The 72,089-nt window shown below is 44.5% G+C and overlaps 1 protein-coding gene across 4 annotated transcripts; it reads left to right on the top strand.

Annotated features, from left to right (window-relative positions):
- Positions 1–41,855: 41,855 nt before the first annotated feature.
- smim29 (small integral membrane protein 29) lies at positions 41,856–69,325 on the top strand. Of its 4 annotated transcripts, none has more exons than XM_041195829.1 (5): positions 41,856–42,003; positions 61,598–61,922; positions 62,573–62,598; positions 64,803–64,908; positions 68,730–69,325. In XM_041195829.1, the coding sequence occupies exons 2-5, from the start codon at positions 61,812–61,814 to the stop codon at positions 68,796–68,798; spliced, it is 312 nt and encodes a 103-aa protein (XP_041051763.1). In that variant the 5' UTR covers positions 41,856–42,003; positions 61,598–61,811; the 3' UTR covers positions 68,799–69,325. The 4 variants fall into 4 exon arrangements, with proteins under 4 accessions (XP_041051763.1, XP_041051764.1, XP_041051766.1 ...); XM_041195830.1 differs by lacking the exon at positions 41,856–42,003 and adding an exon at positions 42,156–42,307; XM_041195832.1 differs by lacking the exon at positions 41,856–42,003 and adding an exon at positions 42,391–42,463.
- Positions 69,326–72,089: the final 2,764 nt, after the last annotated feature.

The following is a 72,089-nucleotide window of genomic DNA, read 5'->3' as shown; positions in this document are numbered from 1 at the left end:
CGCTCTTTTGCGCATGCTCTGACACAGGAAAAGGAGGGCAGTACTCATAAAGGCGCTGCGTCACTCGACCTTACCCTAGCAAGCACTAGCTGAAAGATTGGCACATGTAATGTAGAGGATAGGCTAGAGGGCCCTTTCACATGGTAATTCACCAATCACAAGTGCATGAGCTCAGGAAGGGGGATAGGATGCCACAGAGAGTAATTTGTCAGAGAGTGCCCTTGCATCCCAACTCTGCTTGCAGGGGACTTAGATTTTTTTTAACTTCAAGTGCCCAGGTTATAGAAGAAAGTTGATAGCTATACCCTAGGAACTCTAAGGTGCACTGAGATGTTATTAAACTATTGCCTAACGGTACACAGTATGGACTTGTGCAGCTCAACTCAAGCTGGGGCTTCATAGAAACCAACAAGGCAATTCAGGTAACCATGGAGCCAGTAGTCAGATCCATGAACACTGCAGTGGGACCCATTATGTAGATGCCTCTTGCTGTCAATTGCCTGTTGCCAAAGAAGTTCACACTGCTACTGTTTTGGCTCCAGCCTCCAGTATATTTAGGAGCATCAGCCCACTCTTGCACTTATTTCTTGTGCAGAGCACTGTCCCATGGGAGTGGCATTGGCTCCATTGGAGAGGTACCTGCTGTTGTTTCTTTCAATGACACCATGTCTCGTCCTCACCACTTTCCTTGCCAGTGCCTTTATCAGTGTCACACAACCAACTGAGTCAGACCGCCCCATCCATGCCAAAATGCTATACACTGCAGCTGAACTCTCAAGGGCCGGAGCTGCAGAAGATTGCCCATCACTACAATCTGAAGTATCCTCAAAGGAAGCTCAACAGCCTTCCACCTCCCAAGCTGTCATTACTGCGGATGTACTTCCAAGGAGCATTAAGATAGATAAACAAACACACAAAACAGGCAAAAGGTGCTTAAGTAAGGCTGAAGTCCTCCAGAGCAGTCCAGCAGCAAAATCTGAGAGTACTCCAAAGGACTATCCTATGCTTCTTGTGGCAGCACGGCACTCATTGCAGGCTAGCACCATGTCTATCTTGATCCTGACAGGTGTCACGAGCCACGTATTCGGGGATTATCTCTTGCCTGCAAATAGCCAGCCGCTGCCAGGAAAGGGGGCACAGCTTTGCAATACCCAAAGCCTGCCTCCCAAATGAGCTAGACGTTGAAGAACAGGTATAGCTTTTTGTTCATATGGAGGCCAGGTTTCTCGTGTGGAACATGCAGGGTAATGTGCGTACAGTCTCTACTCCTGCACCCTGGGGAAATCTGCAATCTGTGAGAAACCTGATGCTCTCTCATCCTGCTTCACTCGGTCCACAGGGAAAGAAATTTAGCTGTCCCTTCTGGATTACAAAGTCTAAGTCATTTCCCTTATGCAGCAATGGACAGTGAACTGGGAAATGTCCCTGATGTTACCTGTTAAGAATGACAGTAACCTGGACAGGTACAGGCAGTTCTGTCCCTATCCTGGTTTGGGACTCAAGTTGAGGCTGCAACACACAACACAGCCTAGTTGCTGCCTGATGAACCATGCTGCTTACACTTTGGGCCTAATCTTCCTTGTCCCACGGGGCTGGGCTTCAGTGCAAGACCGGGAGGAATTTAAGGGAAATACATGTCAGATCAACAGCCTCAGAGAGTTTCTCTGGAGGTGGGTCAGCACTGACAGAGGCTACGCAGCCGGCACTGGATCTTAGCCAATCTGCATAATTTAATGTTCATTTGTGGGCTCATTGGACATGCTGCTGGCATCTTCCCTCTGTGAGCCAAGTCCGGCCATTGCCTACAGCTAGCCTGCCAGTGACAGGCCTACAGAGTCTGCCGTGCCTCCTACACTAACTCCTCCCTTACTGGAGTCAGGACCAGCAGTGGGCCACAGCTGCTGCTGCCCATCGGCCTATTGAAGGGTTTCCAAGGAGTAGCCTCACAGCTGTGGTCACTGATTATTTTATTGAAGTTAATACTTCTTCAGATGATGCTTCAAGATAGAGGTGCCCCTGTGATCTCCCTCTGACAGTGGCAACACCCACCTCTGGCAGTGGGGCTGCCATCCTTGAAATGCTGCAGGTCTCTAATTTAGCACAGAACATAAGAAATAGGAGCAGGAGGAGGCCAAACAGCCCATCGAGCCTGCTCTGCCATTCAATATGATCCTGGCTGATCTTGAGCTTCAATTCCACTTTCCCACTTGCTCCTCATATCCCTTGATTCCCTGAGAGATCAAAAATCTGTCTACCTCCCTGAAATAGATACAATGATGGCACATCCTCTGCACTCTAGGGTAAAGAATTCCAAAGGTCCTCAACCCTTTGAGTGAAGAAATTTCTCCTCGTCTCAGTCCTAAATAATTAGCTCCATTATAGACTTGTTTTTCCGACAGGTTTCTCATAAGAAACAGTGAACTTTATTTACAGGGCTTCAGCAGCACTTACATGCTTCCATCAAGATCCACAACTAGACACAAACTCCACCCCTAAGGTTCCCGGCGCTTAGGGCTGATTCATTCACACTGTCATGTGATACTACACAGTACAATAAATCTTAAAGCTATAGTCACTACATTCCTTAAAGCCACAGTTACTACATTCCTCCCCCTTTAATTTTTTTTTGCAATTTATAGTTACAAGAACAACTACATTCATGACATTACAAATATATACATAGGTTATGAAATTATAAGTCCAGTCTCTCAGGTGCTTTCTGATCTGGGTGGAACATAGTAGCTCCATGACTTTAGAATTGCTCACTGAATCTTCATTTTTTGGAACTGCAGCAACATCAGGTACCTCCTTAGGCACAGGCAGTTCAGTGTTATCCGCTCCGACAGAGACATCTGGTATGTCTATCCTTGGTTGATCAATCACAATGGGGACCACAGGTTCTACAATGGTTACAGTGGAACATTGGTTTGTTGGGGTATCTCCCTTCTTCTGAAATGTTTTCAGGTGATCCAGCCCTCCACTTCTAGGTGGTACGACAACGGTCTGGTCACAGAAACTATTACACCAGGTAACCAACTCAATCCACCTCCAAAGTTACATACAAATACTGTTTCACTGACGGTAAATTCTCACTTTCAACTATGCAAATCATGAGTCACTTTTTGATTCCATTGACTGTTCTCTACCTTCCCCTCCAAATTGGGAAGTACCAGGTTACGAAAGTGGCGCTTCATAAGTAATTCTAAGGGGTTGTAGGAGTGTGGTTCATTGTCTTTTTTGAACCATCTTCCATCTTGTTTTCTTCTGTCTACCACAGATCTTCATTTTGACTTCACAGTCAGCTAGACTTCTCTCAGGCAAAATCTGAACTTGGTTCAGTTCAGGGGTTGAGCTGCCCGTGGTTTCATCACCCACTTGCATTTTGGAAAGTTCCACAACTTTTCCTTCAAATACCTCTTTTGTTTCACTCGGCTGTTTCTTCAGCTCTTCTGTCTCCTTCTTATATCTTTTAGCTTCCTCCTGGAACCTTGACCATTGCTGCATCTTCTCTGCTAACTGGTTCTTCAGTTTGTTCAGAGTGACATTAAATTCATTCTGCTTCTCTTCGGAACTTTCTAGAGATACAAACTTTGACCTGAGGGATCCTTGTAGTTTGTGAAGGCCTTTCTACAGGTTTTCCTTTTCTTTGCGAAGCTCGCTTGCTTCATCTTGAATTCTGTCATTCAGCAGAGCCTCCTTAAGTTTCGTCTGTTGTTCTTCTATGCTGCTGTTTAAGATAGTCTTCATTTCCTCAGGTTTCTGGATGGTTACACACTCCTTTTGCATCCTGTTGTGGTTCTTGGACTCTCCAGGCTCTTTCTGAAGTACCTTGCCTTGTTCCTTTTCCAGCTCCTCTTCCAGCTTCCTTTTGAAATCTCAATGGCCTATCAAGTTTAATTTTCTCCAACCAGTTACAATCTAGAAGGCCTGGTCCTTCCTCTTCCATGATAATCACAGGGAGCTGTACTGTCTGGTGCTTGTAATAACCAGCTACAGTGGTAATACATTTCGCTTGTGTGATTTCACCAGTATACGTTTTCAATTTGGCTGAAGTCTGCTCCATGTTCAGTTGTGGAGTACCCTTGTTTAAATATTTGAATGTGTGCTCCCCCAATAAAATGGTTGATGTACCAGTATCCACTTCCATAATCAAAGGTTTTCCACTGACCTGAAAAGTAACAGTGATTGGCTCTGTTTCCCTACTTTTACATTAAATAGAGAATAAACATCGGAATTAATGGTTTCTGGTTCTTCCACATTATGTACTTTGATCAGTTTTGTTTGCTGCCTGGGAGACTGTCTCAATCTTGCTTTACATTGCTTCAATATGTGCCCTTTTTTATGACAATAATGGCACTGCACCTCTTTAAAACAACAAGTTTCAAGGACATGGTTACTTCCTCATCGGTAACAATTCATTTGCAGGCTTGTTGCTGAGCTGTCTCCTGTATATTTTATAAATTTTCGGGTAGCAGGGACTGTCTCCCACTTCGCGGCTGACTCCCTGGTTTTCACGCCACAGTGGTACGTTCCTGCCTCAACTGGAAAACGTCACCATTTTGTACACCCTGTAAGGCCTATGAATCCCCCTTGGCGTTTTCCATCACAAGCACTATTTCCAATGCTCTTTTAAAATCGATATTTACTTCAGCTAATAACCGTTGTTGAAAGGCATCATCGTGCACACCACAGATCAAATGATCCCTTAACATATCATTTAGGATCTCCCCAAAGTCACAATGTTCAGTTTAGCTGTTTCAACTTTACTATGTATGTTGCAATGGTCTCCCCCGGGGCTCTTACTCTCAAATTAAATTTGAACCTCTGCATGATTACAGAGGGTTTGGGTTGAAAATTACTCTTTACGAGGTCTACCAATTTGCTGAAGGCCTTTGAATCAGGAGTGTTCAGGCCCATCAAGCTACAGGTTAAATGATAAATTTTACTCCCACAGACGCTTAGGAGAATTGTTTTCCTTTTTTCCTCCACCGTTATTTCGTTTGCTTGGAAAAAGAAATCTATATATTGACTCCAGTCCTCTGTGAATGAGTCAAAGGAGTCAATCCTGCCAAAAAGCGGCATACCAGGTGAACATATTTTCCCTTTCTTCTGTTTAAAACAAGATATTCAAATTCACTGGGCAAGGGACAGTGCCAGAACCAATTTATCCTTGTCACAAGTTGTTATAGACTTGATTTTCTATACAGGTTTCTCATAAGAAACAGTGAACTTTATTTACAGGGCTTCAGCAATAGTTACATGCTTCATCAAGAACCACAACTAGTCCAAAACTCCACCCTTAAGGCTCCCCATGCTGATTCGTTCACACTGTCATGTAATACTACACAGTACAATAAGCCTTAAAGCTACAGTCACTATAATTCTTAAAGCTACAATTACTATAGCTCCTCATCCTGAAAATTTTCCTCCTTGTTCTAAATTCCCCAGCCAGGGGAAACAATTTCTCAGTCTCTCATCTGTCGAATCCCTTCATAATCTTGAATGTTTTAATGAGATCACCTCTCATTCTTCTAAACACCAGTGAATATAGACCCAATTTACTCAGCCCCTCATCATAGAATGACCATCCTATCCCAGGAACCAATCTAGTGCACCTTCACTGTACTGCCTCCAATGCAAGTATATCCTTCCTTACATATGGAGAGCAAAATTGAATGTAGTACTCCAGGAGCGATCTTCACCGAAATCTCACACAATTGTAACATGCCTCCTTTGATCTTGTACTCCAATCCTCTTGCAACAAAGGCCAGCATGCCATCTGCTTTCCTAGCTACTTGCTGTAACTGCATGCTTTTTGTGTTCCTTGTATGAGTACACACAATCTCTCTGAACATCAACATTTACAAGTTTCATGCTTTTAAAAAATACTGAACCCCTCTGGGAAGACCTCCCAGGCAGTTGTCCTGACAGCCAGAGTAGGGTCAGGACCTGGGATTGGTCCCAAGTCAAGCTCATAACCAAAGGGCAGATAATTGTTCCCAGTACTCCACCACCAGGTTCAAATAAAAGAACTGCTTTCTCAAGACAGGGGCTGGGTAGTGTATTCTACACAGTGCTTCCCTTCCCTCTACTTCTGAACTCTTCTTTGTTGTTGCTGTTCCCCATCCTGTTCCAGCCCCAAGGTCACGCCTGGCAGACATCCATGAGGTCGATAATATAGTTGCAAGGAAAACAACCACTTCTGCACCTCAGTGTTGTTCCCAGAACTCAGTTTTCCTACAGACAAAATCACCAACAAAAGGCCGAGAAGCCTAACAGCAGCAAAACAGAACAAACCAGAGAATTCCTTGAATGGAGGTGATGGTCTCTTACAATTGTAGCCCTGCAAGCATCTTGCTGACTCAAAGCATCATAATTTGCTGAATGAGTTGATGAAATGTCAGTCAGGTGCTGGAGCATAATAATTTCATGAAAGGATTCTAGAACCAGAATGAGATCCTGTTTTTACATCTTATAGTGAGATCAATACATGTTTCTCCTGGGCAACCTGGACAACTATTTGACGCCTGACCAACATGATATATCCATTTCAGATCAATGACATGATATTTGACCCCTAGCTGCCTGATTCGCACTTGAAAATCAGGCACTGGGCAATCAAATTTCTAGGACTATGTACCTCACTACACCATTAACATCGTTAGTGTCTATTGTCAACTCATACTATATTTTCCTGCACTGGCTGCAGCCCTAGCCTACATTATATATGATTAGTACTTTTACACATTAAGTGCTATGGCAAATCATTTAATAATATTTAAAATAGACCAACTAGAATTTGAAGACTGGGTGGACATGTACTATTGCCTCCACATGATGCTTTTGCTATTCGCACAATGCCGCACTTAGTCTTGCTCAAAAGGCTTCAACCTGTGAGCTTTTAATAACTGGACAACTACACTGTTGTGTTGCTAACACACCTCCCCAAGATGGTAGCCACTGAACTTCTGATTTAGAAATGAGCTCCATTGCTGTAGGCATCGGTGTTTGTAATTAGGTTATGCTCATGAGGGCTAATTGCCTAATTCAGGATCTATTTTAATGGTGTAGGCATCAGCATACATAATTGGGTTGCGCTTGCAATATTTAAACCAGTTGGATTTTGATTGCGCAAAGATGGAATGCAAAACAGGTGTTCTTCGTGGGAAAGTTGGAACCTAGTCGAGATAGCAAGGAAATAACTGTAAACAGATGTTCTTTGTTGAAGAAAATGTCAGCTTATTTGCAGCCCACTTCAGATAAGAGAGGAATGCAAAATTGGCAGTAAGGAATCCTTGAGCAGAGATAACCATTGGTAAAATTAAGAGAAGACTGGTATGAAAATGACTGAGCTGGTCACAACCAAACTCCTGATTAGGCAAATTGTTCCTGATCTGTTTAGTACTGTAAACACATTAGATAATGAAATTGCAAGATTAAAAAAAGAAGTGTATTAATCAGTCCATTTTAGTTCATCTCTCTAAATCACCACTCCCATAAAAAATACTATTTGATTTTTGTTTTTGCAGACACACATTGTATCAATGTAATGAAAATGTTTTACTCTACTTCCTCCCTAAACAAAAAGAAATCAGGTCATCAGGTAATTTTTAATGAAGAATATATCCCTTTGTTATGAAAATTTGTGTAATATTTAGGAAAACGGCATGAATTGTGGAATGACAGAATCATAAGTTGCAACTGAAATCCCATCAGCAAATGTACAATTTCAACTATTAAATTCCATAATTCGGACCTTAATTCTGATAAAAGTGTTTTTTAATGTGCTGTTTTTATTCTATAATTTCATGTAATGAAGATTTGGGTTACTCACTTACCTACTATATTTCATGGCTTGGAAATGTATGTGCAATCCTATTACCCGTGTGGGACTTGAGAGTTGCATTTTTCAGAACATCACATCATAGTGGAATGCCTTTTGTAGGATTGGTAAGGCACTTTTGATGATAACTGTAGGACAGATTTTATTGCCTTTGGAAAAAGCCCATCTCCCCTGGGGCAAAGGTCAGGTAAAATGGATGGAGATTTATTTGACTGAGCCTGCTCTCCTTTTATTTTGCCTTAAGATTTCTGGGGCTTCCTTGTGTTTGTAGTGTTAGTCATTGAGCTGAGTTAGGTGCAGATCCATCACAAGCATACTAATGAATTGGAAGGAGGACTTCCTGGCCCCCTGTCTCACTTTCTTGATGGAACTCTGAGCTATCGACTACACACAGGCCCCTGAAGAATTGAAAGTCAACAAATGCCCTCTCTGCATCTCTAATTCTCTCTCCTCATTTAAGATGTTCCTTAAAACCTACCTCTCTGACCAAGCCTTTTGTCACCTCTCTTCATATTCTTTATGTAGTTCAGTGTCAAATTTTGTCTGATAATGCTCTTGTGAAATGCCTTGGGATATCTCAGCTCATTAAAGGCACTATATAAATGCAAGGCATTGTTAATTTTTGCTTTAAAAAAAGCATACCTTCACACACATTTTTCTCCCTTTGGGGAATAGCAGGGAGGTGGTGGAAAGAGTCCGAGGCTGAACGTCAATCCTTTGGAATAACATTGTGAATATTCCTTCTATAGCCAACATACCCTGATGTGGAATTCAATCCCAGACCTTCCAGTCCAGAGGCAGAGACACGATCACTGTGCTACAAGACCTCATTGCTAAAAGTACCTTGCCCTAATGCCAGATATATCATATATAGAGTTGTGTAGAATTTAACTCATTTAACTTGTATTTGACAAGTTTCCATCATATAATAGTATTTCATTAATGAGGATGTAGGTATATATTACATAAAAATTATGAGGGTATCATTATTTATAGTGACTTTTTCACCATATAAGGGTCATAGTAATGGCAACTCTTGTAAACCGTCAAAAATAGCAGCTCTGATTGGGCAATCAGTTATTACAATGTAAACTGCGGATGCTCAATAAGCTTTATGTGTAAGTTTACAAAATCACAGAATTTTAACGGCATAGGAGGAGGGCATTCAACGATGGTGTTTGCATCAGCTCTCCAAATGAGCATTATGACCTAGTACCATTGTTCTGCCTTTTCCCAGTATCTTTGCACATTATTTCTATTCAAATAACCATCCAATGCCCTCTTGAATGCCTCCATTGAACCTGCCTCCACCATATTTCCAGGCGGTGCATTCCCGACCCGAACCACTCGTGTGAAAAAGTTTTTTCTCACGTCACATTTGCTTCTTTTGCAAATCACTTTAAATTTGTGCCCTTTCATTCTTGATCCTTTTACATGTGGGAACAACCTCTCCCTATCTACTCTGTCTAGCCCCATCATGGTTTTGAACATCTCTATCAAATCTCCTCTTAGCCTTCTAATCTCCAAGGAGAACAGTCCCAACCTTTCCAATCCATCCTCATAGCTGAAGTTTCTCATCCCTGGAACCATTCTTGTAAATCTCTTCTGCACTCTTTCCAATGTGTTCACATCCTTCCAAAAATGTGCACCCAGAACTGTACAAAATATTCCAGCTGAGGTCCAACAAGTATATTATATAAATTCAGCATAACCTCCTTGCTTTTGTACTCATACCCCAATTAATAAAGCCCAGGATACTATATGCTTTATTAACTGCTCTCTCCACCTGTCCTGCCACTTTCAATGATCTATGCACATATACACCCAGGTCTTTCTGCTCCTGCACTCCCTTCAAAATTTCACCTCTTATTTTATATAGTCTGTCCATGTTCTTCCCACCAAAATGCATCACCTCACACTTTTCTGCATTGAACTTCATCTACCACCATTTAGATAAATACGGAAGTATTAATTCCCTTTATCTGTATGTTTTATTGTTGGAAATAATGTATTTCACAGCACAATTAGGGTTCTCATCAATACATTGCAAACAAAAACAGGGTGCTCATGGCCTCTGGTCACCAAATAATTCAGAACATTGGGCGGAATTTTCCCAGATTTGCACTAAGTGTGGCAACAGGCAGGTAAAATGACATTTTACCCGTTGGCCTCAATGGCAGGTTTTCACTCCATATTATCCCAAACCCGCCTCATTATTTATGCATTCCCGGGAAACACCTCGTTTCCATGGTGGGTGGGCTCTCATTCACCCGCCGGCCTTTATCCTGCTGTCACATCATGCCAGGCACCATATTTAAAGTCCAGCTGCAAGCATAGTGCTCATCACTTCCAGCCCATCACTGCTGCATGGGAGACATGGCCAGCAAAGAAAAAAATACCACTGCCCACTCACTTCTTCAATGATGGCTCCCTTGAGTGACTGCTGGATGCTGTGGAGGGCCGCCAGGATGTCCAGTACCTCCTTTCTGGCCACAGGATGGACAGCAATGTAACCAATCCAGCTTGGGAGGCCATGGCAGCGGTGGTCAGCACCAATGCCCTTCAGAAGAGAACAGCCACCCAGTGCCTCAATAGGATGAATGATCTCTGTTCCACCAGGCTAAGTCACTCTTCTCATCACTCGCAACTCACACACTCACAAACCCATCACACATCCACAGGGCCCTCACTCATTGCCAGTTCAAGGGACATCACCATTCACTCTCTCACACACACCATCATTGTCCTCATCCCATCCACGGGATCACTCACCACCCAGACAGGCCAGGCATACTTCTCATCTGGCCCGGCAGGCATCTTGCTTGCACTTTCTCCATCTCTATCCATGCAGGACAAGCTGGTACACAAGAGAGAGAGGTTGCAGACTGGTGGCAGAATGCCTGAAATCAAGGTCGTCACTTTGAAAACAGAGCCCTCCAGCTGGCCGGCCACGATCTGAACTGGTCCTATGCTGATGGTGAGGTAGGTGCTGCTCTACCAAGTGAGGATCCAGCAGTGCAAAATCCACCAAACAGCCATGCTATGAGTGATGTGTCCTGTTTCACAGGCCACTAACATATACTAATTATCTCCCCCTGCATCCGCAGGCACATCTGGGAAACAGCCGACAGAGTGCACGACCCAGGGCCTCCAATCAAGCCCCGAGAGGAATCTGAAGGCACCCTCCCTGAAGTACCATCACAACACTCATCCACACCTTCCACCACCGCAGACACACACATCTCGGTGGAACTTAGCTTTAGAGTAACCCCGGGATCACAATCTGGTGGGCACATCACACTGTCTGATCCACAGCAGGCAGTGGCAGGGACTTCCTGGGTGTCCAGCACTCGGAGGACTGCTACAGGCCAGAATGTTGCTGAGCCCAAGTCAGATGATGAGCCTCTGGACTCAGTCTTGTCACAGTTGCTGGAGCTGCAAAGACAAGCTCAGGAATATCAGGAAGGGACGTCCGCTGCACTCCTCAGATTGCAAGGCACAATGGAGGAGTCTGTCCGCCTTCAGGCTGAGGTGATAGCACCAGCATGCCGACACACTGAGGTCAACGCTGGTAGGATGGCGGCTACAATGGAGACCTTGGTCCAGGACTTCGGTCCTGCACTGCTGGGCACGCTGAACTCCATCACTGATGCCATAGTTGGCCTCCAACAATGTGAACGTGAGATGGGTGTGGAGCAGCTTGATCTCATTCCAGCTTCCCCTTCTCCTCAAGGAGTCAACCAGGGGCCGTTGAGCACCCATAGGAAAGAGGATCCGCAGGTGCACACTCCGGGCCCACCCATCCAGGTGACTCCAAGAGTGTCTGGCCAATCTGACTCCCTTCTTCCTGTGACCTCAGCAGCTTCAACCCCACAGGCCCAGGAGGGTGCCACTGCCCCACAGCAGGATTCCAAAAGGAGGTCGGGGCCCTCCAAGTCTCAGCCCTCCAGAGGACACCCGCCAACGTCATCACAGGCAGGGCGTCACAGTCAGCAGGTTGCCTCTGTCTCTGCTGTGGATGTCCAGGGAGCAACAAGACATAGGGTTAGGAAAGCAAAGGAGAATTAACTCTTTCGGAGTGTTGCACTGTCTGGGCACAAGTGTTAATCACTTGTACATAACGTTCCCTATTGTCAATAAACTCCCAAGAATGTCTCTCTGACTGTGGCTCCTTGTTATGATGATCAGTGTTCTTGTCACTCAGATGTGAAACCTTTCTGTACAAGATAAAGGCAGGTGTCTCAGTCCAGGGCCTCTTCTCTGTGCTCTGTGCAGCCTTCAGACTAAATTAATGGTCCAGCCTCACACTCCCTGGAAACATTACTGGCGTTGCTTACCATTGCTACCAGAATGTACTGGGCAAGCGCCACAGAGTTCTCTCAATCTCTCAGTGTGCTCTCAGCACCTTTAAGGAGAGGCTGGCCCCCATCTCTTCAGCATCTGTGACCAGTGACACTGTGCTCCAACTCCTGAAGGGCTCAGGTGCTGGAGGCGGACAAAGTATCAGAACTTCTAAAGTTTCATGGCTGCGTCTCTATGATATGACCCTAATCACGGAGTGCAAGCAAGCTGCCCTCTGCCAGACAGGAGTCAGACATTTTCAGAGGCTGTGCGAACATTTATGGAGTGTCCTCACTGCATGTCGTCATCATCCTCTTGCAATCCAGCGATTATTAGGGCCTCCACTGCATCTCCAATGACAGGAGCATTCTGCCATAAGCCAGACTGGAGTCAAACATTCACAAATGCAATGAGGATTTATGGGGTCACCTCGTCATGTCGTCATCATCGTCCACAAATCTGGCAGCTATGAGGGCCTCCTGAGTGTCCCTGCCTCATCTAGCCAGTGCAAGGGCCTGATTCCCCTCATAGTCACCTCTGAGGACCTCCTCAGCCTCATCTCCATCGGCATCCTCCTCATCGGAGACCTCCAGCTCCTCCAACTCCTCCTCAGCCAGCTTGTCTCCCCGTTGCAGTGCCAGGTTGTAAAGGGCACAGCAATGACAATGCATGACACCCTCTGTGGACTGTATTGAAGGCTCCACCAGACTGGTCCAGGTACTGGAATCTCATTTTCAGCATCCTGGTGGTCTGCTCCACCAAGCTGCGAGCTGCTGCATGAGCCTCATTATAGCATCGCTTTGTTGCAGTCTGAGGCCGCTGCACGGGTGTCATCAGCCACGGCCTCTGCAAGTAGCCCTTGTCCCCGAGGAGCCATCCCTGCAGCTTCTGTGGACCCTGCAAAGTTCCAGGGATCTGTGACCAACTGGGGATGTAGGTTTCATGCACACTCCCTGGAAATCATGCGCACACCTGCAGGATGCATTTCTGGTGGTCTCGTACCAGCTGCACATTCAGTGAGTGGAAGCCCTTGTGGTTGATGGAGTCCACCGAGTGTAGCGACGGAGACCTGAGCACCACAGGAGTGCAGTCAATCGTACCCTGCACCTGTGGGAATCCTGAGATCCGGGAGAATCCAATGGACCTTCCATCCTGGCTGTCACGGTCCTGGGCAAAATGCACAAAGTTGTGTGCCCTCGAGAAGATGGCATCCATTACCTCATGGATGCATTTGTGGGTGGCTTGTGATATCCCACAGAGGTCCCCTGTGGAGCCCTGAAAGGAGCCACTGGCATAGAAATTGAGTGCCATGGTCACTTTCACAGCCACTGGCAGTGGATGCCTTCCATGTCCCCTTGGCGCCAAACCATGCAGTAAATGGCAGATGTGAGCGAACAAGTCCCTAGGCATGCGCAGTCATCGGTGACACTGGTTCTCAGTCATCTGCAGGAATGGCAGGCAGTGTCTATAAACGCTGGTGTCGCTAGACACCAGCCAGCCACTGCTCACTGTCAATCCTGGGCAGCGTGTGTGGGAGTCCCAGCAGCCCCTTCTTCATGAGGTTGCTGCTCCAACTTTGCATGGCCAGTAACTTCAGTTGATCTCTGCTCCGTCTTCTCCACTTTCTGTAGGCCATCAGGCATACAGCTAGGTCACCAGGCTCCATGCCCCAAGAGAGACATGGTTAGCATGGGTGTACTTAGCACTTTTCCTGACCCTGTGTGACCGTCCCTTAATGCTTCCTGGGGAGTGCTGGTCACACCTTGAATGGCCAGAGATGAGTGCCCTGCATGGCTGCCCTGCCAGCCTGCGAAATGGGGGAGACTGCTCCTAATCAGGATGCCGAGATTGCAAGGGGCTGTGAATGCCTCCAGCAGTGACTGCTACATGGCCAGTGTTGGCGAGGAGATTGCATGACGTGTGCAGTCTAACTGCTCCATGGTCCAGTAAAGTGGTCACAGACTCACAGTCTGTGCCATGGGGGTGGGGCAGAGGGGGGGGGGTAATGTCTGGAGTGCTTGATGGCACTTTGGTGCCTCCGCATTGCTTGCGTGGGCACACAATCTGGAAGCCCGACCCCAATCATATCACCGTGACTGTGCCTGAACTGTCTCAATTGCAGAGGAATAGTCAATTCATACAGATGTCCCTACTTCGTGGCCACTTCCCTCACCTACCCTGACCCCACCTTGATTACTTGTGCGCAGGATGCAGCGCCAGAGCAGCAGCTGCCCTCCTCCTAACAACAGTCACCTCTGGGGCTGTGCACTAGTTGTCCCGGATACCCCCCCCCACTGACAACAGTCGCCTCTGAGGCAGGGCGTCCCTGAAGCCTGCAAAGCAACAGGCGACCCTGGCGAGCTCTACAGAACATTGCTGTGCACTCACCTCCGCTTCCCCCAAAGTGAAGGTCACCAAGTGCACGTCGCCTGTGTGCTGTTGTGAAACACATCGACATGCTTTCCCACTGACGTGGATGGATGATCCGGTGGGGGTCCAAGAGCCTGGAAGGATGGCCTTTTAATGATATGCTGATGTATTACAATGAGCTCCCCGACAACCGTTGGCAGGAAACACGGCCCACCATCGGCAGGCTGAGCAGATGATCGTGATCTGCCTTCCCGCCATCATGAAATCAATCGCGCCCTATTGTCCACGCACGTCACCTATCACACTTGCTGCCAGCAGGCACAGAAAATTCCGCCCATGGTGTTTCAAGTATAAGGGCAGCTGGACTTCTTCAATGACTACACAATGAGAGCCTTTATTGAACTGCTCTAAGATATCTGTCCCCAGAGGCAGAGTGCCTCATGACAGAGTCACATGACTATGGCAAACCAGTTAGTGCAGCATTGCATTTCCAAAACCCAAACATCCCCCTCTTCAAATAAAAAAAAATACAAGCATCTCCATTTTCATATTAAAAAAGATAAACATCCCCTTTTTCATATTAAAAATAAGATACAACTTCCTGTTTGTTCCCAGTGAACAAAAATCACATTTGCAAACACAATCCTGTGCAACTGTGAGTTTCCCAAGTTATCCATCATATACCCACTGTTCTCATGCACTGTTTGTCTACGAGTCAGTCTCTGCACACGCATTGCACACGTAGTCTTTAAACCGTGCACGTCTCTGAATGGAACATGTGCGCGTTGATATTGGCTGCTTGTCTGGGTGAAGTTCCTTGTCTGGAGAGTGTTGTCTCCGTGGCACTTGTTGCCTTGGTGACTGTCAGTATTCCATTGCTGTTGTTGGTGATTCGTGAACCTCTGGGACTGGAAGTAGTTCTGTACTCAGTACAAGTGGTGAGATCCCTTCTTCCCGACCATCCATTGCTGTGAAGGAACAGCTCCACTAGTTGAGCACATATGCCCGCAGTTGCCCTGTAAATCTGATTGAGTTTTTGCAACTCCTGCTTTGAATTGCCAGCTGTGGAGTTGTGGATCATTCTTTCCTTCTAGTACCTTTGTGTTGTCCCTGAAATTTGATTGGTCAGATCTTGCACAGCTTAGTTCATTGAAGACTTCAGTTTATCATGCATTTTCAAAGGTATAGACTTAGCTGGGATCTTGCCCTTCAACTCTTCCAGTTCAGTTCTGATGTGAACATTTTCCTGTAGAACATTTACCTTTACAACTCATGCATTTTATTGCACTGACATGGTCGGCAAACATCTTGTGGTTTACATGAATACTATCACCCTCACTCTGAAGTCTTCTCTCTCTCTTTGGAGTCTTTTGTTGCCCTCTTTTTGGGGTGTTTTGTCATCCTCTCTCTGTTGGCACATTCAAGGTTGGTAGCTCAAGGTTGGTAGCTCAAGCTTTAGGCTTGCTCCAGCTGAGATGGATGGCCATTGCGTCCCATCTATGATCTGGAACTCGCGATCTTCCTTCTTTCTATCGTCTTCTCAGTATGAGTCTTGTGCCGTGACATAGCCTCAATCTTACTTTCAAGGGCTTCATTTTCAGATCGCCATGCTGAGCCACTTCTCACAGATCGGTGAAGGTCATGATGTTGCATGACACAGCTGTATCTATCTGACACTTCTTGTTTGCTTGATACTTTCCCTCTGGGGTCATCATTGTAACAGTCACAAACTATTTGTCGCCTATGGACATGACTGAACCAACCTGTTGTATCGTGTATAATTCTTCATCAGGCTCATCTGCTGATCTCTCGCTTGTGGCTTGTTTTGCTTTTTTTCTGGCCAAGCTTGTGCTTGTGTGCAAAATGCTTCAGCTTCTTGCAGTTAAAACACTGCTTCCCCCATTCCCCCATGCTGGGCAATCCTTCTTTCCCTGCGCATGCTGTCCACCACAGTATTTGCCCTTTGTCTGCGATTGCTCCGCTCTTTTGGCTTGGGCTGCCTGTTAGCATAACGTATCGCCTGGTCTGACCTGCCATACATATGCTCCAAGCTGACGTTTCACAGCTTTGGCATTTCAACACACGCCTATCGCTTTCTTTACCATCAGTTTCTCATCTTTAGTAGACTTGCTCTCAGCAAGGGGACTCTCATGCCGGAGACCAATCTAGCTTTAATCAGATCATCTTTAGCTGCCCAAATTCACGTGATTCTGCCGCCACATATCATTCAATGGTCTCGTTTTCACTCTGAATTCGACTGATGAATATAGAACGTCCATACGTAACGTTCACTCGGGGGTTCAAAATATCCATTCAAGGCTTTGTCGTCTTTTTCCTTTGCTCGTCTGTTAGATTTAGGGTGGTATACATTTTGTAGCAGTCCTTCCACAGCAGTATTAGCAGCATGATTACTCTTATCGGTTCAGGCCTGTTCATTAAGTCTGTTGCAATCTCAGTTTTGCAATTGTGAGTGGCAAAACAGCCAGTTTTGCCACACATCACTTTCCAATGTTATTGGAAACGAGATTGGAAAATTTACTGCAGCCATTGTTTACTTACTCAGTAAATTACTTGCAGCCTCTGTCTGTATCTCCTTTGTCCTTTTCTTGCAGCCAATAATTTCATTTGCAGCCTGTGTGTGCTCTCCTCTTGTCCTTTTTTTTTAAAGCAGCTTTTTTGCAGATTTGTAGTTTTCTGTGTGCCTTTCTGAGCTGTCTCACTTGCAGCCTTTTTCTGTTTTCCTTTGCTCGTGTCAACAGCATTTTGTTTGCAGATTTGAGCCTGTGTTCCTGGGTTCTCTTTTTGCTGGGTTCAAAAGTCTATTTTTTCTTCACTTCTGTACTCCACGTTTCAAGTATGAAGACAGCTGTGCTTCTTCAGCATGTTCTCGGTGAGTGCCTTTATTGAATTGTTCTAAGATGTCTGCCCCCAGAGGCAGAGTCTCTCATGGCAGAGTCACATGACTATGGCAAGCCAGTTAGTCAGTACAGCATTGCCTTTCGAAAACCGAAACACCCAGTTAAGCAACCTTATTTCCCTGACCCGACACTTCAGCATTTTGAGCAGAGCTCAATGAATGACAATATCGCCACCAGCTGGTGCGGTGTTAGTATTATAGTTCTAAAGTTGTAAGCTGCTTCAATAACTGCCTGTATATTTTGAGTAGAATTTAAATCAATCCTTTTGCAAGATGTGCTTAATAAACTCCCACTAATTGTGTCAATAAATCAAGTAATTCTACAGACTGCTTCTCTAATGTTTTTGCCAACCTGTTCTTGCCATTATACAGATAAATGATAAAGGACAGGGAAAGACCAGCTGGTCTATCTAATCCGTGTTGTGCTGCCTGCATCTACCATTAAACTACTTCACTCTTCACTGTTTTCCTCAATTCCTTGACCACCATTGTACTTCAAATTGTTTGCTTATCATGCAGTCCCAGATAAATCACAACTTCCTCCAGCTCAACATCAAGATGGCCAAATCTTAGGCCCCAGCTGCAAACTCTGTTATTTTGCTTCTGATTCCATCTCCCTCCCTGGCCATTATTTTCAGTTGCATTAGATCATTGGCAAGCTTGGCCTCTTGTTTGACCCTCAGTTTAGGTTTACACCTCATACCCTATCCATCACCAGGAACATTAGTTTCAACTCTGCCACTCCTTCAACCCTTCTGCCAATGCTCCCATTTTTCTGTATATCTGCTGTGGTCATTTAGAGCTCCTCTAAGTGCATATTTTGTTTCTTTCCTTGTCCCGTCATTATTCCCCCTTTATCATTTAATCTCTCCTGCCTTCCACCATATCACAGACATTCCCTATTATACTTTCCTCCCCTTCCTACTTTCCTTCCTTCTGTGCTTGCTTAAGGTCCGCTACATCTCTAACTATTTCCACTTCGGATAAAAGGTCATCAAACTGAAATGTTAACTCTGCTTCTCCTCCCATGTTGCCTGACCTGCTGCGTATTTTTAACATTTTCTGTTATTGATGACTCTAATTCTGTTCTTGCTGGCCTCCCATCCTTCACTTTACACAAACTCCAGCTCATCTAAATCTCTGTCGCACTTATTCTGCCTCCTAACATATTTCCAGTTTCCCATCACCCCTACATTGGGTCTCTGTTCCCCAATGCATTCAATTCAAAATCCTTATCACAAAATATAAAAACCATCATGACCTTGACCCACACTCACTCTTCAATCCTTTTGTGCCCTCTATTTTTTCTCTGAAAACTACATTGCCAATGCAGATCCTTCACTGCTTTTGACCCACTTTTGATGGCAAAGCCTTCAACAATCATTGTCCTACTCTTTTGACCTTCCTACCTAAGCCCCTCACCCTCTGCTCCTCTCTCCAGTTTTCAAAATCTACCTGGAACCTATTTCTTTGCCCTGGTCTTCAATTCCACTCCATAACTCTTCCTTCTTAACTCAACATTTGCTTTCATTACAACTAATTCTGATGCACTTTGGGACCTTTATTTTATGCAACTATTTTTGTAAGTGTTTTATGCGGATGAAGATGAATTATAACTGTTGCAGAACCTCTTAACAGATATCTGCTGTTCTTGCTTCCAACTGCTTCCCATTTCCTTTCTGGTTGGTTAATACTGAATTTTTTGGGGGAGAATGAGAAAAAGTGTTTTTGGAGAAATTTTATTTTAATAGTTTTTATTTCCACTCATTATTAACAATTTACTTTCTATCCTGAATTAAGTATTCTATTATTGTTTGCCAAGCTTTAGACTTGCTCTAGGTGCAATGAATGGCTGTTGTGTACTATGAACTCTTTTTTTATTCATCATGGGATGCAGGCATCATTGGCTAGGCCAGTTTTTATTGCCTATCCGTAATTGCCCTTGAGAAAGTAGTGGTGAGCTGCCTTCTTGTACTGCTGTAATGCATGTGGTGTAGGTACACCCACAGTGCTGTTAGGGTGGGAGTTCCAGGATTCAAGAAGGTTCAAGAAGGCAGCTTACCACCAACTTCTCAAGGGTAATTAAGGATGGGCAATAAATGTTAGCCCACATCCCATGACGAATAAAAAAATCTTCATTCTTGCCATTGCATTGGGCTCTCAGACTAATTTATTCTCTCAGTATAAGTATCGTGCCATGATATAGCCTCAACCTTATTGTTGATGGCTTCATATTTAGATCCCAATGTTGAGCCACTTCGCACAGCACACAAAACCACTGACCACTGAACAGATCCTAGAGTACAAAGACATGTTTAGAGGGTTTGGATGTCTACCCAGAGAATATCATCTCAAAGTAAATGAGAGTGCAAGACCCATTCAGCATCTGCTGAGAAGAGTTCCAGCTGCCCTCAAGTCCAGCCTAAAAAACAAGACAGAAAAGCTGGAAAAGAAGGGAGCAATCAAGGCAGTGACAACTCCTACAGACTGGATTAGCAGCATGGTAGCAGTGAAACAATCTGGAAAGCTGCGAGTATGCTTAGATCCAAAGCGCTGAAGAGATCTCACTACACCATGCTAAACATCAAAGAAATTTTTCCACAATTTGCCAAGGCAAAGATATTTACTACCCTAGATGTGAATGATGATTACTGGCAAGTAAAGCTGGATGAGAGCAGCAGCTTTCTAACTACATTCTGGAAGCTGTTCAGGAGGTACAGATGGTTGCACCTGCCTGTTTGGCATTTCCACGGCTCCAGAAGACTATCAATGCAGACAGCACAAGATAGTCAGTGATCTTCCTGGAGTGGAAGCCATAGTGGATGATCCGTTTGTCTGTGGATGTGGAGACACAATGGAAGAAGCCGTAGCTGACCATGATCAAAATTTAATATGACTGGTAGAGAGACTTTGCCAGATGAACCTGAAGCTGAACAAGAACAAATTGCAATTGAAGATGCCTGTAGTCATGTGCATAGATCATGTACTGATGGCAAAAGGTATTCAGCCAGATCCTGACAAGATGAGAGCTGTAGCAGTGGCGCAGTGATTGACAGAGGTGGAAGCAGTACAATGATTTGTGGGATTGGTGCAATATATAGCAAAACTTTTGCCTAATTTGTCATCGGTATGTGAACCAATATGCAAGTTCACTGTTAAGGATGTTCAGTGGTACTGGGGCACAATACAAGAAACAGCAATCGCTAAAATCAAACAACTAGTGACAATAATGCCAGTGCAGAAGTACTATGATGTCAATGATGAAGTCACCTTTCAGTGAGCAAATGTAAGCATTTTCATCAATACCTGCTTGGGAGAGAGGAAATAAAAATGTAGTCCAACCACAAGCGACTTCAAAGCATTTTTCTCATACCACTACTCTTTACTCCAAAGTGTGTGCAAAGAATGTTACTTCATTTACAGATATATTATCGGGTCATGACCTACAAGCACAGGAAATGATGTACATTGCTGACATGCTGTCATGAGCAATGCTCCCCATGAAGAAAGTTGAGGATGCTACAACAGAATGTGAAATCTTCCAGATTCAATGTGAGGCAGCAGCTCGCCATGCTCTGAATCACAGAATGTTACAGTACAGAAGGAGGCTATTCAGCCCATTATGTCTGCACCGGCTCTCCGAATGAGCATTATGCGTTAGTGCCATTCTCCTGCCATTTCCGCGTACCCTTGCACATTGTTTCTATTCAAATAATCATCTAATGCCCTCTTGAATGCCTCGATTGAACCTGCCTCCCACATCTTTCCAGGCAGTGCATTCCAGATTTAAACCACTTGCTGTGTGAAAAAGTTATCACATTTGCTATTTTTGCAAATCACTTTAAATCTGTAACCTTCTGTTTTCGATCCTTTTATAAGCTATCTAGCCCACTCATGATTTTGAACACCTCTATCAAACCTCCTCTTAACCTTCTCCTCTACAAGGAGAACAGTCCCAACCTCTTCAATCTATCTTTATAACTGAAGTTTCTCATCCCTGGAACCATTCTTGTAAAGCTCTTCTGCACTCTCTCCAATTCGTTCACATCCTTCCTATAGTGTGGTGCCCAGAACTCCACACAGTAGTCCAGCTGAGGTTTAACGAGTGCCTTATATAAGCTCAGCATAATCTCGCTGCACTTGTACTCTATGCCCCTATTAATAAAGCCCAGGATACTGTATGCTTTATTAACTGCTCTCCCCAACTGTCCTTCAATCTTCAATGATCTATGCACATATAAACTCAGGTCCCTCTGCTCCTGCACCCCCTTAAGAATTGTACCCATTATTTTATATTGTCTCTCTATGCTCTTCCTACCAAACTGCATCACCTCACACTTCTCCGCATTGAATTTCATCTACCACCCATCTGTCCACTCCACCAACTTGTTTATGTCCTTTTGAAGTACTAAACTGTCCTCCTCACAGTTTACAATGCCTCCAAGTTTTGTATCATCCACAAATCTTGAAATTGACCCCTGAACACCAAGATCTGGATCATTAATATATATCAGGAAAAGCAAGAGTCCCAATACCAATGCCTGGGGATCTCCACTACAAACTTCCTCCAGCCTGAAAAATATCCATTGACCATTACTCTCTGTTTCCTATTACTCAGCCAATTTTGTATCCACACTGCTACTGTCCCTTTTATTCCATGAGCTATAACTTTTCTCAAAAGTCTGTTAAGTGGCACTGTTGGCTGCCAGTCTTTTCTCATAACCCCTCTTTACTTCTCATTTTTGTTTTTTCACTCCCCTTTGAATGTTCTGCATTCTGCTTGGTTTTCAATTGTATTTTTTACCGGACACCTGACATGAGCACACTTTTTCTTCTTTATCTTAATTTCTATCTCCGTTTTCATCCAGGAGCTCTGGGTTTGTTTGCTCTACCTTTCCCTTTTGAGAGAATATACCTTGACTATGCCCAAACCATTTCTGCTTTGAAGATAGCTCATTTTCAGCTACAGCTTTTCCTCCCAACCCCTCATTCCAGTCTACCCGGCCCAGCTCCGTTCTTGCCCCATTGAAGTCAGCTCTTCTTGTTAATTATTCTTACTCTGGTTTGCACATTGTCCTTTCCTACCATCATCCTACATCTTACGATACAATGATCACTGTCTCCTAAATGTTCCCCCACTGACACTTAATCTACTTAGTCCACTTCATTCCCAAGAACCAGGTCCAACAGCGCATCCTTTCTTGCTGAACTAGACACATAATGCAGTAGAAAATTCTCCTGAACACAATTTAGGAACTCTTTCCCCTCTCCACCTTTTACACTACCGCTTTCCCAGTGTACATTCAGGTAATTAAAGTTCCCCCACTATAACGACTGTATAGTGTCTGCATCTCCCTGTAGTTTCCCTGCAGATTTGTTCCTCTACATCCTTCCCACTAATTGGCAGTCTATAGACTACCCTGAACAATGTAATCACACCCTTTTTGTTCCTTAGCTGGACCCAGATTGATTTTGTCCTTGAACCCTCTGGTACATCCTCTTTCACCAGCACTGCAATGTTCTCCTTAACCAATACTGCCACCCCTCCTCCTTTCCTTCCTTACCTATCTTTTCTGAACCCTTTGTACCCCGGAATATTTAACACCCAGTCCTGCCCTTCCTTGAGCCAGGCCTCTGTTAGTCTGTTATTGCAACACCATCATATTTCCTCAAGGCAATCTGCGCTTATAACTTCCCAATTTTATTTACTATGCTCCATGCATTCATACACATGCACAGTAACATTGATTTAGACTTCATGACTTTCTTCCTTACTCCGACTCCACCTATTATCTTACTATTCTCTATACTAGTGCTACCTGTCTCTCCCAGTATTTTGTGCACCCTGGTATTCCTCTCTAATATTTCAATCCTGGTTCCCACAACCCTGCCGAGCTAGCTTAAAGCTCTCCCAACAGGACTAACAAAACACCCAATAAGGAACTCAGTCCTGGCTCTGTTCAGGTGCAACCTGTCTGGCTTGTACAGGTGCAATCTCCCCCAAAGCCAGTCCCAGTGTGCTAGGAAAATGAAGCCCTCTGTCCTGCATCATCTTTCCAGCCATGCATTCATATGCCTTATCCTCTTATTTCTGTACTCATTTGCATGTGGGACTGGAAGTAATCCAAAGATTACTACATTTGAGGTCCTGCTTGCTAATTTTTGACCTATCTCCCTAAATTCTGATCGCAGGACCACACCCCACTTCCTACCTAAGTCATTGGTACCAATATGGACCACATCCTCTGGCTGATCACTATCCCCCCAGAAAAATGTCTTGCAGCCACTCTGTGACATCCTTGACCCTGGCACCAGTGAGGCAATATATCATCCTGGAGTCATGTCTACGGCCTCAAAAATGAACTAATGAATCCCCTATCATTATTGCTCGTCCTTTCTTCTCCTTCCCCTCCTGCACAGTCAAATCACTTGTGGTGCTACAAACTTAGCTCTGACTGCACTTCCCTGAGGAACCAGCAGCCTCACCAGCTTCCAAAATGGAAAGCCGATTTGTGAGTGGGACCCCAGGGGACTTCTGCACTATATGCCTCATCCCCTTGTACTGCCTGGTGGTCACCCATTCCCTTTCTGCCTCCAGGCTCTTAAGTTGTGGTGTGACCACCTCTCTGAATGTGCTATCCAAGTAGCTCTCAGCCTCATGGATGTGCTGCAATGACTTCATCCACCACTCAAGCTCTGAAACCTGGAGCTCAAGGTTCTCCAGTTGGGAGCACTTCCTGCACATGTGGCCATCTAGGACACCAGTGGCGTCCATGACTTCCCAAATATTACAGGACACACATTCCACCTGACCGAGCTGCTATGCCATGTCTTAACTTTATTTTACTTTGGCTTCTTTATATTACTTTATTATACCGGCCCTGACTTTCCCTGATTCCTGGTGTTTCTCACTTAGATCCAAGTATAAGTACTTTTAAAAAATGCGCTTTTCTGATTTACAGCAATTTTTAAAAAGTCCCTAAAGGCAGTTTCTTACCAACCAATGAACTGACAGTTTTCCTGTGAATGTCATTATTTGTTTTTTCTCACTCTTCTTTCGAACTCAGCGCAGGCCAGTTCCAAGCAGCTGACTGGTCCCACTGCCTCTCTGGCTTCCAGGTAAATGGAAGTCATCAACCCAGCAGAGATATTGGGTGGAATCAGCCCCCATTTGCACTAAGTGCAGTAGTGGGCATGAAAAACAATGTTTTACCCGCCGGCCACAATGGAGGGTTTTGTGCCATATCGTCCACTTCCTGCCTCATTAATTATGCAGACATAAGAAACACACTTTCTTGCTGGTGGGCAGCCTCTGAATCACCCGCCACACCATTACCTCACCGTTTCATCACTCCAGGTGCCATATCTAAACTGCAGCCGCCCACCCAGTTCTCAATGCTTGCAGCTCAGGGCTGCTCCAGTGAAGACATGACCCTGAAAGCCAAGAAGAGTTCAGTGACCCATCACTGGAATGCCATTTAGGGGCCCGCCATGATGCCCTCCACCTGCACTCTGGCCGCAGGAGGTCCAGCAATCTCACTACTCTGGAGGTCCAGCAATCTCACTACTCTGGAGGTCCAGCAATCTCACTACTTTGGCTTGGGAGGTGGTGGCAATGGTGGTCATTGCCAATGCTGCACAGAAGAGGTTCACCATCTGCAGAATGAGATGAATGAGCTCATCCGCACTGCCAGGGTAAGGCAACCATTTCATCACTCTAAACTCACACACTGACAAGCCCATCACACATTCATTGGCATCTCACTCACTGCCAACTCAAGGGACATCACCACTCACTCTCTCACACACACCCTCACATCACCATCTGACCTCATCTCTTCTGGAGGTTGCATCCTTAGCCCTCATTATCTTGAGACCACTTTCACAGATCAACATGTTCCTCTACACACATACACTCTGAGGTACACCCCCATCCGCAGAACAGCTCTCATTCTGCAGCCTCTTTCCCTGCCTGAGGCCACTTCTCCCCCTTCCCCAAGGAAGTTCTACCCCTGCAGCTATTGGAAAGCCACCCCCACCTTACGGCTGGGCTGTTAGGTAGAGACCTGCCAGTGAGCCCCCCTAAAAGTGATGTGGTGCTGCCTGCAAAGCCTGGTGTTGATGACCACGAGTGCTGCCCGAAGCAAGGTGGCAAACAAACATCGAAGTCCCGAGAAAATTGCAGCTTGCCAGGTGCACGTTGCTTATGTACACTTATGAAACATGTTGGCATGCAAGCATGCCAACGTGCCCAATGAGCCAGTCCAGGGGAATGATTCCAGTGAGCAGGGATTATAATGAGATGCTAAAGTACTGAAGTTTGGTTCCTGACATGTGGCGGCGGGAAACGTGGCCTGACATTGACAGGTGGAGCAGACAATCACAAACTGGTTTCATGACAGCATAAAAACCAATTCTTGGCCTTCTCGTCACAGTGTTCGCTCATGCCGCCAAACACACCTGCTGTTAATGGGAGTGGATAATTCTGCCAGAATCTGACAGACAAGCACCTTGCTCAAAACAAGTGAACTACCCAACAGGATGCAACTCTCCAAGTGCTGCAAGAAGTAATGATGAAAGGATGACCTGAGGACATCAAGGACGTGCCTGTAGACACAAGAGCATATAGGGTATACCAAGATGAATTGACAGCCCAAGATGACATCTAATACAAAGGAAATAGAGTCAGCATCCCTAAGGAGGTGAGAGGAGAGGTGCTGAAACGCATCCATGCAAGCCATCAAGGAATTGATTCAATTCTGAGGAAGGCAAGAGAAGTGTTCTACTGGCCCAACATGAGCAATGTAATTAAAGACCACATCAGCTAGTGCAGTGCTTGTAACAAGTACCAATATAAAGAAACTAGAAAGCCGTTGATGAAGCATGATGTCCCAGACAGATCATGGATGAAGCTGGAGGAAGACCTCTTCACTGTAGCAGGAACTGATTATCTTGTCACTGTAGACCACTATCCTGATTACTGGGAGGAAGGCCAGCTGACTTCAACGACAGGAGGGATAGTAGAATGCTTGAAAGCACACTTTAGTCATTACAGCATTTCAGACATGGTGATGAGTGACAATGGCCCTCAGTTCACGAGTGAAGCAGCTTCACAAAGGATCGGGGAATTCAACACTATACATCATCTCCACATTATCTTCAGTCAAATGGAAAGATTGAGGCGACAGTGAAAATTGCCAAAGGAATCATCACAAAATCAAGAAAATCTAGCACTGATGTTCACAAGCCAATCCTCGAGTGGAGAAAAACACCAACTGAAGGCATGGAAAGTAGTCCAGTCCAAAGATTAATGTCAAACCACACACAAGCTAATCTTCCAATTGCAAAAAAGCTACTGAAGCCGGAAGTAGTAACAGATGAGTGAAAAATCAAGGTGAAATGGCAGAGAGCCAAATTTCATTTGGACGGGACTTCCAAACCATTGTCGGAATTGAGCATTGGAGAGCCTGTCAGGGTTCAAACCTTCAATGCTCCCAACAGGAGTCAGCCCACGCGACAACTTGGGACAGGCATAAAGCAGTTGTCACCTCAATCATACATGGTGGAAGGGAACGACCCAAATATAATGGTCCAACCACAGGCATATATGAACTAGAGAAGCTGTTCCTTCACTGCAGGCAGCCAATCAGGAAGATGCAATCTCACAAGCTGCATCGAGTACAGAACAATTATTACTCCCAGAGGTCCAACAGTACCCAACAATGGAAATGGAACAAAAAACCACAGTTACCAAGGCAACAAGTGCCACGGGAATGACACTCCCCGGAGAAGGAACATCATCCAGATGAACAGCCAATGACAATGCACATGCATATCATTAAAAAACCTGCACAATTTAATGGATATTGTGCAATCATTACTAAGTGTCCTACAAGACTTGCCTTAGTCATGTGAGCTCTGCCATGAGGGAATGTCTGAGGGTAGCCATGATACATTCAGTTCAATAAAGAGACTACACTAGAAAGACTGTAGCCTACGAGCTCATAACAAATAGCAACAGGAATGCGGTGTACTCCTGGATACAGAGCTGGAAGAGGTTTAATTACCTAATCAGGTCAGGAAAAGGTAAGTTCAATGGTGTATTGAAGTACATTCTGATGTGCAACTAATCCCAAACCCTTAACTTTGCATTCCTAAGCCTACTCCTGTATCATTGCCCACACTACCCGCATATCACAATGTTTTGGGCTGTTTATGGGATCAGCACACAATGAGTTAAAACAACTTTCAGCTTTGCTGAACAAGAATGTTTTGTGAAGCAGGACCAAGGCAAGGTTGATGAGTTGAAGGAATGTGTGGAGTTCACTCATTCATATCATGAGGGCCAAGCATGTTGTTTGGTCACTTCTTAAACTAATAAATCGATTTAAAGAATTTAATGGATCATATAACCATGGTAGCTGGATGACTGAGAGAAGCTGAATGGGCTAAATGTATTTTTCCTGGCACCATGTTAAACTAATGTCACTTTTGTGTTATTATGTATGGAATGTAGAGATCAACGGTAGAATTGGTATATATGTTTTGAGTATGCTGTAGTCACACTGGATTATGATGTGTGGGGTACGATGTATCTGCGTTCTTCTAGTGAATCACAAACTCAGTAATAAAGAATCATGTAATCAGATTGGAATAATGTAATAAGATTTAACTAAGAGCTCATGTATTGTGTAACTTGAGCTTGTTGAAGACCTTGTTCTGCGTTTGTTACAGTAGATGTTTGTGTAAAATAACAGATTGAAATAGAACAAGAAAGCAGTCGAACACACATCAATCTTCATCCCAACTTAACTTGCAGATGTACCCATTCCTATGTGTCTAGGCACCAACTCACATTATCTGACCATCTGCCCCTGACACTCACCTTCATCTTAATACAATGGGGGAAATCTTGTGCCCTCTTCTATGGTGAGTTTGGTGGCAGAGGGAATTAATCATGTATAAGGGTCCCTAACTTGTTTGCTTACACGCTCCTGGAGGATGTCCCTTGTTCAAAGGCACTCAGTGTGCCTGATTAAGGTACTCAGCATCAGGAAAGGGGCCTGCTGAGAGCCACACTCCGTCCCTTGTTGCCTAATCCCCTTCCCCTGCAACCCCGTTCCTGTGACCCCCTTCCTGCCATCACTTACCCGTGCCTGGATCCCTCCTCGATCCATGGCCTCGGGCGGTTGTCATACCAGCAGCATCCACCGCTTCCCCAGTGGCGCCGCTGAGGACAGAAGATCTGCCGGCCCCTCAGAGGGTGAGACTATCACAAGGCCTGCTGTTGGCCTTTAAAAGCCTATGGCACAAGAGGAGGTGGGCTTTCCCAAAAAGAGGCAATATGGGGTTCACACTGGCTCTCCAGCTGGTGGCCAACATCCCTGTTACCTGCACAAGATTTCTCCGATTATCACAACTATCCGTCACAGTGACCCTCAACAAATTTTGTTCAGCCATCCACTCAACACAATCCTCTCACTCATGGGTCTCTTCTTTCCATCCTTGTAGAAGAAGAGAATGCAGAGCACCAGGGAGAGGCAGAGAACTGGAGGTGGCCCTCCAGCCATTTCCATACTGATAATTGGAGAGGAGAAGGTGCTGGAGATAAACTGAATCTTGGCATGGCAAGCCTGGTCATCGCAGACAGAGAGATGGGGGTTCCTAACTTTCTGGTGACTGAATTAAATATCAAACAGTTACATGACACACAACCCTCACTCATGCTGACTTGATGTCAGCATCAGTTAAATATGATCAAGTGCACATCTTTTTACCTTGTCAGTACTAAATCATGCCATTCACCTCCCATGGGCCCATCATGTCTCCCACAGGAGCTGGTGCAAGAGAAGATCACTCAATCTGAGAAAGCACCATCAAAGTGGTCAAGCATACCAAGCACCAGCTCAGATGCACACACCTCGGTGGGACTGCCAAGACAGGTAGATGGGTTTTCACATGGTGTCTCACACATCACTAGTGAACAAGAACAGGAGTTAGAGACAGAGGCTAACTGTGGAGAGTCCTCATATGAGGGTGCAAGCTCTGCTCAGCTGGACGTTGATGCTGAGCCTCAGGATCTTTCAACGAAGAGGGTACCCTTGGAGCAGCACTGTGAGTTGCTGCCAGTTGCAGTCTGCATTCTTGGAGAGAGATTGGAAGAGCTTGTCTCTTGCAAGAATGCACTAATGTCACAAGCCTTCATGATGATACCTACATCCATGAAAACAGTCACCACCTGCACAGAGCATCAGACATAAGAGTCAAACAAGTACTCACTGGTCCTCACCAATGGCTTGTGCACTCTGAATGCCATCTTAAACAGGACTGATGGAAACCAAGTCTTTCAGCACCGCTCTGATGTGTAACTAAATGTTCTCCAGCTCATGGCTTGCAAGGATGTGCCTGTGGGCCACAGGAAGGAAGCTAGAGAAAGAGACATGGAAGTGGGGACTCTGTTTAAAGCACTTTCACTTTTCAACCAGTACCAACCACCCCACCCAGCCCCCACCCCTCCTCACTCAGTGCCCTGAGTTCTGCCCTCTGTCCTGATGGCCAAGTCTGCCCTGCACAGTTGCAAAACACAGAGGATGTCAGCGACGAACATCTCAGCAGTTAGAGGAGGGGTATGAGCAGCATGCATCCAATTCTGCACCTTGTAAGAGTGTTAGAAAAAGGAAGAGTAAAGATTTGTAGTTTCACTATGTTAAACACCCGTGTGCAGACCCTAATGTTGAATTGTTAATTTTCTGTTCAATTTTTCTGTAAGATTAAAATTATTTGTTTGCTTCCATTTTCCTCATTTTTAACTCATGGCCTTTTAATTTGTGATAAATGGCAAGAGTTAAAGACAAATAATGGGTGTCTGTGACATGGATGCTTTGTTGATTGTAGGACAGTTATGATTTGGGGAATGGGGTGGATGTAGAGGGGGTTGTTGGGTGGGGCAGCCCAAATGGGTTCAGAAGGTGACTGCCAGATATGAACTGTGCCCGTATCCTGTGCAGCTATGTGCACCACTGATGTGCCCTCATGTTAGACCATAAGACATTGGAGCAGAAATTAGGCCAATCAGCCCATCGAATCTGCTCCGCCATTCAGTTTCTCAACCCCATTCTCCCGCCTTCTCCCCATAACCTTTGGTCCCCTTACCAATCAAGAACCTATCTATCTTGGTCTTAAATACACTCAATGACCGGGCCTCCACAGCCTTCTGTGGCAATGAATCCCATAGATTCTCTCTGGCTAAAGAAGTTTCTCCTCATCTCTGTTCTAAAAGGTCTTCCCTTTACTCTGAGGCTGTGCCCTTGGGTCCTAGTCTCTCCTGATAATGGAAACATCTTCCCCATGTCCACTCTATCCAGGCCTTCCAATATTCTGTAAGTTTCAATCAGATCCCCCCTCATCCTTCTAAACTCCATCGAGTATAGACCCAGAGTCCTCAAATGTTCCTCATATGTTAAGCATTCCATTCCTGGGATCATTCTCGTGAATCTCCTCTGGACCCTCTCCAGGGCCAGCACATCCTTCCTGAGATATGGGGCCCAAAATTGCTCACAATATTCTAAATGTGGTCACCAGAGCCTTATAAAGCCTCAGCAGCACATCCCTGCTTTTATATTCTAGTCCTCTCAAAATAAATGCCAACATTGTATTTGCCTTCCTAACTACCAACTCAACCTACATGTTAACTTTAAGAGAATCCTGGACTAGGACTCCCAAGTCCCTTTGCATTCCAGATTTCTGAATTCTCTCCCCATTTAGAAAATAGTCTATCCCTCTATTCTTCCTACCAAAGTGCATGACCTCACACTTCCCCACGTTGTATTCCATCTGCCACTTCTTTGCCCATTCTCCTAACCTGTCCAAATTCTTCTGCAGCCTCCCCACCTCCTCAATACTACCTGTCCCTCCACCAATCCTTGTATCATCTGCAAACTTAACCAGGATGCCCTCAGTTCCTTCATCTAGATCATTAATGTATAAAGTGAAAAGTTGTGGTCCCAACACTGACCCCTGCAGAACTCCAATAGTCACCGGCCGCCATCCTGAGAAGGACCCCCTTAAATCCACTCTCTGCCTCCTGCCAGACAGCCAATCTTCTATCCATGCTAGCACCTTGCCTCTAACACCATGGGCTCTTATCTTACTGAGCAGCCTCCTGTGCGGCACCTTGTCAAAGGCCTTCTGGAAGTCCAAGTAGATAACATCCATTGGCTCTCCTTTGCCTAACCTACTCGTTACCTCCTCAAAGAATTCTAACAGATTTGTCAGGCATGACCTCCCTTTGATGAAACCATGCTGACTTTGCCCGATTTTACCATGCACTTCCAAGTATTCTGAAATCTCATCTTTAATAATGGACTCTAAAATCTTAACAACGACCGAGGTCAGGCTAATCGGCCTGTAATTTCCCGTCTTTTGCCTCATTGCCTTCTTAAACAGTGGGGTTACATTAGTGATTTTCCAATCATCTGGGACCCTCCCTGACTCCAGTGATTCCTGAAAGATCGCCACTAACGCCTCCAATATCTCTTCAGTTATCTCCTTCAGAACTCTGGGGTGTAATCCATCTGGTCCAGGAGATTTATCCACCTTCAGATCTTTCAGTTTTCCTAGCACCTTCTCCTTGGTAATGGCCACCATGCTCACCTCTGCCCCCCCCGACTCTCTTGAACTTTGGGGATGTTACTCATGTCTTCCACTATGAAGACTGACGCAAAGTACCTATTCAGTTCCTCCGCCATTTCTTTGTTCCCCACTACTACTTCTCCAGCGTCATTTTCCAATGTCCACTTTTTCCTCTCTCCTACCCTTTATATATCTAAAAAAACTCTTGCAATTTTCTTTTATATTACTGGCTAGTTTACCCTCATATTTAATCCTCTCCCTCCTCATTTCTTTTTTAGTTGTCCTCTGTTGGTCTTTGTAGGCTTCCCAATCCCCTGGTTTCCCACTGCTCTTTGCCGCATTGTATGCTTTCTCTTTAGCTTTTATGCTGTCCCTGACTTCCCTTGTCAGCCATTGTTGCCGCGTCCTCCCTTTAGTATGCTTCTTCTTCCTAGGGATGAATTTTTGCCTTGTCTCCCAAATTACGCCATGAAACTCCTGCCGTTGCTGTTCCACTGTCTTTCCTGCTAGGCTCATCTCCCAGTCAATTCTGGCCAGCTCCTCCCTCATGCCTCTGTAGTTGCCTTTATTCAACTGTAATACTGTTACATCTGATTCCAGCTTTTTCCTCTCAAATTGCAGGGTAGGTTCTATCATATTATGGTCACTTCCTCCTAAGGGTTTCTTCACCTTAAGCTCCCTTATCAAATCTGGCTCATTACACATCAGTAAATCTAGAATTGCCTGTTCCCTAGTGGGCTCCACCACAAGCTGCTCCAAAAAGCCATCTCATAGATATTCCACAAATTCCTTTTCTTGGGATCCACTACCAACCTGTTTTTCCCAGTTTACCTGTATATTGAAAACCCCCATGATCACTGTAACCTTGCCTTTCTTACATGCCTTTTACATCTCCTGATGTATCTTGTGTCCCACATCCTGACTACTTTTCAGAGGCCTGTACATAACTCCCATTATGGTTCTTTTTACCTTTGCGGTTCCTCAACTCTACCCACACAGATTCTACATCATCTGACCCTACATCATTTCTTGCTATCGATTTAATTTCATTTCTTACTAACAAAGCAACCCCACCCCCTCTACCAACCTGCCTATCTTTTCGATAGGATGTATATCCTTGGATATTTAGCTCCCAGTCCTGATCCCCTTGCAGCCATGTCTCCGTAATGCCCACCACATCATACCTGCCAATTTCAATCTATGCCACAAGCTCATTTACCTTATTTCGTATACTGCATGCATTCAGATACAACACCTTCAGTCCTGTATTTCCCATCCCCTTTCTCATTGTCGTCCCTTTATTTGATGTGCTTGAAGTTAGATGCCTAGCCCTTTCCAAACACTCTGTCCTATTTTGTGTTCTGGAGACTTTAATAGCCAGGGCTCTCCTTTCTTTTCAGTTTTTTCACAATTTTCCATGAAGTTGAATCCACCCCCACACATGCTAACCTGCTGCTTTGTTTCCCATTAGTTATACTTCTTGGAGTTTTACCCTTCTCTCCTCCCCCACTTTCTAGTTTAAAGTCCTGCTGACCATCCTATTTACCCTTTTCGCTAGAACATTGGTCCCAAATCGGTTCCTCTTCCTCCGCTGGGCTCATTATCTTCGTTCTCCTATTGTTGTCACTACCTAGGCAGGTGTATATAAATGGCATCCCCAGAAGTCCAGGCACCTAAAGTACATGTTCAGCATACCGATTGCTTGCTTGATGACAACTCTCATGGTCAGATGGCTTTGATTGTATCTCTCCTGGTTATCAATGTTTAGGTCCTAATGGGTGTCATCAGCGAAGTCTTCAGTGAGTGGTCCTTGTCCCCAGAAAGCCACTGCAAACTCTGCGTCAAGGTACAAACAGCTCAGAGCGGCTTGGCTGGTACAGGATGAAAGCATCGTGAGAGGTCCCTGGGAATCTTGTACTAACATGCATGGTGATCTTTTTGGAAATTGAAAATGAGCTTCACATTAATGGCATGGAAGCCCTTGCAGTTGAGCGGGGTGATCCAGGGGCACCTTGACTAATGATATGTGCAGTCAATGACTTCCTAAACCTCTGGAAAGCCAGCCAGAGCCATAAAGTCAAGTGCCCCTTCATTCTGACTTGGCCTTATTGATTGCAAAGTGCAATTCCTGATCTTGACAAGCATGGCATCGGTCATCTGTGTGGTGCATTTGTGAGCAGTAGATTGACAGATTCTGCAAACTTGTTTTGTAGATACCTGGAAGGAATCAGAGGTGAAGAAATTAAAGACTATGACAGCCACTGGCAATGCTTGGCCACCAGGTCCACTTGGCAGGAGGTCTTCTTCCAGGAAGCTGCACATATTAGTGACTACTTGACATGATAAGTGATGCTTGGACATGTTCAGGAAACTGATCAGTTGCCTATCAATGCTGTATTGTGGGTGTTGCCTCCTGTGAGCTGCACCTCTGTGCTCATCCACTTGGCTCCGTGGAGCAGCAAGCGGGTAAGTTTAAGGGCTGTGCTGCTCCTGCTGCCGGTGCTGTTACTCATTTTGGTTCTCATCTGAGGTCCAAAGTACAGCTACATAAGCAACACCTATGCTGAACTGATGTTTAAGAGATGGAAAGTGTAGATCACACACATAAAACTCCGAAGTATTGGAAATAATTTCCAATGTAGTGAAAGAAGGCTTTCAAAACAAGTATTCTGAGCAAAAGGCTTTCACTTAGACAAGGAAGTAGCTGTGAGGTCTGAGTACTGCTGCCTATCATTTGTTCAGCCCCTTCAATTGCCACTGTTCTCTCACTTTGCTTTCACTGGTGAGTTCCGGAAGCAGGGGAAACCCATCATTCAGAGTTAAATTTAAAAAACAGAGTTAAAACAGCAGCCTTTTAGCATACTTAAATTGGCAAACCACTTCTCCCGAGGGGGCTTCTCAGACACAGCAAAACGTGCTGAAGGTAAAGGCAGAACATAAGAACACAGGAACTAAGAACAAGAGAAGACCTGTCGCCCCTCTGCCTTTCAATGTTATCATGGCTGATCTTCTGCTTCAACTCCACTTTCCTGCTCACTTCCTATATGCCTTCTGGCATAGCGGTAATCCAGAGCCCCCCCCCCCCCCCAGAGTAATACTCTGGGGATATGGGTTTAAATCCCCCCATGGCAGCTACTGGAATTTAAATTCAATTAATAAATCAAATTAAAAGCTAGTCTTAGTAATGGTGACCATAAAACCATTACAGATTGTTGTAAAAACTCATTTGGTTCACTAATGTCCTTTAGGGAAGGAAACCTGCTGTCCTTCCCTGGCCTGTGACTCCAGGCCCAAAGCAATGTGGTTGACTCTTAAATGCCCTCTGAAATGGCCTAGCAAACCACTTAGTTGTAAAAAACTGCTACAAAGTCTAAAAGAAATGAAACTGGGTGGATGACCTGGTATTGACCTCAGCACTGGAAACAACAACGGCAAACCAAGCCCTGTCGACAGTGTAAAGTCCTCCTTACTAACATTTGTGCCAAAATTAGAACTGTCCCACAGACAACTTGACATAGTCATACTCACAGAATCATACAGATAACGTGCCAGACACTGCCATCACCATCTCTGTGTATGTCCTCTCCCTGAGCAGGACAGACCCACTAGAGATGACAGCATGGTGGTATAAAATCGGGAGTGAGTTGCCCTTGGAGTCTTCAACATTGACTCAAGACCCCATGAAGTCTCATGGCATCAGTTCGAACATGGAGCCTCCTGCTAATTACCATGTACCATGCCCCCTTAGCTGATGAATCAGTGCTCCTCCATGTTAAACAGCACTTGGAAGAAGCACTGAGAGTGGCAAGGGGCACAGAATGTATGAGTGGGGTCTTCAATGCCCATCACCAAGAGTGGCTCGGTAGCACCACTGCTGGCTGAGTTAGACTTCTGAACTGGGTCTGCGGCAGGTGGTGAGGGAATTAACAAGAGGGAAAAACCTACTTGACCTCATCCTCACTAAACTACCTGTTGCAGGTGCATTTGTCCATGACAAGTATTGGTAGGAGTGACAACCGCACAGTCCTTGTGGAGTCCCGCATTCACATCATGTTGTGTGGCACTACCACTGTGCTAAATGGGATAGGTTTCAAACAGATCTAGCAGCTCAAACTGGGCATCCATGAGGCCCTGTGGGTCATTAGCAACAGCAGAATTGTATTCAGCCAAAATCTGTAACATCATGGCCTGGCGAATCCCCCACTCTACCATTACCATCAAATCGGGGAATCAACCCTGGTTCAATGAAGAATGCAGGAGGACATGCCAGGAGCAGCACCGGGCATAGCTAAAAATGAGGCGTCAATCTGGTGAAGCTATAACACAGGACTACTTGCATGCCAAACAACGGAAGCAGCAAGTGATAAACAGAGCTAAGCGATCCCACAGCCAACAGATCAGATCTAAGCTCCACCATCCTGCCGCACCCAGTCGTGAATGATGGTGCACAATTAAACAACTAACTGGAGGAGGAGGCTCCACAAATATCCTATCCTCAATGATGGGAGAGCCCAGCACACCAATGCAAAAGACAAAGCTGAAGCATTTGCAACTATCTTCTGCCAGAAGTGTTGAGTGAATGATCCATCTTGGAATCTTCCTGAGGTGCCCAGCATCACAGATGCCTGTCTTCAGTCAATTTGATTCACTCCATGTGATGTCAAGAAATGGCTGGAGGCACTGGATACTGCAAAGGCTAAAGGCCCTGACAACATTTGGCAAATTTACTGAAGACTCCAGAACTAGCCACATCCCTGGCCAAACTGTCCCAGCACAGCTACCACACTAGAATCTATCCAACAATGTGGAAAATTGCTCAGGTATGTCCTGTCTATAAAAAATAGGACAAATCTAACCCGGCCAGTTATTGCCCAATCATTCTATTATTGATCATCAGCAAAGTGATGGATGGTGTCGTTGGCAGTGCTATCAAATAGCACTTGCACAGCAATAACTTGCTCACTGTCACTCAGATTAAGTTCTGGCAGGGCCACTCAGCTCCTGACCTCATTACAGCCTTAGTCCAAACACAGACAAAAGAGCTGAACTCAAGAGGTGAGGTGAGAGTGACTGCCCTTGACATCAAGGCAGCATTTGACTGAGTGTGGCATCAAGGAGCCTTAGAAAAAACTAGAGTCAATGGGAATCAGGGGGAAAGCTCTCTGCTGATTGGAGTCATATCTAGCACAAAGGAAGATGGTTGTGGTTGTTGGAGGTCAATCACCTCAGCCCTGGGACATTGCTGCAGGAGTTTATCAGGGTAGTGTCCTAGGCACAGCCATCTTCAGTTGCTTCATCAATGACCTTCCTTCCACCATAAGTTCAGAAGCGGGGATGTTCGCTGATGATTGCACAATGTTCAGCACCATTTGCGACTCCGCAGATACTGAAGCAGTCCGTGTCCATATGCAGCAAGACCTGGACAATATTCAGGCTTGGGCTTCATGCCACACAGGTGCCAGGAAATGACCATATCCAACAAGAGAGAATCTAAATGTGTTCCCTTAACATTCAATGGCATTACCATTGCTGAATCCCCCACTATCAACATCTTCGGGGTTACCATTGAACAGAAACTGAATTAGATCAGCCATATAAATACTATAGCTACAAGAGCAGGTCAGAGGCTAGGAATTCTGCAACAAGTATTTCAACTCCTTACTCCCCACAGTCTGTCCACCATCTACAAGGCACAAGTCAGGAGTGTGATGGAATACTGTCCACTTGCCTGGGTGAGTGCAGCTCCAACAACACTTAAAGAAGCTCAACACCATCCAGGATAAAGCAGCCTACTTGATTGGCACCCCATCCATCACCTTCAACATTCACTCCCTCCACCACCAACGCACAGTGGCAGCAGTGTGTATCATCTACAAGATGCACTGCAACAGCTCACCAAGGCTCCTTCGACAGCACCTTCCAAACCCTCAGCCTCTACCACGTAGAAGGACAACAGCAGCAGATACTTGGGAGCACCACCACTTTCAAGTTCCCCACCAAGCCATACACCATCCTGACTTGGAAATAAATTGCCGTTCCTTCACTGTCGCCGGGTCAAACTCCTGGGAGTCCCTCCCGAATAGCGCTTTGGGTGTTCCTACAACACATGGACTGCATCAGTTCAAGAAAGATTTAGATGGGCAATAAATGCTGGTCTAGCCAGTTATGCCCACATCCCATGAATGCATAAATAAAAAAAACCTAAAAATCTATCTCAGCCTTGAATATCCTCAATGATGGAGCATCCACTACACTCTGGATAGACAATTCCAAAGAAACACAACCGTCTGAGAGAAGAAATTTCTCTTCATCTCAGTCCTAAATAATTGACCCCTTATTCTGAGGCTGTACCTCAGGGATTTAGATTCTCCAGTCAGGGGAAATAATCTCTTAGTGTCTACCCTGTAGATCCCCTTCAGAATCTTACATGTTTCAATGATATCACCCTCATTCTTCCAACCTTGAGAGAGTATAGGCCCCATTTAATCATCCTCTCGTTATAGAACAGCCCTCTCATCCCAGGAAACAATCTAGTCAACTTCGCTGTACCACCTCCAGGGCAAGTCTATTCGTCCTTGGAGACCAAAAAATGCACACAGTACTCCAGTTGTGGTCTCACCAAAGCCCTGTACAATTGTGACAAAATTTTGTAATTCTTGAACTCCAATCCCCTCATAATAAAGGCCAACAATCCATTTGCTTTTCCAATTGCTTGTTGAACCTGTGTGTTAACTTTCTGTGTTCCTTGTATGAGTACACCCAAGTTTCTCTGAACATCAACATTAAAAGTTTTGCACCTTTTAAAAATGTTCAGGTGAATAACCTCACTCTTCTCCATATCACACTCCATCTGTCACTTTGTGTCCACTCGTTTAACTTGTCTGTATCTCTTTACAGCCTCTTTGTTTTCTCCTCACAGCTTGCATTCCCATCCAGCTTTGTATTGTCAGAGAACTTAGATACATTATTCAAAACAAAAACAGAATTACCTGGAAAAACTCAGCAGGTCTGGCAGCATTGGCGGAGAAGAAAAGAGTTGATGTTTCGAGTCCTCATGACCCTTCAACAGAACTATTTGAATCCAAGGAAGGGGTGAAATATAAGCTGGTTTAAGGTGTGTGTGTGTGTGTGTGTGGTGGTGGGGGGTGGGGGGGGGATGGTGGTGTGGGGGGGAAGGGGGGGGTTGGGTTGGGGGAGAGAAGTGGAGGGGGGTGGTGTGGTTGTAGGGACAAGCAAGCAATGATAGAAGCAGATCAACAAAAGATGTCACAGACAAAAGAACAAAAGAACACATAGGTGTTGAAGTTGGTGATATTATCTAAATGAATGTGCTAATTAAGAATGGATGGTAGGGCACTCAAGATATAGCTCTAGTGGGGGTGGGGGGAGCATAAAAGATATAAAAATATTTAAAATAATGGAAATAGGTGGGAAAAGAAAAATCTATATAATTTATTGGAAAAAACAAAAGGAAGGGGAAAGAAACAGAAAGGCGGTGGGGATGGAGGAGGGAGTTCAAGACCTAAAGTTGTTGAATTCAATATTCAGTCCGGAAGGCTGCAAAGTGCCGAGTCGGAAGATGAGGTGCTGTTCCTCCACTTGGCGTTGGGCTTCACTGGAACAATGCAGCAAGCCAAGGACAGACATGTGGGCAAGACAGCAGGGTGGAGCGTTAAAACGGCAAGCAACAGGGAGTTTTGGGTCATTCTTACGGACAGACCGAAGGTGTTCTGCAAAGCGGTCGCCCAGCTTACGTTTGGTCTCTCCAATGTAGAGGAGACCGCATTGGATGCATTATTCTCTGTCTCTTCATCTAAGTGATTAACATAGATTGTAAATAGCTGAGACCCCAGAACTGATCCTTGCAGTACTCAGCTTGTTATAACTTACCAACTTGAAAATACCCTTTTTATCCCTCTGCTTTCTGTCCATTAATTGATCCTTCACCAGCAGTAAAATATTATCTGAACTCCCTGAGACCCTATCTTGCATACTAACATTTTAAGTAGCACCTTATTTAATGCCTTTTGGAAATCTAAGTGCATAATATCTACTGACCACACCCCCCCCCCCCCCCTGTTTTATCCACCCTACTTAGTTACATCCTCAAAAAAACTTAGGTTTGTCAAACACTATTTCCCTTTCGTCAAACCATGTTGCTTCTGTCTCATTGGGCACACATTTCCCTTTACCCTTGAATTCAGCCTAGCATTCTTCTCCCTCTTCGATCCAGATCAGGCTTGTACTCTTCCATTTTGCTCATTCACCCCTATTAAATGCTGCTGAAAAATGAACAGAGACATTGAGAAAGGATGCATGAGTGTCACCCTATATGGATGTGAGCAACTGGTCTCAACTGGAACATTTCTGTAAACTCTGTTGTTGTGGTACACACTTCTGGAGTGACAAAACAGTCATCCTATCCCAGCAACTTGGCATGGAAGATTTCAAAGCCACTGATGGTAGGTTGAAAGGGAGAATAAATGTCACACTATTGTACTGTGAAGCAGTTGTGGATTTAGGTGTTGTGGTGGGATGATGATTTTCCCATTGTCATTTGACATTTTTAATGCCTGCAACACAGATTTCTTCTGGTACTTCCTCCTTGACAAGACCTTGCACATTTTTAGAGAGAAATGGACAGTTGACAAGATAAGTACTGAGGTGATTGCCCAACTGCATCCAAATTTGAATGACAGCATTAAGGTTATGCCCTTCATAATCCAGAAGTCAAAAAACGCACAGTGTTTCTTTTGTGTGAAATGAGTGAGTAAAAACTGAGGGTAAAAACTTTGTGTTCTTGCCTTACTTGTTACAATGACGACTGGAGTCATACAGAAAAGAAACACATTCACCTTCATCCTGAGTGACTGATCAAATCACTGGGAAAGTAACAGGAAGAGAATTTTTTTTTACTGAAACAGGGTCATCCAGAGGGGCAACGATTGAGAAGGATCATTAAGTTGGCTGGTTTACCTAACCCATTTCCAAAATAAAAAAATACAATAATCAAAATTTTAATATTTAACCTGCCAAGTGTCTTATTTGTAAGGACTTACAGTATTCATTTTGGTTTAACAGTATAGTGTGTCTTTGATGTCTATAATTTACATTAGAAAATAAATATATATATATATATATTTTAAAATATATTGCCAATCATAAAATAAGCAGATAATGCTGGAAATACACAGCAAAGCAGCCAGCATCTAACTTCAGCTTGATGCTTTGGCTTTTCCTCTGATGGACTGGCAGCTTTTTCTATTTTTGTTTCTGATTGCCAGCATTCACTGTGATCTTCTTATCTCCAAAGCAGCAAAGTAGATTAACTCGCTGTATCAAAAGTGGCGCGGGGTCATTTTTTCAGTTCACTGTATTACCGGTGTGGGTTCCTTCCTGAAAGGCACGTATTGATTAAAAAAACAGGCATATTTTCCATGATGTACATGTGGCCAGCGAGGAAGGCTCCACACCAGTGGCCTGAGTTCAGAAAATCAGGCTATAAATTATAATTTCTCCTTTTTTCTGGCTAATCCGTAGTGCATTTCCATTGTTTCACTTTTATAAATAAACCGAGCTACAGATGTTTAAATAAGGGCTATCTTCCTATTTGTGTTTATAAATGTCGCTCCTAATTCCTCGATGTTGACAACCCTGTTAATTGGAGTGATGCTCTAATGCTGATGCCCTTTGTATCATTTACTTCTGACTCCCCCTCTTGCCCAACACAGTCGCTGCAAGTCTTCCTGACATCTTAGTAGCACCGCCTTTGATTTTTCCGATTGGCGGACAAGTCGCCTCCGTGCCCAGTGTCTCAGTGAGCGGATTGTCTGTCAATCAGTTGAAAGGCTGTGGAGGGGGATTTTGTTTCCGCTGTGAAGCAGGGACGATCAGAGTGGAGGTGAGAGGGTTGGGATGGGTGCGATGTATAAACTGCCGAGGAGATGGGTGAAGGGGATGGGCTGCTTGACTTGCAAGGGTTTGTGAAATGCAGTGTCCTGGTGTTGATGTGTAATCTCGCTGAAGGTGCACTGACTTCCTGGTATTGAGAGCCGGCTGTACACCGTAAAGGAAAACGCTGAAACGGCGCTAACCTGTTGCACTAAGCGATCTGACTGCAGTCTAGTGGGGCCCCGAGCAGCCTCTGCTGCAGCGTTTGCCAGGACCAACTCCTCTCTCGCTCCTGGTGTCTCTCAATGCATCCGGTGATTATTTCAGGGCTTCATTTTATCAGAAACCCAAACAATCTTAATGGATCAAAATAGAAAGAACATCCTGATGTGTGTTGGGTCTCCTACCAGGAAAATTAAGGCAGAAAATTGTACCTGGAAGGAATGCAGGTTTACAGGACTTATTGTCATGTAAGTTAGATCGTCAATAATGCTTGTAGGATCTACCTTGAGATCATGCGGAGGAGCCACTGCCGCTTAGTTGCTGAGTTGTTTTATATGATCTCCATGGAGCTCTGTAAAGAACTAGGGAACGTTTACTGATTTTTTTCAAGAATGTAAATGGAAGGAACATGATGAAGAATTGTACCATGATGAGTACCTGGTAGGTAAGTGTTCTGAGTATTTACAAATGTAGGAGCAGTACCATAGCTGTTATTGCTCTTTTAATCAGCTAATTTCATAACTACCAGTTCTGTTCTCCTAAACTATGGCATCTTTAATTTCATACTTGTATGGCAGAGTTTCCAAGAGGCATATGACTTTGTGATGATCATTCAGGTAAATCTGAATGGCATCACGCATCCGTATAGATGCTAAGTTGGTGTCTATATATATGATTAGACTTGTGGAGCGCAAGAAAGATTGAAGTGAGATTTTTTGAGGGATTTGTGAATTCTTTGTTGATCTTTTCTCATGGCCAACATTGAAGAAATTGCAGAGTATTCCAGTTGAGACCATGTGATGTCAATATTTACTATTTAATTGATTCCTGAGATGAGAGAGTTCCGTAAGGAGATTTGAGTAGTATCACAGAATTTTCACAGAATCGTTACAGCACAGAAGGAGGCCATTCGGCCTATCGTGTCTGCACCAGCTCTCCAAATGAGCTTTTCACCCAGTGCCATTCTCCTGTCTTCTCCCTGTAACCCTGCACGTTCTTCCTTTCAAATGATCATCTAATTCCCCCTTGAATGCCTCGATTGAACCTGCCTCCATCACATTTCCAGGCAGTGCATTCCAAACGCTAACCACTTACTGCGTGAAAAAGTTTTTCTCATATGGCTTTTGCTTCCTTTGCCAATTATTTTAAATCTGTGCCCCCTCGTTCTTGATCCTTTCATGAGTGGGAACAGTTTCTCACTATCTACTGCCCAGACCCCTCATTATTTTGAATTGTGCTATCAAATTTCCTCTCAAGTCTGTTTTCTCCAAGGAAAAGAGTCCAATCTATCTTCGTAACTGAAGTTTCTCATCCCTGGAAAAAATTCTCTTAAACCTGTTATGCATTTTATTCAATGCCTTCACATCCTTCCTAAAATGTGGCATCCAGAACTGTACTCAATACTCTAGCTGGGGTCTAACCCAGCAAGGAACTCAGACCCAGCCCTGTTCAGGTGCAACCCATCGGTTTGTTCAAATCCCTTCTCCCCCAGAGCCAATCCCAATGTCCCATGAATCTAAATCCTTCCCTCCTGCACCATCTTTCCAGCCACACATTAATCTGTCTTATCCTCCTATATCTGTAGTCACGTGTGGCACTGGGAGTAAGCTGAAGATTACAATATTTGAGGCCCTGCTTGCTAACTTTCTACCCATCTACCTAAATTCTGACTGCAGGGCCGCATCCCTCTTTCTATCTATGCACCTATATTCTCTGGAGTTTAGCAGAATATTAGGTGATCTCATTGAAAGAAAGGGACAGAGTGTGTAAATGCCATATTGCACCAAAGAATCATATAAGAGTAGGGAAAATTGACAATAGGGCAAACTTAAAGGCTTTGTATCGGAAAGCGCATTCGAAATAAAACTGAGTTAACTGCGCAAATAGAGATAAATAGGTATGATTTGGTGGCAATTACTGAGACGTGGTTACAGGGAGAACAGGTTTGGGAGTTGAATATCCAAGGGTACTCAGTGTTTTGGAAGGATAGGCAGGAAGGAAAAGGAGATGCTGTAGCTTCGTTAGTAAAGGAAGAGATCAGTGCTATAGTGAGGAACGATATAGGCACTGGAGAGCAAGACGTAGAGTCAGTCTGGGTAGAAATAAGAAATAGCAAGGGAAGGACGTCCCTGGCGGGAGTAATCTACAGGTCCCCAAACAGTAGTTCAGCAGTAGGTCACAATATAAACCAGGAAATACTGAGAGCATGTAAGAAAGGCATGGCAATAATCATGGGTGATTTTAATATGCATATAGACTGGACAAATCAAACTGGGAAGGGTAGCCTCGATGGAGAGTTCATAGAGTGTATTAGAGATTGTTTCTTGGAGCAATATGTTGTGAAACCAACCAAGGAGCAGTCTATTCTGGATTTGGTTTCATGTAATGAGATGGGATTAATTAATGATCTCATAGTAAAGGATCCTCTAGGGAAGAGTGATCATAGCATGCTAGAATTTCAAGTTCAGTTTGAGAGCGTGAAATTTGAGCCCCACACTAGCGTTCTGGAGTTAAACAAAGGTTACTACATAGGCAGGAGGGCAGATTTGGCCCTAGTGGAGTAGGCAGGAAGACTACAAGGTAAGACAGTTGATGAACAGTGGCAGATATTTAAGGAGATATTCAATTCCTTCCAAGTAAAATGTATTCAAAAGAGGAAGAAAGATGGTAAGGGGGGAAAAAGCATCCATGGCTAAGCAAGGAAGTAAAAGATAACATAAAGGCAAAAACTAAGGCATACCAAATTGCAAAAGTCAGTGGCAGGCTGGAAGATTGGGAAACTTTTAAAGATCAACAAAGGATTACAAAAAAAATAATAAAAAGAGCAAAGGTAAATTATGAAAGAAAACTAGTGCAAAAAGTAAAAACGGATAGCAAAAGCTTCTTCAAGTACATAAAAGGAAAGAGAGTAGCTAAAGTGAATGTTGGTCCCTTGGAGAATGAGACTGGGGTGTTAATAGTGGGGAACACAGAAATGGCAGAGATGCTTAATCATTATTTTGCCTCAGTTTTCACGGTGGAGGACACGAGTACCACCCCAATAGTAGCAGGTAGTGCAGATGGTATAGAGAAGGAAGAACTTCAAACAATCACCATCACTAGAGAAAAAGTACTGAGCAAACTATTGGGATTAAACAGTGACAAGTCCCCAGGACCTGATGGCCTACATCAGGTCTTAAAGGAAGTGGCAGCGGAGATAGTGAATGCATTGGTTATAATATTTCAGAATTCCCTGGATTCTGGAAAGGTTCCAGTGGATTGGAAAAATGCTAATGTAACGCCCTTATTCAAGAAGGAGGGGAGGCAGAAAGTAGGAAACTATAGACCAGTTAGTTTAACGTCTGTCGTTGGAAATTGTTGGAATCCATTATTAAGGAAGCAGTAATGGGGCATTTGGAAAGTCAAAATGCAATCCATCGGAGTCAACATGGTTTTATGAAGAGCAAATTGTGTTTGACTAATTTGTTAGAGTTCCTTGAAGATGTGACAAGCAAAGTGGATAATGGGGATCCTGTAGATGTAGTATATCTGGACTTCCAGAAGGCCTTTGATAAGGTGCCGCACAAACTATTAATACACAAGGTAAGATCACACGGAGTTAGGGCTAATATTTGCTTGAATAGAGGATTGGCAAACCAACAGAAAGCAGACAGTCAGGATAAATGGGTCTTTTTCTGATGACAAGCTGTAACTAGTGGGGTGCCACAGGGTTTGGTCCTTGGGCCCCAACTATTTACAATCTATATTAATGACTTGGATTCAGAGATAGAAGGTACTATAGCTAACCTTGTAGATGACACCAAATGTCATGGGAAAGTAAGTTGCAATAAAGAAATAAGAAATTTACAAATGGATATGGACAGGTTAAGTGAATGGGCCAAAATTTGGCAGATGGAGTTTAACTTGGATAAGTGTGAGGTTATCCATTTTGGTCAGAAGAATAAAAAGGCGACTTATTATTTAAATGGAGAGAAACCTTCAGAATGCTTCAGTGCAGTGGGACCTGGGTGTCCTCGTGCATGAATCACTGAAAGCTAGTATGCAAGTACAGCAGGTAATAAGGAAGGCAAATGGGATTTTGGCACTTATTGCTAAAGGAATAGAGTATAAAAATAGGGAAGTGTTGTTGCAACTGTACAAGGCATTGGTGAGACCACACCTGGAGTACTGTGCACAGTTTTGGTCCCCTTACTTGAGGAAGGATATAGTTGCATTGGAGGTGGTTCAGAGGAGGTTCACTAGATTGATTCCAGAGATGCAGGGCTTGTCTTATGAGGAGAGATTGAGCCGTTTGGCCTATACTCGCTAAAGTTTAGAAGGATGAGAGGAGATCTAATTGAGGTATATAAGATGCTAAAGGGGATAGACAAAGTAGACGTAGACGGGATGTTTCCCCTTGTGGGACATTCTAGAATGAGAGGCCATAGTTTTAGTCTAAGGGGTGGTAGATTTAAATCGTAGATGAAGAGGAATTACTTTTCTCAAAGGGTCGTGTATCTGTGGAATTCACTACCTCAGAGTGCAGTGGATACCGGGACGCTGAATAAATTTAAGGAGGAAATAGATTTTTAATTAGTACCGGGTTGAAAGGTTATGGGGCGAGGGCGGGAAATTGGAGTTGAGGCCGAAATTAGATCAGCCATGATCGTATTGAATGGCGGGACAGGCTCGAGGGACTGAATTGCCTACTCCTGCTCCTAGTTCTTGTTTTTATGAACAGCCAATGCTGCTTTTTCACCATTGACCACAAAATCCAGGTCTTTGTGTTTACTATTGTAAAGACTATCCATTATGCAAAAAGCCATGCACCACCATTACAGATTCTAAGTGATTCATGTGGAGAAGATATGTGCTTGCTATCAATAGCAAGCCCCGTTTCTGATTGTAAATTTGATTTTAAAAAAACATAATTTTCTTTTATTCATTTCTGTTCTTAAAGTACTACTTAACAGAAGGCCATTTCTTAGGAAATCTCCCTACGGTTTAATGAAATTTGAGCAATGTTGTTTGACAAGAATTCAGGAAGTTGTGTAGCTTGTTCCAGTAAACTGCTAAAAGGTATTGATGACAGAGGCAATAAGTATGCTGTGCAATGTGGTTATTAAAGTCTTACCAATTACAATAACTTGTCTTTATTTTGCATCTTAACATAGAATAACATCCCAAAGCGTTTCACAGAAACATAATCAAAAACAAAAGTGGACCGTGAACCAAAGAAGGAGATATTAGCAAGGATAAGCAGAAGCTTAATCAGAAATGGGTTTTAAGCACAGGGACTACACAGCTGAAGGCACAGTTACCAGTGATAGTGCAAAGGCAAATATCAGGTGAACAGAAAGTTCAGAAGATAGGGTTGTAAGACTGGAGGAAGTTTCAGACATAGTGAACAATGAACCCGCAAATGGGTTTAAACATGACGATTTTAAATCTGAGGCATTGTGAACATGGAGCCAATGTGGGTCAACAATGACAGGTGAGCAACACTTTTATAAATTTAAGGCAACAGTGTTTTGGACATCACGCTTAATTGGTTAGCCATAGCACTCACCTCTGCATCAGAACGTTGCGGGTTAAATTCCACTCCAGAGACTTGAGCGTATGTTTGGGCTGATACTGCAGTGCAGTACGGAGGGCGTGCTGCACTATCAGAGGTGCCATCTTTCAGATGAGGCGCAAAACTAATGTCAAATTGTCCTTCCAAATGGAAATAACAATTTGTATGATGCTATTCGAAGAAGAACAGGGGAATTGTCCTGTTGTCTTAACCAACATGTATCCCTCAACCGACATCATTCAAACAGATTTATTTTTCAAGTAACAATTTGTGTAGCATGATGTTCATTGTATTTGTCATTTATCTCATTATTATTTGTGGGACCTTGTTGAGGGCACATTGGCTGCCATGTTTATCTGCATTACAATGGTGTCTATACTTCCAAAAACCTTTGGATGTCCTAAGATAATTAAAGATACTCTGTAAATGCAAATTATTTTTTTCAGGATTGCTTCCTATTACTTTTTCCATATGTTGCAGCTCTTCTTCAGTTGTTAGATTTTTGGGGCCTGTGTCAGCATCTTTGAAGTTGTTGGTCAGATCTTAGTAGCTTTCTGGGTTGACATTGTGTTCCAAAACCTAAGTGAAGATTCAGTGGCAGGCTGCTGATCGAGATAATGTTTATGTAATTATATTAGGAGGGTCAGATAACCTGTGGAATATTCTGCTTTTTGAATGAAATCTAAGCTCACTTAACTGTATTTTCCTGTGATTCAAAAATTATGCACTAAATGTTGCCAGTTTTCACATACTTTTAAATATAGAAAACACTGGTCCACTTATTTAGCAAGTAACCATTGTGTGTGCTTTCACATTGTATGTATTTGTTCTTTTAGTCAAGCAATTCAGTATCCTTATTAAAATGACACAGTCTCTTGTCAAATACCCTCAATCAAAGTGGTCAGGTGATATGTTCGCAGTCTGGTGACTTGTTGCAGGAAATAATGGGAGCCATACAGCTTCACGTACACTATCCCCATGTAGATGTAAAAATTGAAGGGGATCTCAGACTATGTTGCCAGGAGACACTCCCACTTGATAGTTTTCAATGGCCCTTGCAAGTGAACTGTGAGAACAAACCCTCGTTGATATAAAGTAGAAAAAAAGCCATTCTAATTACATTCAAAATATGTGCATACAGCATCATGATCAGCAGCCAAATATCAAAATAGTGCTAGATTGAAAACATTTTAAGTAGCTTGTGTATTCATTGTGAGAAGATAGGTAAGCCATTTGGCCCTTCGAGCCTGCTCCGCCACACATTTAAATCATGGTTGAGCTTCTCCTTCAACTTCATTTTCCCACCCCTATCCTTATATTCCTTAATTCCCTTAGTACCCAGAAATCTGTTGACCCCTGTCTTGAATATACTCAACAACTGAGTATCCACAGCTGTTGGGTGGAGAATTCCAAAGATTCACAACTCTGAGTGAAGAAATTTCCCTCATCTGAGGCCTAAATGGCCGAGCCCTTATTCTGAGACTGTGGCTGGGATTTTCTGGCCCTGACACCAGCAGGCATTATCACGAGTGAGACGGCAAAATTTGGGGAGCCGTTAAAGTCAATAGCTCTCCAGATTTTCCTGTCCTGCCCCCGACGATGCCCACCAGTGGTGGGGCCATAAAGTGCTGGCCTGTGACCCTGTGTTCTAGATTCCCCAGTCAGGGAAAACATTTTCTCAGCATTTACCCTGTCAAGCCACTTAAGAATTCTAATTATTTCAATTAGATCACCTTTCACCTTTCTTCTAAACTCCAAGGAGTATAGGCCTGGTCTACTCAATATCTCCTCGTAGGACAATTCCCTCTTCCGAGGAACCAGCTTAGTGAACCTTCATTGCACTCCCTCTAAGGCAAGAATGCCATTCCTTAGATAAGGTGACTAAAATTGTACATAGTATTGCAGTTGTGCCCTCACCATTGTAATAAGACTTTTTTATTCTTATATTCCAATCCCTGTGTAACAAAAGCGAACATACCATTCAATTTCCTAATTGCTTGATGTACCTGCGTGTTAACTTTCTGTGATTCACATACAAGGACACCCAGCTCCTTCTGAATGTAAACATTTCCCACCTCTCACAATTCAAAAAATATTCTGCTTTTTTATTTTTCCTACTAAAGTGGATAAATTCGCACATTGCCACATTTTACATCACATCTTTGAACCACTAATCCAACCTGTCTATTTAATCCTCTGCAGCCTCTTTGCCCCCTGCTCATCGCTTACTTTCCCACCTAACTTTGTATCATCAGTAAAACTTGGATACGTTACACTCAGTCCCTCATCCAAGTCATTAATATACATTGTAAATAGCTGAGGCCCAAGTACTGAACCTTGTGACGCCTTACAGCCAGCCAACTTGACAATGTCCTGCTTATCCCCACTCTTTGTTTTCTGTCCATTAACCAATCCCCAATCCATGCTCATGTATTACCCTAGTAGCAGAAGTGCTAGGGTGGAATCGTTCCTGATTTGCACTCAGTGCGGTAGTGGACAGGTACAACAACGTTTTACCTGCCGGCCACGATGGCAGGTTTTCACACCGCATTATTTATGCATTCCCAGGAAACACACTGTTTCCATGGTGGGTGGGTTCTCATTCACCTGCCACGCCATCACCTCACCGCTTCATCACACCGGGCACCATATTAAAGTCCAGCCATATGCACACATCTAGTGCTTCCAGCCCACGACCATTGCAGGGAATATGTCCACGAAAGGCAAAAAGACTGCAGTCCCCAGGTTTAATGACACGTCACTGGATTGCCATTTGTACACCATGGAGGCCTGCTGTGATGTCCTCTGGCCGGAGGATGGGCAGTGGCATCACCAATCCAGTATGGCAGGCGAAGGTCAGCGCCAATGCCCTGCAAAAGAGGACAGCCACCCAATGTGGAAAGAGCTGGGTAGAGGGCCAGTGATAGGCAGAGATAGGCAAAAGATGTCATAGACAAAAGGACAAAGAGGTATTGAAGGTGGTGATAGTATCTAAGGAATGTGCTAATTAAGGGTAGAAAGCAGGACAAGCAAGGTACAGATAGCCCTAGTGGGGGTGGGGTGGGGTGAAGGGAAGGAATCAAAAAAGTCTAAAAGATAGAGATAAAACAATGGATGGAAATACATTTAAAAATAATGGAAATAGGTGGGAAAAAAAATGTATATAAATTATTGGGGGGAAAAAGGGGGATCAGAAAGGGGTTGGGGATGGAGGAGAGAGTTCATGATCTAAAGTTGTTGAACTCAATATTCAGTCCGGAAGGCTATAAAGTGCCTAGTCGGAAGATGAGGTGCTGTTCCTCCAGTTTGCGTTGAGCTTCACTGGAACAATGCAGCAAGCCAAGGACGGACACGTGGGCATGAGAGCAGGGTGGAGTGTTGAAATGGCAAGCAACAGGGAGGTCTGGGTAATGCTTGTGGACAGACCGAAGGTGTTCTGCAAAGCAGTCACCTAGTCTGCGTTTGGTCTCTCCAATGAAGAGGAAACCGTATTGGGAGCAACGAATGCAGTAGACTAAATTGAGGGAAGTGCAAATGAAGTGCTGCTTCACTTGAAAGGAGTGTTTGGGTTCTTGGACGGTGAGGAGAGGCGAAGTAAAGGGGCAGGTGTTGCACCTTCTGCAGTTGCATGGGAAGGTGCCATGGGAGGGGGTTGAGGTGTAGGGGGTGATGGAGGAGTGGACCAGGGTGTCCCGGAGGGAACGATCCCTGCGGAATGCCGCCGGGGGGAGGTTAAGGGAAGATGTGTTTGGTGGTGGCATCATGTTGGAGTTGGCAGAAATGGGGGAGGATGATCCTTTGAATGCGGAGGCTGGTGGGGTGATAAGTGAGGACAATGGGGACCCTATCATGTTTCTGGGAGGGAGAGCAAGGTGTGAGGGCAGATGCGCAGGAGATGGGCCGGACACGGTTGAGGGCCCTGCCAACCAACATCGGTGGAAAACCTCAGTTAAGGAAGAAGGAAGACATGTCAGAGGAACTATTTTTGAAAGTGGCATCATCAGAACAGATGCAACGGAGGCAAAGGAACTGAGAGAACGGGATGGAGTCCTTACAGGAAGTGGGGTGTGAGGAGCTGTAGTCGAGGTAGCTGTGGGAGTTGGTAGGCTTGTAATGGATATTGGTGGACAGTCTATCACCAGAAATTGAGACAGAGAGGTCAAGGAAGGGAAGGGAAGTGTCAGAGATGGACCATGTGAAAATGATGGAGGGGTGGAAATTGGAAGCAAAATTAATAAATTTTTCCAGGTCCAGACGAGAGCATGCAGCAGCACCGAAGCAATCATCGATGTACCGGAGAAAGAGTTGTGGGAGGGGGCCAGAGTGGGACTGGAACAAGGAATGTTTCACACACCCCATAAAGAGACGGGCATAGCTGGGGCCCATGCAGGTACCGATGAAGAGTCATATGGACTCAAAACGTTAACTGTGTTCCTCTCCGCTGATGCTGCCAGACCTGCTGAGTTTTTCCAGGTATTTTTATTTTTGTTTTGGATTTCCAGCATCCGCAGTTTATTGCTTTTATCTCAATGCAGAAGGAGGATGAATGGTCTCATCTGTTCAGCCAGGGTAACTTGCTCTTCTCATGAATCTCAACTCACACATTCACAAACCCATCACAGATCCGAGGGATCTCACACCTCAAGGGACAACACCATTAACTCTCACACACACCCTCACATCTCCATCAGGCTCATATCCTCGCGAACCCGCGTCCTCACTATGTCCATGGCTGCGCTCACCACACAAACATTCCATGAGGTGCCATGTGTCCTGCTCATACTCCCCATCTGTTTTCATTCAGGAGAAGCCTGCTCACATCAGACTGGAGGTGGAGTGGCCCACATTAATCCCCTCACTCAATTTGAGGAGCGTGCCATCACGACTCTAGTTTCACTTTTGATTTAGCAAGCATGGTCTGGATTCCATTCGTTGTGCGATGTCCTGTCTTTTCCCCTCCCCCCATTTCCTTTCCCCCATTATAGCTGACCCCCCTGGCATCACCTTTCACCACCCCTCCGTGACCTACCAGCCACAACCTTCTTCCTTTGAGGATGTCCAGGTGAATGTGCACGTTCCCTTCCTTCCCAAAAATCCCACCCCCATCCACATTCACCTCCCGGACCACCTCCTTCCCATCCCCAGAATCCAAGTCTGCCTCCGGCCCCCGCCAACTACCCTCACCATTCCTTCTATCACCACTATCGAACCTCACCCTCCCACCCTACCACCTTTCTCTGCCCTCAGTCATTTTCATCCTTCCTCCATACCATGGCCACCCTCAGTTCGCTCCCCAGGAGGCAAACATGGACCTATCCAACCCCTTCTGTGCATGTTCACCTGCACATCCCAACCACTTTCCCCCCATTCCGCACCACTTCCCCCCCTTCATCCCTTCGCATCCCTTGCCCCCACTTCGTGTTCCTTCCCCCCCCCCCGCAGTGTACCTTTACCCTGCTTCGCGTACCTCCCCCCCCCCGCCAACCCTTCCAGTGTGTCATTGCTGTCGGGATCCAGCATCTTCTGCTCATCGGATGTCCGCGATGTGAGAAAGGCCCTGGGGGGGGTAAGTGTCGGCTTCTGCACGTCACACTTGTCAAGATGTGTTCTACACTGGCGTGTTTTCCCACTAACATGGGCGGACGATCCAGTGGGGTGGGGGAACGATTCCAGTGGGTATGCAGATGTGTTACAACGAGGTTCCTGACATCTGATGGCGGGGAAGGCGGCCTGCCATCAACAGGCTAAGCGGAGCGATCGCAAACTGGTTTCACGCTGTCTTGAAACCGATCACGTCACATTATCCGCTCAAGCCACCAAACATACCCGACGCCAGTGGGTACAGAAAATTCCATCCCTAATTTTGTGTAATGTGCTTTTGTGTGGTTTTCTGTACATCCAAATGTGTGACATCCACTGATTTCCCCCTCATACAACCTATTAGTTAGATCCTCAAAAAACTCTAACAGATTTGTCAATACAATTTTCCTTTCATAAATCTGCGTTAACCGTGCTTAATTATATTACGATTTTCTAAGTGCCCTGTTACCACATCCCTTATTCTCCCCTTCATTTGCAAGGAAATTAAGTAGGATCTCTATAGGAAAGTAACTTTTCCGCTTAAAACTATGCAGAGGCTTGTGTCGGATCTGAGATGCAAAAGTTCCAACAGGCAGTTCCAGGTCTTCAGCAGCCTAATCGGTAGTAGTTAAAACGACAAGTGGATGCTGCTCAAAAAGGCCCCAAAAGTTGGAAAATATCAGTATTTTGCAGAGTTGCAAGTTCACAGCCTTCTGACTGCCATCCCCTCAATACCCCAAATTACTTCTGGACCTTGACATTGGCCAAAATTCATAAGGCCCCGGCAAGTGATTGGCGCTTGCGGTTGTTTACTTGATTTATTCTGATGAGGCCAGAGGATGACAGCTTTTTGTTTCCGGTATTTTTAAGAACTCTTCCAACTTTGATCTTGCATTATTAGGCGAGGTCTCAGTGACAGCTATCATACCATGTCATCGTTCCTGTTTTCTGCCTCCTGAGCACCCAACGGCCTGGACACCAGAAAGTTACTGCCATCCAGTTAATGGGCAGAATTTTCTGGGTGACGTGCATGTCAGTGCTTAAAATGGCACGCGGTGACATTGGGCGAGCATCCCGACGTCACCACGTGCCATCGCGATATTTAGCTGGGCAGGCGCGCAATGAAGTGCGACATGCGCCCACCATTAATTAAAGGGCTTGTTAAGGCCCTTAATTTGGCAATTGATGCCGATTTTGAGGAGCCCGTGCGATCTTCGGCTTGGCACACAGGCGCAATGGGCAGGCGGGTAAGTGACTTTTAAACAAAACTCATCCGCGGGTGGGATATGTGGGCTCAGTGGGGTTGTCAATGTTTTATGTGAAGTATTTATTGCAGCAAGTATTTTAAACTTGCTTGTGTGATCTGTAGCAGTTCAGAACGAATTCCAGCAATTTTCTCTGTATTTTGAAGCTTCAGCTCAGCACTCTGCAGTCAGGAATTTTTATCGGGCCTGCAGCTTTCCAGAGGCCTCCATTTAGCCTAGGTATGGGTTCTGACATGTCCACTGGAGGCAGCTCCTCTGAGGAGGAAGGGAGGGCTAGAATAAGGAGGAGGCCAGGAGTGGACATTCAGCCTCCAGGGGAGCCAACTTTGGGAGTATAGGCGCAGGCACTAGGGGTGCAGGGCCAAGAGGTTGTCCAAGGTGGAAGGGGCCGCAGAAGATGCCACTATCCTGCTGCCAGGGTATGCAGGTGGCAAAGCAGTTACCTCATGACTGAGGTGCAGTGCCGAAGGAGGCTCCGAATGTCAAGGGAGACAGTCAACTAAGTCTGTCAGGTGTTTGGTCCTGAGATCTCCCCTAACTATGTGGGTGAACACCCCATGCCAGGGGCTCTGAAGGTCACAGTTGCCCTCCACTTCTATGCCTCTGGCTCCTTCCAGGGCTCGGTGGGTGATCTTTGCGGTGTCTCCCAATCAGCTGTCCACACTAATGTCAAGCAGGTTACGGATGCTCTGTTCAGACGTGCATTGACCTTCATTCACTTCCGCTGTGACCAGGCAAGTCAGGCACAGCGAGCCAGAGGCTTCGCGGCCATTGCTGGCTTCCCCTGTGTCCAGGTGCTATAGACTGCACACATGTGGCCATCAAGGTGCCAGTAGGTGAGCCCGGTGCCTTCGTCAACAGGATGGGCTTCCACTCCATGAACGTGCAGATAGTGTATGATCACAGGATGCAGATTCTGCAAGTCTGGGCAAGGTACCCAGGCTGCTCCCACGATGCCTACATCCTCAGACACTCCTATGTGCCAGGGCTCTTCAGTGCTCCAGCTTAGCTTGATGGATGGCTGGTGAGTGACAAGGGCTATCCCCTCAGAAGGTGACTAATGACGCCTCTCCACTATCCAAGAACAGAGGCCGAGCAGTGGTACAATAGGAGCCAGGGCACCACAAGGGCTGTGGTAGAGAGAGCCATTGGTCTTCTCAAGATGTGCTTCCGATGCCTGGACCGCTCAGGAGGCACATTGCAGTACCCCCCAGATCGTGTCTCGGTGATAGTGGTTGCATGCTGCGCTCTGCACAATCTTGTGCTGGAAAGGGGAGACGCAGTGGACGATGAAGACCTTGACGCAATGGATGTGGCTGCACACGATGACTCCAGCAGTGATTCAGAGGATGAGGAAGCACAGGGCAATGATGAAGGGTTGCATGCTGACTTGCAACTACACAAAGGAGGCAGGGACATCCGGGAGACTTTAATCCAATGAACCTTCAGCTAGCTCCACAAACGTCGAGCAGCAGGACCAGCATTGCCTGGCGCATCCATATGCAGCACTTAGGTGCTACATCTTCCACGTCATCAGCTGCAACTAAGGGCTTAGTACAGAAACATCAATGTCCGCTCAAACACTCATATGTCTGTGAAACATACAAATGCAGCACAAAGGAGACACCCTCAGCCATAGTAACAATGTGGACTTTATTCCCATCCATCAGATGGTGCCACAAAAATCAAAAAAAAACGTTGCTCCTACATTGATAAATATAAATTCCCTAATCTAGGGCCAACAAAAAAGCACCAGTGGAGAAACCCGTGGAGTGCCTAACATGCCTAATGCTTACGTTTACGGGTGCCTCATCTTGGTGCTGCCCCATCGCTCGGAGTGGCTTGTGAGACAGCCTGCTGACTCTGCTGTCCTGTTTGCCATGATGACCTTGGAGGCCATCCTCTAGCCCATGGAGCCTGTGCTGGCCCCTCCAGGGAGGGAGTGGCCAGTTCCAGAAATGGCACCTCCCAGTTGTCGCAGCCTCAATGGATGCAACAGTCACTGGCAGAGGGGTGGAGAAGCTGCTGCCATCATCCCGAGCACCCTGAGAGGAGCTTGCAGCGACGATAGGCAGCTGCTGCACTGTGAGGTCACATTGGACCTCCCTGCTTACCGCAGATGGATGGGCAGCGAGCTGGGACACTTGGTGCCCAGAACATCTCCCACATTGCGAATGACCACCTGTGGCCATTAGTACTGTGAGGGCTTGCAGGTCAGAGTGTAACCCAATCAGAAGCTGATCAATCCGTTGGAAGCTTCTCTCCATGAGAGTCGCCAATCTCTCAATGGAGGAAGCCTGACGCACTGACATGAGGTTCAAGCCATCACTGACACTCTGAGTGGATTCCTCCACCCCAGAGACTAAGTGAAGCATACTCTCCTGCAACACTGCCGGATGCTCCCGCGCACCCTGCCGCTTGCCCTGCAGCTGCTGCATGGCGGACATCTCCAGAGGCACATCATTGCCCAACTCAGGATGTGCCTGGTCCCCTGCAGACTTCCAGCTGCTGGCGCCATCGGTACTCTCTGTCTGTGCCATCTCCTCCAGCAATTGTGAAGTGCCCTCTCCACTGTGCCCCAGGACACTAGCCAATGTTACATTCCCCACCGATGTGGTAGTCGCTGCGCTGGTGCCTGGCTCACTGAAATGATGTGAAGCTCGTACCAATTGATGCCCCTCAAGTGTGGAAGGGGGACTCTGGACGTCCTCCTGGTGGCCATGCGGTGGCTATGCTGAAATTAACAACTAGGTCAGTGGATCAGTTAGCGTTCAGTCAGTAACGCAATTCATCCCTTTCCCCCCAGCCTCATAATGTGCTCAACCTTCAAGAACCTAAGGAAACGAACATTGGTGGGGTGGTAAATAGTCAAGAGGAGGCCCAAACGTTACATTTGCATATAGAGAGGTGGGTCAGATGGCCTAAGGAATGCCACATGGAATGTTATGTGGATAAGTGTGAGGTTATGCACTTGGGCAAGACAAACAAGGTATGGGAATACAGGAGAAATGGTAGGACCGTGGAAAGTAAGGACGATTACAGGGACCTTGCAGGGCAGGCCCGTTAAGGTAGCAAAACAGGAACATAAGGCGTTTAACAAGGTAAAAACCAGACTTGCCTTTATTAGCCGAGGAATAGAATGTAGGAAAAGGGAGGTCATGTTGCAAGTGCAGAATATGCTGTCGAGGCCACATCTACACTTATGTGTTCAGTTGTGACCTGCGCTTCATGGGAGGGATGGCATTGAAGTGGGGAGAGTGCAGAGGTTCCTGACCTGGATGCATGCTGGCCTGGAGAGTTGGAGTTATGAGGAAACATTGCAAACACTTGCGACATTTTCCGTGGAGCACAGGAGATTGACAGGTCACATTATTAACCTTCCTACTGTTATGAGGGGCAAAGAACAGGTGGGCAGAAGGCAACATTTCCCCTTGGTGCAGGGATGACTAACGTGGTGGCATTTATTTAAGTTGAGTGCCATGAGGTTGACAAGTGAAGTGCTGAGGACCTTTTGGACAGAGTAATGTGGGACGCACTGGCTGAAAGGGTGGTGGAGGTACAAACCCTCCTAAGATGCAATAAGTCTTTGGATGTGCAGCAGCGATGCCATGGCATGTTAGGCCATGGGGATAGTGGTCACAAATGGGATAAGGTGACTTTGGAAGGTGCTAGAGACATGCATCCTCAAAGGGCCGAAGGACCTTTGTTTATGACCCACACGTCTGACTGTATCAGCCTGTGAATAAGCAGTGTTGCTGCATTAACGATTACAGCAATCATCAGCGCTTTGGATGGTGGGAAGACAGAGTGGATGGGACTGTGAGCCTCAAATACCTGGCTGCTGCACCCCTGCCTCACCAACACCTGCCGACCTGGCTGCATGGCGCCTTTCCAACTCCACAGCCTGTTCCTCAGATCAGGTGAGGATGTGAAGCATGGGCTGGCCAACAACAGTGCGCGAATGCTCATGGATGTTGTGCGCGTTTCCCTCCTGCAGAACAGAGAACACCATTTATTGGGGCTGATCACTCATGTACTCTGCACGCGCACGCCGCACCCCAACCACAGTGGCCCATCTGAGGCCTCCAGCGTTTCCTGTTCACACTACTGGTGATCGATCACCAAAAGATAGTATGGATGCTCCCAACCCCCTCCCCCAATGGCCACCTTGGACACATTCGGCGTCCATCACTTCGAATAACACACGGGTCTTAGCGCCCATGGCAAGGAGGCACAACTAGGTGCGGCTGAGGTCACCAGATGGCTCTTGGCCACAACACCTTGAGGCTTCCCTTTCACCATCTCATCACCGTCAATAAGACATGTGCAGGAGTTCTGAGTATACTCAGAACTCCTGCAGGTTGCCCCCAAACTACTCAAGTGCGACAAAGACCAACACATGGTGTGGGGAGAACCCATCTTCTCAACCACTAAGGCTGATGTAAACATGGTCACTATCTGTTTGCCCACCCAGCGTGCGCCAAATGCCCAATGTAGTAAAGACACTAAGATGGGGGGTTGGGGGGCTCAAAGGCTAAGGCTACCTGCTGGGTTAAATGGCCAAGGCCAACATGGTACTCACCCTTCCAGAGTGCAACAAATCATTGAAGCACTTGTGGCACTGGATCCATGTTCACCACACAACATCCCTGGAGCTGACCACCTCCGCCACCTCCTGCCAGGCCTGCTTCGTCACATGGGGGTCCCTCTTCCTCCCAACCTGGGGAAACAGGACCTCTCAATGTGTTGCCACCTCCTCAACAAGGTCAGCAAGGCAGTCATCAGAGAAGCAAGGGGCACATTGCCACCCCCCCCCCCCCCCCACCACCACTACCCTGCAGCCTGCCCTCCTTCTCTGACCTTCCCTCTACCAGAGCCTGCTGTGCAGACCCCCTGGAGCTGGCCATGATGATCAGCTTAAAGGAGGCTGCCTGGCCATTTTTTATACAGACTGTCGGCACCCCATTGGAACTGGCGGTCTGTACACACCCACCGCAATTTTAAAAGTCCTGCTCTCCACAGGAGTGTAACATGCACTGTGTGGGCCTTAATTGGCTCGCCCTCGCAAAATGGTGGCACGGCCCGCGATTAGTTCAGCTGCGCCTGCCTGCCGAACAGAAAATCCAGCCCAATGAATTCCATATGGGGATCTGGTTTTTTTGCCCCAAATGCTCCAGGTATGCAGGTGCCATGCATGAAGTTGATTGTTTTATAAAGAAAGAATTAAGGCTTACATTTATGTAGTGCTTTTCTCAACTACTGGAGATCTCAAAATGCTTTACAGCCAATGAAGTGCTTTTTAAACTATCATCACTGCTGTAATGTAGGAAACCTGGCAATCAATATGCGCTCAACAGTGTGATAATAATCAGGTGATGTTTTTTCGTAATGTTGAGTGAGGGATAAATATCGGCTAGAACACCAGGGAGAACTTCCTTGCTCATCTTCGAAATAGTGCCATTGGATCTTTTACATCTGCCTGAGCAGGCAGATGGGGCCATAGTTGAACATCTCATCTGAAAAACAGCACCTCAGACGGTGCAGTGCTCCCTCAGTACTGCACTGGAGTGTCAGCCTTGATTTTGTGCTCAAGCCCTGTAGTGGGACTTGAACCCAGAATCTTGTGAATCAGAGGTGAGAGTGCTATCAACTGAGCTACAGCCGACATACAAAAAAAAGGGACCGATCGGCAATATTGGCACATGCCTTTCCATGTTTTATCTTCCTCGCCGCTCTTACCGCTCCCACCTCACTGGAATTATTAAAATTAACTAACCCTGATCTGATACTTTGGTGGGTCAGGAGATGAGGTTTATGAGGATTCTGTTCTGCTGCAGTTAAGGAATTGGAGAATGGTTGAAGAGTTTTGGCCTCCAGTCATGAGAAAAAAACTCACCCTAGGATCCTTACAACCTCAATCTATTTCCTGTTTCTAGCCCTCCACACAAAATGACTTCTCTAGCATGGTTGTTCTACTTAAATGTGTCGTCACCTCCTATTTTTGTTTTTGCTGCTAGCAAATATTTCACTGTTTTCCACCACTGTTTTCCACTAACATAGCTCTCACCTTTGCTCGTTCAAATCTCACGGATATAAACTCAAGCATACCTAGTACACAACTGGCCAAGCCATGCATCATCAGGTTTGGCTTGAACGTGTCAGGCACTATCTCTGACCTCAGCCAAAATTACACACTTTTCCAGAGTTAACCTGGATGGCGAGGATAACCCTCAGGCTATTTGTCCATCTCGTTAAACTCCCTCCTCCTCTGCACAAACACTTGAATCATCAAGTGCAATGAGTTTATGAATTTCTCCATCATCAAGATTAAATCCATATAGCTGCCTCTCCTGTCCTCCTTCCCTGTGTTTCTAAGTCCCAGCATCCTAGTCTCTCATGCACTCTAGCCCTGAATCACATGTCTTTACAAGTCTTTCCCCTATCCCCTCTGCCTTCTTCAAGCTCATCACGTTTTGAGGCTCCACTCCAGCTCTCTCCATCTACTTCCCACTCAACTCCTAACCAACAAACCCTTTTCCTGGCCCCATACTAGCTGATCATCCCTCCTCAATCTCTCTTGGTTCAGTGCGCATTTTCTATATGCACCAAGGACAGCTTACACACTATCAATTACACTATATAAACATATAGTCGTTGTTGACATTGTGCACCAGCTTGTTAAGCGTTAGAGTAACTAAATGTATTTTTATATATTTTGTCCCTTCTCTTCTAGATTTTTAAAATACATCCACATTACTTGATGTCGCAAATACTGGATCTAAATATTCACCTATTACAGGGGATGAATTTGTAACTGGAGTTTATTAATGTTTCACTTTGAAATACCTTTGCTACAACATAGTGAATCCTGTTACACTAGGTTCTAAACTGCTGTGTTACAAACAATGTGTCATTCCCTTATGGATGTTGACTGGAACCTTTAATTTGTCTTTTATTTTTAACTGTTTTGTCCTTTATTTTAGACACACAGGTTTGAAACTTCCAAGAATGGCTATAAATGGAGAAATGAAGACCAACTAGAATGACTTACCTGTGGGTTTTGATGCATCATCTCAGTGAAACCAAAAGATCCACCATCCCAGTAAGACTGAGTTCTCCGTTCTCAAAAATCTTGTGAATGAAAACGTATGATTCTACTGCAGATGAACATTATTCTAGTGCAAGATACATTTGGCAATGAATAACTCTTCAACGACCGTGCCTCCTGTTGACAAAAGCAATGCAGTTGCGGGATTTGTTCTAGTGCCTTTCTTTCTTCTGACGTTAGTTGGATTCACAGTTGCTATGGTAAAGCACATTTATTATTTGCACAATTACACTATAGTTTTGACTTTAAGAGACTTCTGAGTTTGTACCACAATGTGTGAAACATCTTGAAAGTATGACAAAAAATATAATACTGTTATACTAGATGTTGAATGGTTCAGTCAATATTGGTAAATATAACATCCTGGACTGTTGCTCAAAAGCCCTTGGATTTTGAAGGATTTATGGAATTTTCTACTTTTCTCTTGGCTATAACAGATTCTTCATATACCTCAGCAGATTATTGAGGATATTCTAGTATAATTGCTATTTGAGGATTGAGTGTTGTGGATATTAAACTTTGCTTGGAAATAAAAAGGAGTTATAAACGTATATAATTATGAAAAATCAGACAGACAGTGAACCAGGCTATTTGGCCCAACTAGCATGTACTAGTCTCCTGCCATTCCACCTGCCTCATCTCAGTCTTTTAGCTCAGTGCTAAGGAATATGATTAGCAACAGTGGAATGGCAGTATTTATTCTGAAACTATGCATGTAGCAGACTTCCTCGTATCTGTGATTGTTTATACATTACCTTTCATGCACTGTTGCATATATTTATTAGACAAATTTTAAAAAATATATCAAACCCTGTTTTTACTGAATCACTTTTGTTTTTTGTTTAATCAGGTGATGTATATTCGGAAGAGACGCAGGTAATTGATACCAATCTTGTGTAACTAAACAGCACAGCATTTCTGTTCTGCATCTAAATTTGGTTGGCTCATTGATTTATTTTACTTCCATATCTAGTAAATGTATGTGATTTTTTTATATATATCTTGATGTAGTTCAAAGGGATGTAACAGTTTATAAATACTTCATAAATAGGATGTTTCCAAGAAATATAAAACATAATAACGCACAGATGAATAAACATAATTATAACTCAGCTTGCCACTTGAAGACAGAGTTGTTGTCTGTTTTGAGGCCAATTTCCATTTGTTAGCCAGTGAACATACTAAGTACAGTAATGCCGTATGTATTGTAAAGTGTATTATTCTGGGAATCAGAGGACTTTAATATACACCTCAAGCTTCATTTTCAGTATTGTTTTGATCAGAGTTTATAATGAATGTTATCCTAAGGGGGCTGACATATATGGAATTCTGCTTAATAGGATCAGCACCTTCAGGAGAGAAGGGGAAATATTGTAAAAGGTGAGAGGAAGTGTAGGGAAAGAAATACTAAATGAAAAATGGCAATGACCACGGTTTTAAGGTAGGAACAGAAGTAGGCTATTTAACCCATCAATTGCAACCTAACTCCATAAATTCGTCTTTGCCCCATATTTCTTAATATCTTTGATTATCAAAATTCCATCAATCTCAGATTTAAAATTAACAAAATTACCATTGAGTACCTTTTGCAAAAGAGTTTCAAACTTCTACCACACATTGAATGTAAATGTGTTTCTTCACTCCTGAATGCTAAGGCTCTAACGTCAGGCTGTGTCCCCTAATCTTAGACTCTGCAACCGGCAGAAATAGTTTCTCGCTATTGAAAGAACTGCAGCTGAGATGTTGCAGATCAAGTGACTTAGTCTAATTAAATTGAATGACCTTGTGATTCAGCTATAGACAATAACATACATTTGTACTATGTTGTTCCCAGGGAGGAAAAAAATGTACAAGCTTACTAATGTTGACTGTTCATTGAGAAAATTAAATAAAGCAGCTGTTAATATTTAAGTCATGTGGCACTAATTTTTAGTTTCCTACCAGGATATTTTTGCAAACTAATTGATTAATGGGAGAGGGATAAGCCTACATATAGTTGTACCCATTTTATTATACTATCATAGATGATCCCATTGTAAAAATATTAGTCATATCACTGCATTTATATTGCAGAACACATTATATTCTCCAGCAAATGGAATGGGAAGAGAACATTGGTTACATTTCATTTAGTGAGACAAATACATGTGTAAGCCCAATGTAATCTTTATCTACACCAATGTAATACTTTCCTTCTCTCCAAATATCTTCTCTCTACCTCTCCTGAGGACACTGCATCAAGTTCCACAGAATCCCAACAGCACAGAAGGAGGCCATTTGGCCCATCGTGTCAGCTCTCCAGTGAGCATTATGACCTAGTGCCATTGCCCTGCCTTTTCCCCGTACCCCTGCACCTTGTTTCTATTCAAATAATCATCTAATGCCCTCTTGAATGCCTCAAATACTTATTGGAAGACAGTATGCTGGTCAGTCTCTGACAATGCATCCAAGTGACCTTGATGTGTGAGCAGGGTGAGTTGAGTGCCAGCATGTTGCATTGTCACTGTGTGAGAGGGAGGGATGCAACAACATCTTGCAATAATGTAGGACGTTTAACATAGTAAAATGGCCCAGACGTTTTTATAGTGGGAAAAATAAAAAGAAGCTGTCATGGAGAAACATAACTGATCATGGTCCTCCCTGCACAAGTATTCATCCAGCAACTGTCACTGGGTGGTGCTTAGAGATGGGAACTTCTAGCTGGATTTTTTTTCTTCTCTCTCCTCATTTGAAGGATCACAATTGTAACAGCCTATCATTATAACCAGCTAACTCGGCACAAACTGAAGATTGAACCTGGCTCTTTTTTAGTATGTGTGACTCATTTCCATATTGTACAAAGTGTTTAGCAGCTAAGCTGCCATGTGAATTTGCACCTTTTTAAAAAAATTGGATTTTCAACATTATAGTTTTGACTTTTCTTGTATTTGACTGGATAAGTAAGAATACATCTATTGTTACTTATTGCTTTTTCTTAAGAATTTGTTACCAACACAGTAGCAGAAAAGTCATTATTTATTATAGCAGCAAAGCCACTCTGTGTTTGACTATGGATTCTTTACTTCCTGCCTTTTTCCGAGGTTGGACAAGCTGCGACATCAGTTACTGCCTGTTTATACCTATGACCCTGCTGAGGAGATGAATGAAGCTGAGGAAGAGCTTCTCCTGGACAGTGATGAGCCAAAGGTAAGAACAGAGTCGTGTGTGAGGAAAATTGGTTATTTCACTTTTGTTCTGGCTTTATATTTTTGAAAACCATTGAATTTGCACCAATGTACTGTACAATAATCCATTTAAAGGTTCATTAGGTAGCTGAGCCACGCTGAAGGAAGGTCCCAGGTTTGTTCCCCAGTCAGCTTATTTCAATCTGGCTGCTAGTAGAATAGAATCATACAGCACAGGAGGCCATTCAGTTCATCATGTACATGCCAGCTCTTTTAAAGAGCAATCTAATTTGCTGTGTTTCCACATGGCCCTGCAGAGTTTCCATTTGAAATATATATCCAGACATTTTGAAAGATACAGTTTAATCTGTTTCCATCACTCTGTTGTGCAATATATTCCAGACCACAAATACAAGACATATTATAATTGCACGGAAGCTGTCTCACGGGGAAGGCGCATTCAGTGTTTTGGGGTCAGTCTGTTTTTCACTGCATTGGGAAAAAAGCTTTTGGTTTTTGTTTTGAAGAGAACTTTACCTTTTGATCAATGAATAGTCTGTTTAAAGTGTAATACATTTTAAGGAAAACAAACTAAGTAGAATGCTTAATTCCCAATAAATTTTGGCACTTTAAACTTGATGTTCACTGTTTAATATTTAGCCTGACAGATATAATTGTTTGGTGCCTAAGAGCTGAGACAGGTAACTGTGGGTGTGTATATCTTTCCTGAATTCTGCACGTTCTGATGTTCCCAATTGCTAGGGGAAGAAGAGATCACTCTCATTCATTTTTTTCCCTCTAATTCCTTACACTCTGAAAGTAGTGGTCTGTGGGATGTCAGTCTGGTAGTCCAGTAGGTGCCTCATAAAGTTAAAGGAAGTGAGTTAATGTCTGACATTGGCTTTTTTCAGTGACACATTGAGCTCAAATGACACTTTTCCTGACCAAAAAAAGCAGACAAAATCACCATGCGAGTCACCTGTTACAATGTTACAATCCCTGTCGAGACTGATACCTTTTTAAAAGAGATTTCACGATTTAAGACTTTTACTGACTAAACATTGCTTAGTAGGCAACTAATACACTAAACTACAGAAAAGATTTCCCCCCTTTAACTTCCTTACATGATTGAAACCCCTCCCCCCACCCCCCCTTCTGCACTTATACATCACACTACACTCTCCAAGGAATTGTAGTCTTTACGAACCAGTCCCAAGTTACTACCGGCTTCTAACAGGACCATTTCTTCCGTTTCACTGAGTCGTGACATCCAATGTCCATCAAAAGTAATTTTCCTCAATCTTCTGAGAATCCCCGAACTGACTTCAACCAGCAAGGCCCACCCCAGTGAATCTTGCTTCAAGACTACACCAGGGTGAATCTTCCAGTGATCTTAGATTTCTTACAGTCCCATCACTTCAACCCAGAATGAGCTCCCACCAGATCCTGTCTTGTGGCTAACAGAGAAGAGCCTTTTCCCTTGCTGTTTCCCTATCTCTCACTCTCTCTCTCTCTCTCTCTCTCACTGCGACTCTCTTTGTCCAGGGTCTCTGAGTCAGTAAGTTTGGCAGCAGTAACACCAGCTGCCTTTTGTCTCGAGATGTTAAAAGTTGGCATTTTGCTTTCAGTAGGGCTTGACTGGGCCCCATGTCTCCGTGGCAACAGATTGTACAGGCTTATCCCTGAGCAGAATTAGGAGGAGTTCTACATGCCCAATACATACCATTCTCTACTACCCCATTTTACCCTGAATTAAAGAAGACAGTTTAAAATGTAGCTGTCTTATAAAGCCTCACATTCATAACACACCATACCATTGATGAACTAGTTAATGTATTTTGATTTGATTTGAAATATGCTATTCAGCTGATGAGCAAATTTTGTAATCCTTTTTACTGATGTGTATTTCACAAAATACAATTACTTAAAATTTGGAAACGCCTAATCAGTTTGTCTGCTTGCACATTTGACTGGGGCTGGTGTTTGGGTGGGGGTTGGGGGGATGGTGGTGTTCCGTGGAGGGGAAGAGCAGAAGACAACCAATAGCTCATGGTGAAAAATAGCTAGAATAAATTATATGGAAAATGCCATCTCTTTCTTACACACAACGCACAAACTTTTTCTCCTCTCTTGCTTCCTCCCTTCCTTTATTACTCTTTCCTCCCTCCCTCTGTTTTCCTCCTCCATCCCTCAATTCCCTCTCCTCACATTAGATTAATAACTCATAACATGGCCAGGCTCAATTGACATTGGGACCTAGATTTTCGCTACAATTGAGAGTCTCTCCATCATTGAGAAAATGGCAGAAGAAGCCAAAAGTCAGAAATACCGCCCCGAACATGGCACCAACCATTTCGGTGGGGGCGGAAATGGGTCTGAGTCAGGATTTGCACATGTGCGTTTTTCAGGGGGAACTGCCTATATAAAACAGCAGCTGCCTCCACTCATTCTAATTTTGGTGACCCAAATGTATTAAACATGATGTGCGCAGGTTAGACCTGGTCAGAGCAAGCCTGAACTCTGTGGAGTCCTTTGAAGAGATGGGATACCCTTTTGGAGAGGTAGGGATCCCTTTGCATATAGTTCTGGGACACCTCTGAGGGAAGTCAGGTGCTCTTTGGGGGAGGTTAGGTGCCCCTTGGGATTGTTAAATTTAGTGCATAAACTTACTAACTGTCAAATTCATTAGCACTGTCAGAAGTGTCAAAATGAACTGTCAGAAGCAAGTGTCAAAAGGGTCAAATTGAACTGTCAAAGGCAACTGTCAAGCCCTCAAGGCATTTAAAACTCTGACCTTTTAAATCTTGAAAAAATGTCTGGAGCATTTAAAGAAACTCATTGTTTGCTATTCCACTTTGTTGACATAAGCCTGAGAGCTACCATTACTAAATTAGTGCTGCATGTCTGATTTCACAGTCATCCATTAGCACGGTAGGGTGCCTTCAATTTCACAGTTTGATTGACAGCTCCAAGTGGTTATAGACTCTTTTCAGTGGGACAATGAATTCCAATGTTTGTTTTTATACAGGATTAAGCACTTGAATGAAATGTTTGTTTTTAATAAGGATGTAGTTGAAGAATGTAAATGCAAAGAATGTTTTTTTTTAAATAAAGTCTGCAATAAACTCTTAGAACTTTATGTAACTCAGCATTGGTCCTGAGGCCTGCCCATGGTGGATGCTGGTTGCGTTGACATGGTGGGTGTAAGGGTAAGGGTGGGGAGACATAGGTTGACATGATTTGGCACTAAGTTCACATGGGGCTATAAAGGGCCATGGGGAGGGGGTAGAGGGGCATAGGTTGGCATGTGGGTATGAGGGCCATGGGGGTGAGTGAGGGGGTTGAGGTGGTATGGGTGTGGTTGGGGGGGTGAGGGGGTGGTTTGGAGGGCTGTATTTTGTTTCCTTGCTTCTTTTTAAATCTTGGCTACTGTGCCAGAGCACAGAGGCAGGCTATGCATCTGGCTGCCTTCGTACTTGTTCTGGGGGAGGTGGCCTGACTCCCAGAGAACCCCACCACTTGGGATTGCGAAGTTGGGAAATGTCCCAAAATCCAGGCCTGGGTTCTTTTGGACATTTGATTTGTATAATTGTAGAACTGAATGAGATGAGTAGATGGGTGTGAGTGCTACTGGCAGGACACGGGATAACTGAGCAGCACACTGAGCTGGGAGATTCTGCTTTTGTTTCCCATGTTGTGAGGTAAGTGCTAAACTGATAAAATCAATTATTCCTATAAATGGACCAGGACTCAGCTCAAAGAAACTGTGTCTCTGTTCTAACCCACAGGTTCTAATTGTGTGTGAAAAGTGCAACTAATATTTGTATGCTTTTGTCTTGACAGGTTATACAAGCCTGGGGGACCTCACAACAATATAGGAGGGCATTTTTCACTAAGAGCATGAAGGCTTGATCTTTCAGTTACAGTTTTGACTTGACATATTCAAAGACACCTGGCAATTGCTGGTCCATGTGGTTTAACAGAAGAATGGCTACAAATTACTGTTTCTAAAAGTGGTAAAACTTGCATATCGCCAGATGGCCTCTTACATACAAATGAACTATATATTTGGATGGCATGATTTATGCAAATGTCAGGGCAGCAATGCTTATTTTATTTGCCTTAGAGATGGCATCTGTGGTATGATCATGCTGCATATACATACAAGAGGCATTATTGTTCTCTGGCAAATTTGCAGTAATCGTGCATCGATGTATGACACCATTAAAAGAGATTTATTTTTCATTTAAGATTTTATGTTTTAAACTTTAATTTAAGTGTATAATTACAATAGAATTGAGAGTGTTTTAGCCAATGGAGTATCCAGCGCCGGCTGCAGGATTTGTGGGTTATTTGGTGTGTTGGGTATTGTTTTGTTTTGGGAAGCTTACTCAGATTCTGTATACCGAAGGTGATATAAAATTTGTTTTTGTGTCATGCACAAATATTTGAGTGGTCAGTGCAGTGCTTGAAAATAAGCTGTCAGCTTAAGATCAGATTTGTTGAGGTTTATACTGGTGTGTGTTTCACGTAATGAACCACGTTCCTCCATGAACAATTACTGATTTACTGAGACCTTGAATAAAATGTACTTCGGAGAGTCCTCAGGCAGCGCTGAAAGACAACTTGTCTGTACTCTTAAGGTCTGTAGCACCGAAGGATGCTGTGTGAGGCCGCAGCTCTGATCTATACGCTGCGTCTGCACCTCACCCTGGTGACATCAGAATTCTTTATGTGGATATTTTAGTGCTTTATTTCGATCTGCTCATCAACATTCAAAAAGATCGTTCACTTTTAACATAGGTGAAGAGCTGACAGAATAGCTAGTGCTTGGCTAACCAAGTATTTAAAAAGAAACTAACTAGAGCTTAAAATTGTTACAGCTGTTGCAATGTGGTGAGCAGTATTCACTATCTTCCTAGGCTTGCCAGTAACAATTCATCATTAAATCAATAACAACTTTAATTGTATGCCAAGAGGTTCAAATACCTGCAACTTGACAGGTTCAGAGAAATAGCTGAACAACAATTTATCTAGAATGCAATTAAATATAAAAGCTGAGCAGAAACAGCTCCTTAACAGCTTATTTAAAAATAACACCATTAATCTTAGTGATTAGAATGATCATAAGCTATTGGTAGAAAGTATTCAGTATTTTCAATTGATCTCTATTCAGTTAAGAATATTTGTCAGTTTGTCACAGCACAAATGGCCAGATCCTTTCTCTGAAAATATAGTACTTGTGCATGGTCAGGTCAGGAGAGCAAAGAGAGATTACAATGGCATCAATTCTGAAGCTCAAACAGAATATTTTTCATTTCTCCTGTTACAAAGGGCTGAATTTTTCAGGCCCCTTGGGGAGAGGCTGGGAGGCGGGAGGGCTGGCAACATGGTGGATGATGGGGAAGGTATCAGGGGAGGCTGTTGATGGGGGGGAGCCCAATGCCTTCCTGCGCCATGCTATATTCCCAGCAGCAGGAAGATTGGTGGCTTGGGCACCCGCAATGAGGCCAACTAAGCCACTCGGGTGACTTCCTACCTTCGTGGACATTTTTGCCTGCATCAGGAAGGCCTGCTGCCATGTGGTGAGGCTACCAGGTGAAACCTGGCAGCTTCCCAGCAGATTCTGGGGATGAGGCTGTTGGCGGCGGCGGGGTGGGTGGGGGGGGGGGGGGGTGTGCCTACTTCCTGGGCACTCCATGGCCCCCAAGGCAATGGTCACTTTCACAGCAACGTCATTGCCAGTGCTCTGAGAAACCCCACCCCTCCCTCTGCCAGCCTGATCACAGGGGCCTGGCTGCCAGGCCCTGTCATCCCCCAACCTTACCTGACTTTGAGAGTGCTTGGCCATTAAAGCACTGTCTCCCTGGTGTTGAAGCCTCAGCAATGGCCAATGCTAGTGGTGGCGCAGCTGAGTCTGTTGAGTGACTGGCAGGTTGCTGTCCTTAATTGGCTGCCACTGGCAATATGTCACCCTAGGTCCTGCTGCCTGAAGTAGGGTTATCTCACACTTTTGACCCCAGCGTGGGACTAGCCAGTAATCTTGAGGGCAATCGCGTTAGAATTTTTGGATTTTATAACCAACCTGTCAATGTTCCCCTGAAGATCAACTGGTTTTTGGCTATGAGGTACTAAAATCTGCTTCTTCCCACTGTTTCTTTTCACACTTTCTTCCATCTGTCTCCAATAGTCATTTCTAGAGGCTGTCAATCAATTTTGCCCATGGAGCTGATAACTGTGTGCCTGGCCTCCCCAAGTCTCCCAGCTCATTGGCCCATACATTACTAATAATTCATTTTTGTCAAAATTGTTTTGGTATGGACTTGGACGTTGAACAGCAATTTTCATTTGCTACTGCTTTTCATTTAGGGTCGTGATCCCTTTCATTCTGCTGCACAAAAAATAAACATCATTATCTGATCTGAGGCTGTGTCATGATAAAGCCAGATTCCAAAGTGGTCTTCATGCAGATATTTAACTATATTAGTTATTATATAGGACAGCCACACAAAGATAATTTATAATATTGCCTGTAATATGCAATGTTGAAATTACTGATGGTGATAACTTTTGGTAGGACAAGGTTGGCAAATAAAAATACTGAATACAGATAGCAAATGATTTTTTGTGACTCTGGCATGCGTGTATGCTTTGGCTTGTGCATTGCACATATTTGAGCAGTAAAAGGGCACATATGAAAATGCAACTTGAGTAATAAAGCAGGATTTCTAATTGGAATTCATCATTCTACTTGCATTCAATAAGGATTTTCTGAGGTGCATTCTTGGCCGAACATATTCTTTCTACTCTTGTACTCTATGCTCCTATTTTACAAAATCTAGAATGTCACAGCGATGCGTTGTGTGCAATGTGGAATATTAATTGTTAGGTTCATTGGCTGGTGAAGTACCTGAAATTGTTCTTAAAAAGGAAAGAGAGTAGCTAGAATTGCAAAGATAGTGAGTTTTAAAATGGCTGCAGGAGTCACAACCTACAAATTTGCCAAGTTTCTAGAAGTCTCTGAATGGATTACCAGGAGACATGGCTAAGCAATTCACCTAATGGATTTCACACCTGCCATTGTCTGAACTCTGCAAAACAAGGACAATAGGCTATCAGATTCCTGACTACAGAAACTGCCAGGAACAAAGAAGGACTAACGAAACTCATTATGCAAAGAGAGTGCTAACAACTCCCTGTTTC

This window comes from Carcharodon carcharias, chromosome 9, assembly GCF_017639515.1.
Source record: "Carcharodon carcharias isolate sCarCar2 chromosome 9, sCarCar2.pri, whole genome shotgun sequence".
NCBI lineage: Eukaryota > Metazoa > Chordata > Chondrichthyes > Lamniformes > Lamnidae > Carcharodon > Carcharodon carcharias.
Note: the sequence above shows the minus strand (reverse complement) of the source record. Positions and strands in the feature narration are given on the sequence as shown.

Excerpts from the sequence above, each read along its gene's own strand:
- smim29 (XM_041195829.1), top strand. The coding sequence starts at position 61,812 with ATGAATAACTCTTCAACGACCGTGCCTCCTGTTGACAAAAGCAATGCA. Across the intron at positions 61,923-62,572 it reads TTGGATTCACAGTTGCTATG|GTGATGTATATTCGGAAGAG; the intron begins GTAAAGCACATT and ends TTGTTTAATCAG. Across the intron at positions 64,909-68,729 it reads TGGACAGTGATGAGCCAAAG|GTTATACAAGCCTGGGGGAC; the intron begins GTAAGAACAGAG and ends TTGTCTTGACAG.